The sequence below is a fragment of the Malaclemys terrapin genome, chromosome 3 (genome assembly GCF_027887155.1).
Source record: "Malaclemys terrapin pileata isolate rMalTer1 chromosome 3, rMalTer1.hap1, whole genome shotgun sequence".
Classification (NCBI taxonomy): domain Eukaryota; kingdom Metazoa; phylum Chordata; order Testudines; family Emydidae; genus Malaclemys; species Malaclemys terrapin.
The window spans coordinates 50042682-50114770 of NC_071507.1; the positions used below are offsets into that span (position 1 = coordinate 50042682).

A 72089-nucleotide genomic window follows, 5' to 3' on the forward strand; every position below is an offset into this window, starting at 1 on the left:
CTTCCCCTCAAGTATATGGGGGAAGGGTGGTGGTGGTGGGGGGGGGGGGGAAGTTCCTCTCAGGTAAATATCCTAACCTTGGGGCTAAAAGTTATGAGGGGATCCTGCCCCCGCTGGTCTGTGTGAACTTGCATGAGGATCCTGATGTGGTAGGTGCCCTCTGAGCATGCCTACCAGATCAGGTCCCACATATGACTTGGGCAACCCAACACTTATCTTCCTCTGGTTCATGAATCACACTCCTTAGGCAGGAGACAGGTGTCCAGGGGCCTAGAGGGAGGATGCAGTGCACATACTTAGAAGCAGGAACTTGGGCACATAAAGAACTTTTATTGCAAAAGAAAACCTTAAGTGCCAAGTGAGTTTAGGTGCCCACAGGGTTCAGCAGGAGTTTTGTGGATCACAGTGGTCCCCAAACAGGGACTTAGGTACCTCATCCCTTTTGTGCATCCAGGCCTTAATCTCTTTGATAAATAGGACTTAGGTTCCTAAGTCACTGGGGGGGGGGGGGGGGGGGAGGAGAAGGGTTGAGACTTTCACCCGTTAACTGTACTAATTATTCCCTTCATAGAAGCTGTTACTTCACGAAAGTATTGTACCGCGTCCCCCTTCCCCACCTCCACCCCAGGGGCATCTCAAGCCAAACAAAATAATTTCCCAGAATTTGCCCCCTCTAGCGTTTTGCATAGTTTCACAAAACAGCACTGAGGGACTCGGTCAGGTGTCCACATAGTCTCAACCTGACTGGCCAAAGACTGAATGATTAGAGAGACTGAACTACTCACTCACCCTTAGAGGTGAGGCAGCGTGACAGCCAGCTAGCCTTCCTGCAGCCACTACTATGCCCATTCTGTGACACTGTGCCAAAGAGCACAGTGCTGTTGCTCGCTAATGCTGTGTAAAGTTCACCAGAATTATGCGCTCTGCTGCACTGATGTATTTTTTATGAAGGGACACAAACTTTTCTGGGTTCTGTGTTGGCTCAGCCATATAAAGCCAGCTCAGTGGAGCGGAAATCCCTTTGGGCCCACTATAGGAGCTTGCCTTTTCCAAATACGTCGAAAACACAACCCCAAAGCTGAATGCAGGATTGCTGAGATCAGGGCTATTCTGGTGCAGACAAGTTATGTACTGCTGATAGGGGAGGATTAATGAGCCAGGCTGCTCATCCATTGCAATTAGAAACAACACAAACTATTTTGGTGCTATTTCTATGCAGAGAACTTGAACTGCTTATCAGACCCTACCCACTTGTAGATCGCTGTGTAATCAAGGCTATGCTAAATATAGGATGACAAACCAATGGCAATATCATATATGCTGCGCCTGTTTTAGGGCTAAAGATGCAAAGGACTACTTGGTAACATTCGTACAGCAGTAAAAGAGGGATTAGTGAGAGGTACTAACAGGATTTTGTTGTCACTTAATTGAAGCTAAAATTGCTCTGGCATTTTAGTTGCCTAGAGGGCAGCAGAATGCAATTCAGGTCTTAATTCACCATGGCCGTCAAGCTGAAGGGCCTCACTTTATGGGTCTTTATTAGACCATCAATATATTAGTCAGTTACCAGCTGCAGGAAAAAGCTGGTGGTATAATGTAATGATTAAAGAACTGGGAGTGAGGACTGCTGGGTTCTTTTCCTCGCTCTGCCACTGATTTAGGGTGCGACGGTGGTTAAGTCACTCGGTTTACTGCTTTGTAAAATGGGGAGAATACAACTCATGTCCTCTTGGTAAGGTTTTATTTATAAAGTACTTAAAGATACTCAGATGAAAGTTGGCATATAATTGCAAAGTATTATTACTCTTAAAGAAACCTAGCTCTATCTTAAAGCAAATCTAGTGGGTTTTATAAAGGTGCCTACATAAGACAGCATGGTCTATTAAGTACCACTTAGTCTGGATTCCTGGGCTTGTATATTCATCACATGAAACCCAAGTTAACCCACAACATGCAACTAAAGCAGAAACAAACTACAGGGCCCTGCCATTTCAATCTTTCAGGTGAGGTGTTGTGTTTGGTATTCCACTTGAGTCTTTGACCCTAATTGACTGCGGTAGGATACCTAGTGTGTGTAATTTCCCACGTCAAACAATGTCAAGTGGTGGGGGAAAAGACTAAATCACAAAAAAAGTGAAGCCCAAAGGGGTTATGGGTCTCACTCTCAAAGACTTATCCATTAAACTTGCGTCAGAGCAGCACGATTCCATGGCCTGCTCTGGCCATCGTCACTGGAGCTCCAGGTAGCAAAAGAATTCTACTGCTTAAAAGACAGAAGAAGAGCTTAGATGACTGGGAGCAAAAACTGGGAAATCCAGTCACACTATTCAACCCTTCCTCATCATCCACCACCAGAAATTAAAGGCTAGAAAAATAGGAGGGTGAACGATTTTATTTCCAAGAGTGGGAGATTTCCCAATTGGGAGGGAAATTAGTTGGGACAGACACAGGATACGATAACCTATTCTAATTCTTGAACAGTGATATTAGATGACTAAGTGCAACTTCAAGCTTTCAGAGCTACCTTGGAGAACACCAAACAAACAGCTGTCTGGTTGAGAACTTAGCACAATCTCTTTTCATTCAAGCATTTTTTTCCAACTACTGTACACTTACTGTATTTTAAACTTCTCCCCAAATACATTTGAAAACCGAAAAGATCACTATTCAAGGGTTCCTGTATTTTAAGGAAACCACTGCCTGTCCTAGAAACAGTTGTTACTGTAAACCCCTACAAAGGGATGTTGTTTATTTAAATTCACTACTTATGTTTTGCATTAGTTTAACTCCACATTGAATTCCTGAGTGGCAGATACTCCTAGCTAAAAAGACTATTTCATTCATTGAAATAGGACTTAAATTCATGATCTCAATCTCTTCCCCACATCAGTATCTTACAATATTATATAGAGAGATAGAGATATAGATATATAGAAACTTTTGTCCCTAAACATGAAACATATTTAAACAGGATTAATTTCTCCCAGCAATGAAATGCATCCAATGCTGGGGCATAATAAAGCAACTATTTAATCATACATGCATCATACAAACACTAAATTTAGGACAACAGAAAATATCACCTAAAGTTAAGTCTGCTAGGGGGAGGAGTTAGCAGAGCAGAATGCAATTAACCAAATTAGAATTTAGCCATGACTTGGAGAGAACACTCCAGCTCTTGCTGAAAAATTCATGGCATCTTCAAAGACCAAAAGTAGTCAGAAGACCAGTTTATTACTCATGCAAACTACTGTATCTCAAGCAGCTCAGTGCAATCTAACAGGCAGGGGAACTGTTGAGTCACCAATGTGACTTCTGACAGCACCCTGCTTTTTCCTTGGAGGTCTCTCATTCAAGCCCTGACTACTTTTCTGACATCTCAAGCATCCACCCTAGATAGCAAGTTAATGGAAAGACATTTGAGTTAGCCCATCCATTGCTTTGAATACACTGGAAGGGTAAGACTAATGTTCCCTGCTTCTGTTATAACTAAAAGACAGCACCAAGCCGGTCAGTCAGTGAGTCTGCCGTCTCTGGACATTCGCCAATGACAGTGCTTCCAATGCTGAACAATGCTCTCCTACCTGTACTTGAATAATGTGCATGACTTGCTAAGAATTTCCCTGCAGAACACAAAGGGGAAAACAAAATTAAAAGTCAAATTCAATACATTTGGTTTCTTCCAGTTTAGGGAGGGATGGAACAAGACAGGGAGAGAAAAAAAAAAAAAAAAAAAAAAGTGGCTGATCTAGCCGGAAAAAAAAAAAAAATTGCACCCAGTGGGGACAAACATTATGCGTCAACATGAGCATCAGACCACCATTAGAGGCAGCCCACGCAGCTCAGTTAAAAACCATTTCCCATCAGTGCCAGCACTGTACTGCCAAGTGTGTTCAGCAGTAAAGGGAAAGGGCTCTGATTATTACCTACTGGTATCATGCTGTGCACACATCACTTGAAACTTGTTTATTAGTGACTCCCCCTGGATGCCTAAAGTAGTGGAAACCACACGATCAGCAGCAACTCCACCACAGACAGACATATCACAGGAAGGAAGCTACCTGTTAAACAGCTAATGGCTACCTCATACTCTCTTTCTTGGATTCCTTCCTTAGCACAATAATCAAGAAAAAGGATGTTTTTACTTCATGACTCTGGAGTCCTTTTCTTGTATTACCAGGAATATTTCCTTATATTTGTAGCAGATCATACAAAAAGGTGATAAGACTTACTCCAAAGCATTTACAGGGTGTTTCTTTGATACCCCACCCTCCCTCTCCCCACAAATGTGTTAGCTTAACCTGATTACCCAAGAGTATTTTTGACAGTGCCTACAACCAGACAGACATAGGAGGGTACAACAACCTTTGAGTGATGCACTACGGTCTTCTCCATCACAATTCCTGCAGTTGTTTCCATGCTAAAATATTTCTAGTCCATATCGGTCACATTAATATAAAGGAAACCTTTAACCATAATTTCTCCTCTTTTTTTACAAGTCATGTAGCACTCACTGCCATGTCAGAGACCAACTGAAAACCATTTACTGTATTTATGGAAGATTCAGCTCTATTTCTGGTGTGACCAAAAAAGGTAACATGTGGGCTAATTAGCGCTATAAGATAACACATCTGTCTTTCACCTTGGAAACTCCAAGTTCAAATATGGGATAGATTACTACTGAAATGAGTTAAATCATCTCAGCATGAGTAGATATTTATGTCTAGTTCTTTAAATTACATTACTCTACAGTTACTCAATTATTCTACAATTCTACTAATTAAAACTAATAGTCTGCATTTAAATAGATCTCATGGGACTTTATTTTTTAAAAGAAAAAGTTCACAATTTGAAATGGCGTTTAGTGCTAAAAACTTGATATGTCAAAAGAAGAGAAAGTTTGAAGGTCCCATTTCCAATATACAGGTCTTGAGATGAGTGCTCTCAGGAACACAAAACACTAAAGGTCTAACTGACGCCTCAAGCGGAGAGAGAAAATAGAAACAAGTTAGACATTTGTTTAGGAGTTCAAGTAATAGAGCGGATGAGAACCATTTTGCCAGCTGCTAATTAGTTTAGCACACCTTGGATACAAATATGAAACTAAAATAGGACAGGGGAGGGGATTTTTTGGTTCCACTTGAGTCATTCAAAACACAAAACGCTAACTGAATGGCTTTTACACAGCTGAAGAGTAAGTTTTCTGGGGATTTGCACCATAGACTATTACATGTGCGGCTTTCTTTTAAATACAGATAGAAGGACAGAAGGATGGTCAGTCTTATGGTTCAGACATTGGACTAGAACTCAGGAGATCAGCATTTAATTCCCAGCTCTGCCGTGATCTTCCTGTATGACCTCAAACAAATCCCTTAAGGCCAGATTTTCACAGGTATTTAGACACCTAAAATTCAGATGGGTGCACAGTGGGATTTTCAGAAGTATGCTGAAGTAGCTTTGAAAATCTGGGCCCTAGTCTCCCCTGATCTCACTTCCTTCTTCCAATTAAGATTGAAAACTCATCAGGTCAGGAACACTCTTACTAGGTGTAGGTACAGCACCTAGGACAGTGGCATGTAGTAAGCATGTTGGGGGGGGGGGGAGGGGAGGCTAGCTGGGGACCCCAGACACTACAGCAATTCAAATAGATAAGGAATCCAAGACCGACCTTCTTGTTCTCCCATCCAGATAGTTGAACGGGGATGCTCTCTAGTGTCAAAAGATTCCAACGAAGTGAACCAGTGTTGGTCCTTCAAGATTCCACCCACTGCAGGGCTCGAGTTGTCATTTCCCCACTGTATTTACTCCTAATACCCTCCTCTCCCAATTTCCCCCCCCCCCCCCCCCCAAGCCTCATCTGGGCATGTAGTAACACGTGGTAGTCACTGTAGACCAGCTGCTACACAGAGAAAGAACATACTGGGAAAGAGAATAGTTTGACTTGGATGACATCTACCCAGGACCAAGCGGAGACCACCAAACTCAGTTCACTTGTGACCAAGTGCAGTTCCTATCTTATGTCTCCAAGTGGAGAGGTTAGTGAAAGCCAGGCAAGTTTTAACCTTCTAGTCATTACTGGGCATTCTACCACCATAGCTACAGTGCTGAAAGCATTTAAAGTTCCTTTCTTCAACAGTCACTACGAGCATACAGAGAAACAAGCCAGTCCCAAACTAAACATCTCTGGGTGCAACAATGGCAGGGGAAATCAAAGAGCTATCCCCAGAAAAATATGAAATATACATTGCAAAAGAAGGCATTTACTCTATCAACAACATTCTGGACTAAAGAGGGATTTTTTTTTTTTTTTTTATTAAATTGGCTTTTTGAAAAGCACAAAGACATGATATAAACTTGAATCTTGTCTAAAAGAGCAGAGATTGGTTAGCATGAAACTTGATAGAAGGTTGGGGAAGGTTATACCAAACTAGCAGACCCTTGTCTTACTTGTAGAGATTTGAATTAAGTTATTTCGGAGCCAGAAATCTACAGTGGCAGTAAATAGCAATTTTGAATCTTACCCAAATAAGTAGGGAAGGATGAGTAACTATAATAGCCATAACACAGGCCACCATGTACGGTATGTTCACATGCTGGATGTGTTAATCTATTTGGGTTTTCACTCACCTGTTACATGGGCTGATTTTGAGATGGCTTTCAACTCGGCTGTTATTTTGCAAGATGTCTCAAATTTTCTGGCTCATGGTGAACTGCAGGCACAAGCAGATTTTTACACCAACTGATTTGTGCCTGCAAATATGTAGCATGACAGCAGCTGTTTGCACCCAAGAGTCACTGTGGGCTCAAAAATGCATCCATTAAATAAAGAAAACAAACAAACCACCACGCACACCACACCAACATTGAAAGTCAGGCCCAAGTACAATAAACCTGTGCAAGAGATCTTCCTTAAGGAATCTCCTTTCCTCAATAGCATCCAAATGCAAATACATTGTTTCACTTTCAGTAGAGTGCTCTTTGTTAAACAACTCCATTTTGTTGGTCCCAAGAGTGGTCACTGCTGATGAGTTTCACTGCACATGCAACATTCATTAAGGATGAAGTGGAAAGAAGACTAACCATGTTTATCGAAAGGAGAAAAAAAAATCAGTTCTAGTAGAAAAATAATTTAATAAAGGGATAAGTTTCAAGAAAATATTTGTATAGTAACAACATTTTTTAAGCAAAAAGTCCACAAAAATATACATGTGTAATGTGTTTATACATAAGTTTTGCTGACATGCCCTGTTTTAATTTAGTTCAGTTCATGTAGATTTTGATTCGTGAGGCACCATCACTGCTATCAGACTTCCAGGGATATTTAAATTTTCACCCCCAAAGAGAAGAGGACAGTTTTTCTAATCATTTCAGGTTAATACAAATACACTTTGGGTTGGCAACAGTCCACAAGGAGACCAGGTTACACTGGAAAAAAACAAAACAAAACAAAAAAAAAACCACGACTTTTTAAAAAGGGGTAACCATCTAATGAAAGAAATCAGTGCTAAACACTGAACCTGCAATACACGCCACACTTTTACACTGTGCTGTCGCCAGGAAATGAGAGGGTCAGTGTGGGTGGGAGGGGGAATAAATGCAGCAAAGTGGGAAGTAAACCCAACATGGATTTTAAAATTGTGAAATTAGATCCCATTCCCTCTTAACAGAGGACAGTATATTGTACAGAAAGGCGTAACATAGAAGATAATAAAACTAAGCAAGGGGGTGGGGAGGGAAGAAATTAGTGGGAAGAGTTGATCCTGCAGTTTCCCAAATGAGTGCTTTGCTACCAAACTGCAGAGACAACAGCTCCTCCACAAAAAGCCCTCACTGATTGTTCTAGTTCATCTAGCCCACCCAGCAATTTGATGAATTCTAAAAAGGGGAGGGGGGGGAAGAGAGAAGGGAAATAAAAGGGGAAGGCTAGGGATACCTGTTTCATCAAATGCAGTTCTATACTTAAAAAACCCAGCCCATATAAAGCAAATGAAAAAAGTAATTACTAAAGAAATAAGACACACACTTTCCAAAAGAATCTCATTTTTATAATCAAATTTTTTTTTTACATAGACAGAAACACACCAATATTTTGTGCGAAAAATATCTTAAATAAACTTTGCTTGTTTTTGATTTTTTACATTCTGATATACATATGTAACAAGGTTTATGGCACTGTAACCAGAATCAAAGGAAACGAATAAAAAGGAAAATATAATTGCTTTTGTTTATTCCTTCTAAACCAAGCCAGCTGCTGTCACACTTTAAATTTTTTATTATTATTATTGGGCAGTCAGCTGTAATCAGTTTGCACACTCAAAATAACCCCCAAATTATTATTATTGCACAAGAAGCCAGTGAAGGCATATGGCATAGAATGGTCAAAGTCCCTTGCTGTTAAAACCTCTTTACACCCAAAAATAGAAAAATAGAACCAGAACATGAAACACACCAAATAAATGTTTTTTTCTTTAGTTTCTATCAGGAGTGTGAAAAGTGCCTTGCAGACGTTCTAAGCTGCTCTGATTTCCTTTGCACCGGTGAGCATTTTGCTTTATCTTTAGCAAAAGCCTTTGCAGAATCAAGGCCCATATGCTTCAGAAACAGTCTTTTCTGCTTTGTTTTGGCTGTTTGCGTGTTGTTTTAAACATAGTTTTCTTCGGTCTATGAACCTGCACAGACTACTTAGCCATAAACTCTACAAGTGGCTAAAAAAATAATAAAATAAACAAAGAAGCACAGTTTTTTTCCCCCCTGTTGTGTTGCTTTTAAAAATTACTCATTTTGTTTGGAAGCCTCCCTGCTTTGTCAGTTTCTAGGAAGGGAATCTCAGTGGCATTCCATCAAACGTAGTGAAGTTCTTGGATTTGTTTTAAAAACATTTCCTTACTAAAAAAAATAAAAAAATAAAATAAAAGCACAACCCTTTCCCTCCCCCCTATATCAAGTGAAGAATATGATAATATGATAAACCCTTCGTTATATATCACCTCTTAGCTTCACCATCACACTACAGTCTCCACCCCAATCAGCTTTGGTGTGAGAATTCGTGGTGTAACGCCATTATTTAGATCTTCTTCAAACTCCAGTAACTGCCCCATAAAGTTAAGATTAGGAGAAATGATTGGTCGTTTGCCTTTGACAAATTTATAGGCATCCGTCATGGTCATCCGGGTGTGCTTCATTAAGTAAGCGATGACAATGGTGGCAGAGCGCGACACACCGGCCTGGCAGTGAATAAGGAGGCCTTTTCCACACTGGTGAGCTTCCTCTGGAAACAAACAAAAAAGACAGAGGTAACACTTGTTGCTGGAAAGAAGGGCGGGGGTGGATTGTTTTTAAAATTAAAATCAGATAATCTCAATGCAATTTACAATTAATTGGAAGGAAAATGTCAGTGAAACCCCCCACTTAGGTTACACAGAGCAAGATAATTAAAAAAAATTAAAGTGAAAAATCAATTGGACTGTAAAAAAAAAAATTTTTTTACCTGAGCCAAAATGCAGCAGAAAGTAGAGTTTCAGATTTAGTTAAGTCCATTTCTTATCTCATTTGCTCTTACATGGGCACAATATTGCAATGGTTGTGTTTCAGGCACGGCAGGGGAATACTTATTTAGGAAGTAGCATGATCTTTAGTCAAGGCACAGGACTAGGAAGCAGGAGAGTTGAGTTCTAGTCCCTTTGAAGCATAAATGTTCTATAATAACTTTGGACATGTGACTTATCCCCATTTAAATGAGGAAATGCAGCCCAGAGGTTAATACCGCCTCCCATAAGGGTGTTAAAGCTCACAGTCACTACTCATTGTAAGATACTTGGAAACATTCTATTCTTGGAAAGATTTCTACTGATCCGTACTTTGGATGAACTTTAGCCTGACATTCTTTCACAATGTCTTTGCAAAAGCAGCAAGTATAATGCCCATATTGCAAAAGAGTAAGCTGTAAAGAAGTTAAATAATTTGCCCAGGGCACTCAGCAAGTCTGGCAGAGTTGGGAAAAGAACCCAGAAATTCTGACTCCCAGTTCTTTCCTGTATATGAAAAGAGGAAAGAGTGGTATGCTCCAACTTCCCCTCTGTTCCCAGCCCGGTTTTAATCACCTTTAGCGGTGTGAAGAAAGGTGGTTATGACAAATCCTATGCCCAATCTGAGCACAACTCAACCATTAACTTGTGTCCTTTGATGTAAGCACAGCAACAGTGTGGGCAGGGTTGGGGGAAAATCTCCAGGAATTGTACCTCAGCAGTATTTGGGGGGGAAAAAATTATAATACCAATTTCCCCGCCCCCGAACATTTTTGGAATGACAAATCCCTAAAGCAAAAGCAAGGGAACCTTAAAGGATGCTCCTAACTCTAGGCAAGTTGTATTTTGCACAAACATTCACAAACCACATTCCACGCTCTTCACATGAGTTAGAGCAAAAGGAAACAACAGTTAACAAGTGTGGATAAAGGAACACATTGGATCAAAAACAGGAGTATTCTGACAGTATAAATTAGGCTAAATTCCCCAGGATATTTTTGCCAGTTAGCATTTGGAGAAGAAAAAAAATGGAGTTTTGTAACTGCATGAACTTTTGGTGCCTCTTTCCAGCAAGATTCTGCCTTCAGTCTTTAAAACCCCAGATTGCATTTGAAAAGCTCTGGAAACATCTTAAACTGTGTGTTTTAAAATAAATAAATCAATTTAAATTTCCTCCAGGGCTAGGAGGGGGAAAAAAAAGCTTGGACTAGTTACTGAACAGCAAATGTAGCCAACTGATAAGATATAGTTGTTTATTAAACACACAGGCAGGCCCACAAGCTTCAGTTATTAAAAAGGAAAGTAAAATGGATTTAGGAAACACGCTTTCTAGCATGGTGACAGGTTTCAGAGTGGTAGCCATGTTAGTCTGTATCAGCAAAAAGAAGGAGGAGTCCTTGGGGCACCTTAAAGACCAACACATTTCTTTGGGCATAAGCTTTCGTGGGCTAAAACCCACTTCATCAGATGCATGAGTGGAAAATACAGTAGGAAGATTTTTATATATCTAACACACACACACAGAACATGAAAAGATGGGGGTTGCCATACCAACTCTAATGAGACTAATTGCCACTTTTAGGTCTGTAATTGAATGACCAGGGAGGTTGAAGTGTTCTCCCACTGGTTTTTGAATGTTATAATTCTTGAGGTCTGATTTGTATCCATTTATTCTTTTCCGTAGAGACTGTTTGGTTTGGCCAATGTATATGGCAGAGGGGCATTGCTGGCACATATCACATTGGCAGATGTGCAGGTGAACGAGCCCCTGATGGTGTGGCTGATGTGATTAGGTCCTATGATGGTGTCCCTTGAATAGATATGTGGACAGATTTGGCAACAGGGTTTGGTTCCTGGGTTAGTGTTTTTGTTGTGTGGTGTGTAGTTGCTGGTGAGTATTTGCTTCAGGTTGGGGGGCTGTCTGTAAGCGACACTTCAACCTCCCTGGACACTCAACAACAGACCTAAAAGTGGTAATTCTTCAAAAAAACTTCAAAACCAGACTCCAATGAGAGACTGCAGAACTGCAATTAATTTGCAAACTGGACATCATCAAATTAGGCCTGAATAAAGACTGGGAGTGGATGGGTTATTACACAAACTAAAATATATTTCCCCATGCTAATTTTCCCCCTACTGTTACTCACACCTTCTTGTCAATGGTTTGAAAAGGGCCATCCTGATTACCATTACAAAAGTTCCCCTCCCCCCCACTGATAATAGCCCACTTTAATTGATTTGTCTCAGAGTTGGCATGGCAACCCCCCTCTTTTCATGTTCTCTGTAATATATATCTTCCTACTGTATTTTCCACTTCATGCATCTGATGAAGTGGGTTTTAGCCCACAAAAGCTTATGCCCAAATAAATGTGTTAGTCTCTGAGGTGCCACAAGTACTCCTCGTTCTTTTTACACTTTCTAGCCTGGCCTGTGAGAGGCCTTCTTGTAGTTCTCTCTGCACTTGGATCAGGTAAGAGACCAGGGGTAGACAACCTATGGCACGTGTGCTGAAAGCGGCACACAAACTGATTTTCAGTGGCACTCACACTGCCCGGGTCCTGGCCACCGGTTCAGGGGGCTCTGCATTTTAAATGAAGCTTCTTAAACATTTTAAAACCTTATTTACTTTACATACAACAATAGTTTAGTTATATATTATAGACTTATAGAAAGAGACCGTCTAAAAATGTTACAATGTATTACTGGCACGCGAAACCTTAAATCAGAGTAAATAAAGGAAGACTCGGTACACCACTTCTGGAAGGTTGCCGACCCCTGTAATAGACCATGCATTGTTTATGAATGGTTTCAATGGGATCTAATCCTGCAGTTGTTATGAATGCTGAATATACAACCTTTTCTTCACAAGAATGATTGTGAAATTTAGTAATGTCTTAACATAAGCCAGGCCTGACTGCATCTTCCTGTTCTCATGAATCATGGTTGTATATTTGCCTGATTTCATGACCCAGCTTCTCTTTTTTACTCAACAATATCAAACAAGATTTCCTCCCTTCCTTGTGTTCACCTCCTCACCTTCTCCAGAGAGGCCATTTTAGCTTTTCCACTCCTGCTGTAATCCAGATTTAGTGAAGCTAATTTAGTACAAACTAGAGCATACAGGAGTGCAATTACAGATTATTGCTGTGCAGGCAAGTACACAAGGAGACAGCTACACTTCACTATCCTCAGTCACTACACTACTGCTACCCCTGGTGGAGCTGAGTGTGAGACAGCAACTGTAGGAAGCATTTGGCAAATAAACCAGTGAAATGTGGTAGAACAGCATCCTGAGCACTTATAGTGAGAGATCTCATGAAACTTTTAATAAGAGCCAAGATGTTAACCTTAGCGTCTCCCAGCTGAATTCCAGCACAGTTATAATTACCTTCTGTGTACTTATTTATATTAGTCGTCACAATGATATAACCATTACTTTAACCTCTGAGGATAGGACAAGAAGCAACGGGCTTAAATTGCAGCAAGGGAGGTTTAGGTTGGATATTATGGAAAAACTTCCTAACTGTCAGGATGGTTACGCTAGCAGATCCAGATGCCTAGGGAGGTTGTGGAATCTCCCTCATTGGAGATTAAGAGCAGGTTAGACAAACACCTGTCCGGGATGGTCTAGAGAATACTTAGTCCTGCCTTGAGTGCAGGTGACTGGACTAGATGACCTTTCGAGGTCCCTTCCAGTTCTATGAGACTGTGGGGCATTGACACAATCAATTAAAAAAAAAAAATACAGCTGGACTGGGCAGAGTCTAAGACATTCTCCACGCTGAGAGTGCCCTTAGCACTGCCATGAAGGAAAGCAATATTAGGTAGTTTCAGTAGAATGTGCTATTCGAAGGGCTTTTCTACATGGCCCCACAGTAGACACTACAGAGTACAAGTTGCAGCGTGCACTACAGTGTTGCGTTATGGTCCCATGTAGACTCTGCTCGTGAGAACTAAAAGGTACCTAGTTTGTGTTAGCATAGTCCCGTTTCAAACAGGACTCTACAATACGTAACTCAAACTAGGTATCTTTTAGTTCGCACAAGCAGGGTCTACATGGGCTGTTACAACGCAATATACATGCCCATAGTCCACACTGCAGGACCATGCAGACAAGCCCTTAGTTTCCTGCATTAGGCCCCAAGCCTGCAATTGGATCCAATAGTTCCAAGCCTGGCACAGTCCTAATGGAGCCAACAGGGACCTGGATGTCAGAGGTGCTGAGCACCCAACTACAATTCAAGTCAATTGAAGCTATGGATATTCAGCCCTTCTGAAACTCACAAGCACAGGGGGGTGAACTAGCAGATCCAACTGTGGGACTGGGGGAACATCAACTAGAACACAATGCTGCTGCATGCTCCTAAAGGATAGGTCTTCATTCACTGCATATTGAGCCCAGGTAACGGACACGTGGATTAGCCTAGCCCGGGTGCAAGCATTCACACTGAAAAGCCCTACTGCAGTCACTGTATGCTCACTAGTGCTACACTCCCTCCTGTGTCACCCTGAGCTTCCGGAAGCATATCCCATGGTTCTTTGTGCTGCAGTAAGCGGAGTCATTCTAGGATTCTTTACTAGTAAATTGCAGGTGAACATGTCTGTCCTGGGTGCATGTGAAGGAATTGTGAGAAGGGACTGGAAGATTATCAGCCTTGAAGGGACTGAGCCTGTATCCTGACTACAAAATGGGTGGGCCTTTGGGTACATTCACTAGCCTTCAATACATTGCAGCTGGGAGCATGCGTCTCAGCTCCATTAGATGGACATGACCTAGCTCTACTCGAGCTAGCACAGTATAAATAGTAGTGTAGCCCAAGGTAACCTGGGAGTAAAAACCTGCCCAGACGTACTCAGGCAGATAGCTACACTGTTATTTTTAGCATGCTAGCTCAAGCAGAGCAAGCAAGCCTCTGTCTGCCCGAGCTAAGCAGCACGTGCAGACATACCCCTTCTGAAAGCAACACCTGGGCTCTAACCCCTACCCACAGCCTACAAGAATGCTGTGAAGCTGAATGAGCATTGGTAAAGCACTTTGAGCAAGTCTACCAAGATATGAAGGTTGATGACAGTGACTTTTTTTAAAGGGAAAAAGGGAAAGGAAAAGGACATCTTTTATTACTGAGACACAACAGACCACGAGCAAGATTTTTAAAGGGACAGACCAGAGAAGTGGTAAATATTTGCCTTTAAAACAAAAAAATATGGGCTGTTCATCCTAAATGAGTGCACCTAGCAAGCATGCTTTGAATGAAGACTATATAAGAGTATTAATTTTTCAAGGTTTAGGCAGCAATAAAAATAATAGAAGAAAAACCTTAGTGAATTACTTTGAACAGATGACTTCAAGATTGTACATATGGTTAGGTTAAAGTAATTAACTGCTAACAAATACCATTCATTCCTACCACATATGAGCTTCAAACTAACAAACTTACCATGGTAGGGCTCCAAACACTACTACAAAGTGTAGTATTTTCAAATCATTAAGTGGAGGGGGCAGGGCACTAAGAGAAAATGGAGCTGCTCTGTCTACCCTCCAGGTCAGCACTGAGTCAGGTTGGCATGACAGTGTATTTGGAAAGCTTACACCAGCACTGCAATGTTGCCACCTCTTAAGACTGTATCATCACAAGTCTTGATATGTTTAATGCCTCTGCTCCTGGAGTTACACGATTAGGAAAGTCTCTCAGATTTTTAAAAGGGGGTAAGTTTTTAGTCCTCTTGGTTATTGAAAAAAGCTGGAAAACGTGACCACACTAAAGACCCAGAAACCAGAAGGCAAATACTTTTTTAAAATAAAAAGTCTCATGATTTTTGGAGGCATGGCTCATTAATTTTGAACACTTGGGGTTTGGCAGTATTGCCACTGTGTATGGATAAATAGGACTTGAAGTCTGACTTTAATAAGGGGTGCCACAATTCTGAAGTCAATGGGCTCTGCATTTCTCACAACAAATCAGGACTTAAAAAGCTTTGAGCTGTCAGCGTAGCATTAAGTTCATTCAAGGTTTTCAAACAGGTATCAAGGGTTATAACAAGAGTAATTGCCAGGCAAGGATAGTTACCAATGAATTCAAAAGCCTCTTCGAAGTACTGCCTGAGATTCTGCTTGTTGCTGTCAGTGGCAGGGAGCCGCTTGTAGTTGAACAAGCCTTTCTCGTAATGGTAGAGGGGGAGGTGGGTGGTCACGTTGATTACGTATCCTATGTTCATCCTCTGCATCTTCTCCAAGTCCTGAGCATCGTGCTCATTTCCAAGGAAGAGGAACGGCAAGATGGGGGTCAGTTCGGCATTCTCTATATCTGGAGTGGTAGGGATGGACTGAGGTAGCGTGGTCGGCACAGCAGATGCACCTCCTCCGCCTTCTGGGCACTCCTGAAGTTGGAGGGAATTATCACAGAGGTTTTCATGGTTCTGTTTAAAACTGCTGAGTCCACCTGAGAGAGAGCAAAAGAGAGTGTGAGGGCAGAGATTTCTGAGTAATATACTGCTCACATGAAGAAACGTATGTATGTGAGTAGTTCTCTCAACTCTGCACTATGCCTGAGTGTTTGCCTCCTCAGAGCAGATTTTCAGAACACAGTGGTAAAAAGTGCCTGATCTCCCCCACCCCCATCAATGCCAGCGCTTACGTTTTTGCTACCACGAGGGCAGCTGTAGTGTTGGTAACAGCTGCTGCAATACATCCCAAATGTGATTTTTTTTTTTTTAATTATAGGCAAGATATACCAGGGAATAAATTAATAGTCAAACATGTATCCATGCAACACATCAGTACACAGTTGAACCCCATATGGCTGGAACTTCTAATTTTGTGGGGTGAGAAAGTAGTTATCTGAACAAAGCTGTACAACATTTTTAATCACTTTGCTTTAAATTGCAGGGTGGGAGGGTTAAACATTTGAACTGTAATATACAAAAGAAAAGTCTTAACTTCATCTGTTCAAGGCCTTCACTATCTGTTCAGCTGAGATAGCACAGCACCGCATTCATTTTCAAAATGCCAACAAATGGAGGGGGACAAAATCCATTAAAATTTTTATACCGGGCAATAGAGTAGTGACATTTTGTTTTTTAAGAGTGTATTCCTTATAAAACTATCACAGTCAAGGAGCTCACTTAACATGTGGCAAGCAGCAGCCTCACTTTTTCTGCCTAGACTAGCTGCAAATTTGCAACAATATCTATTATTTTTAGGACATTAATAAGGGTGAGGAAGTGGATCGGGGGAAATCCAGTTTAAGTTGCACTTTCCCTGTGTATCCTATTATAATGTGGGATTTTAAAGCACCGTTTTCTTTTCAAGTGGGTGGCACCACAAAACATTAGACGAAAAGCAGAATAGTTTTAAAATTCTTTCTTCACCTCATCCCACGATGACATCAGCTCCAGGCTCCCCACCTGCCTGGTTTCCATAGCAATTACACAAAGGCATACAATGACATCAGTTGGCATGACATCAGCTCTTTGAGTGCAAATAATACTAGAAGAACTACTTTGTTTAAGACCTTTGTTACAACTGTGTTCTTGGGAATCAATGATGTAATAGTAACAGGTGGCTTGGGACCGCCTTTGCCTAACTGGAAGTGGGGGGTGGGGGAAAGAGGAGAGACAAAGAAAAGATATGTATACAGAAGGGATATCTTTGTAAGATGATGTATTTAATGGTTTACTGAGGCCATATGGAGCACCATGCAGCCTATATTTTGAAACAATCAAAATGTTTGGATTTAAATGCACTTAATTAAATCTAAGCAAAAAAATTTTTTTGAAAGAAAGAAAGATATAAAAAGGTTACCAGAAAGAGCTGCACTGACCAAAAGAAATGCTTAAGTCATCATATTGCTAATTTTATTAAGCTTAAAAATAAGAAAGTATTTGTCTGCTTAATACACATAAAATACTTTGGTAATTCACTGCTAGGGGAAGATTTTAAAATATGGAAACCTAAACATACGGTCATATTGACAGGCTTTGTTCATTTGCTGATAAGTTACTTACTTATTTTGTCTAGGACCCCCAACAGTGCTAGCAAACTGTAAGACACCTCTCCTACCCTTAAACCCCTGCCCCAAATCGCACATTATCTTCAGGGGTATTAAACACTAACAGTTCCAGGACAAAAATATGTGCAAAGCAAACCTCATCTATAAGATCTCTGTTCAGGAGATTGAGAGGGGAAGTGGATGAAGGAAAGGGGCGGCGGGGGGGGGGAGAGAGAAGGGGAGATACACAAACCTGGTTTAAATTGTCGAGGGGGTGGGGAAAAAAAGAGCACGTGCGCGCTTTAAGGAGTTGTGGCTCAAACACATTTTTTACTGTTCTCATAAAAGGAACATGGATTTTTAAAAGTAAAAGGTAAAGATGGACCAGATATCAGAAACATTCTCTAAATTATGTTTAATTTCAGAAGAGATTGGGAGTGAGGGTTAAGCCTTTGAATCCAAATACCTGGAGCTCTTTTTGGCTCAAGATGGTAAAGCCTCATGAGTAGGACCCTACCAAATTCATTCCATTTTGGTCAATTTCAGCCATAGAATTTTTAAAATAGTCAATTTCATGTTTTCTGATGTTTACATCTGAAATTTCACAATATTGTAACTGTGGGGGTCCTGACCCACAGAGAGGGTTATGAGGGCATCACAGGATTGCCACCCTCACTTCTGCGCTGCAGAGCTTCCTGCAGCCAGGGGAGGTTCCCAGAGATGGGTCTGAGCTCCCCCAACAAGAGCAACTGTGCAGGGGAAGAGGAAGTCCCATCCCTCCCCACCCAGGCTGGGACTAGCAACTTGAGCCCAGTGCATTGTAGGAGCCCCCGACTGGGGCACCCTCAGCCCTGCCCCTTCCCCGCCACTTCCTTCCCTTACAAATAAGCTAGATTTTACAGGGGAGATCCAATTTCTCAGTCCATGATGTGTTTTTCATGGCCATGAATTTGGTAGGGTTCCACTCCTGTGATAGCTCTCAAGATGTCACCTCCATCAAACTGTAACCCTGCCCTGATGCAGTCTTTAACGTAGCCTAAAACCAAATGTGAATTCTGGTCTCCTCAGGTCCTCTGCACAAATATTGTTTTACATTGCAGTAGCAACCAAAATGCGCTAGGCACTCTCCAAACACGGCCCCAGCCCCAAAGAACATGCATTCTCAACAATGCTGCCAGATGCTCCACACCTTTGCATGTGACATTCCCTATCCCCAACCCCCACTTAATTGCAATGGAAGTGGGGTGGGAATAAGAAGCTGTAGGCTGAGCCTAGCCTCTTCATCTCTTAGAAGCAGGGGTGTTTGTGGGGGTGGAGGAGGTTAGGGTAATGGCAGAGCAGGCAGGTGAGACCTGGGTGAGGGCTGAGAAAAGAGGACTGGAGAGTCCAGAGCAGCCTCCCCCACTCTGCCTATTTCCCCCCTTGCCACCCCACCCGTCCTGCCGCCCAGTCTCTGTTCCCTCCTTCTTGGCTCCTTGCTTCCCTCGGTGGAGGGAGACACCAGGCCACCCAACTGCAGCAGCCACCCCCTCCTCCTCAGCACTTCTTGCCAGTTTGAAACTAGCAGGTGGAAGCAGAGAGTGGAGAGTGTGAGACAATCTAGGTGTCTGAAATCCCTCTGCAACAGCAGCACCTGATGGCTAGGAGCAGAAACTGCAGGGCAACCCCCAAACAAACATTCCAACAAGGCTGCCAGGCAGTGGGATAGGGCTGCTGGATAGACCAATGGCATCCAAGAAGCACTGAAGCTTATTATCTCTTCCAGCAGGGGAAAAAGAGAAACATAACAAAAACAAAATGACAGTAGCCACCCCACTGATTAGGTGCACGTTTCCTTGTTGGCTGGCTTTTTTTCTGGTGGCATGTTAAAAAAATTATCCAAGCACAATAGCTATCCAAAGCAATTTTCAGAGTGCATATTCCCCAAGCATATGCAGCACTGAATGCAGTGTGCAAATTAATAGACATTTTTAAAATATGCACACTTGGAGACAGGAACAAGGGGGGGGGGAAGAGGGCAGGGATCGCTCAGTGGTTTGAGCATTGGCCTGCTAAACCCAGGGTTGTGAGTTCAATCATTGAAGGGGCCATTTGGGGCAAAAATCTGTCTGGGGTCCTGCTTTAAGCAGGGGGTTGGACTAGATGACCTCCTGAGGTCCCTTCCAACCCTGATATTCTATGATAATGCAAATACTTATGAACCATGCAGTGAGGTGAGGTGAGGTGGAGAAAAGAGGAGGAGGAAATTTTATAAGTTATGAGGTTAGTTAGGCTCTCTTTACTAGAGACATTAGCTTTGCAGTCCCCACATCAGACAAGACAAAGCACCCTAACAAGCATTTCAGGGAGAAGCCATTAAAGAGAAGGCTCCCCTTCATAAAAGTAAAGGTAACTCAATAGATTTTTCTATAAAATGAACTTACAATCTCTTACTAGGTGTTTTTTTTGTTTTGTTTTGTTTTAACAGCACTTAACACAATGGGGGCTTGATCCCAGTGGGTTGTTTGGCACTACATGTAATTTAAACATGTACTTTGCGAATACATCTGAGTGCAATTTATTCCACTCGCTTGGAGGAATAAAATATATATCACAAATGAATTTCCTGATGTCCAAAGTCAAGATGGGGTCCCCATCTGTATGTGTGTGTAAGTATAACCACTAGAGCTTTCTGTGGATTAGTATTCCTTCAGAGGATGGCGGTTATCCCAGAATTTAAAGTTTATGCTCTATGTAAAAAAGGGAAACAAACACCACAACACCAAGAAAAGAAAAGGTCAATACTGACCTACAGCAGGTCTGTCTAGAGTGGATGTTCCAAACTTAGTGGTGACAAGGATTTCACCATGTCACTCCTATCAGGGAAAGAACCTCAGGAAAACTGGATGGTGGGAGGGAGGGACATTCCAAAGGCTCAGGTTTTTTAGCTGTAGGAGGATCTATGGGTGACACTAATGTGTTCTCTTACACTGTACTTCCAAAGCTTCCCAGGTCATAGTGCAAGAATGCGAAGTGCCCTGAAGAGGGAGGTGAAGGTTGAGAAGAATCACAAAAAGAAATGCATCATTATACAAAAAGTAAGCAGGACATTAAAAAGAAGTTAAAATAGCCAATAGCAGCATTATACAACATACACAAGTCCAGATGAGCAATCCTCAAATCTAAGAGAAAAAGAGGAAAAAAAAGAAAAAAGGTTTGTTGGCATGGGAGTCCATTTCTGAGGCACCGCTGAAGAGATAGCTATGAAAATCTAGAGACTGTAGCCTTACTCACATCGAGTAGTACCTTGTTCCATGAGATATCCAATTGAAGTCAGTGAAATATTCTGGTAGGAAACACATACAGCTATATGTATCTATAAGCCCGTTTTGATAAGAATGTAGATCTCCTAGGCTGAGTATTATGTAGCTGCAAACACTATGCTGCAGATTGTATCCACTTACCTGCCTGTGATGAAAAGTATAACCTCACCCTGTTACAATCAGATGCAGCCGCTTCATCACAAGCATTTATGCAGAGATTGTACAAGCAGTTCGTACACTTTTCACCCTAAAGTCGGCCGATGAGCAGATTTTTCAAGGGTCTGAGCACACCCAAATCTAACTAAAGTCAACAGGGTCTGTGGGTGCGCAGGACATCTGGAAAACCCAGGTATTTCTTTCATGAAGACTGGAATCAAGAAAGCAATACTCTTAATGACAGGCAAGCTGGGCTGTCATCTATAAAGCAAGATAATTCAGAAGCCAGAGTATTCTTGTAGTCACTGATGCAAGCAGCCAGAGATTTGTGCCATTATGACTACATCTGAAATACTCCCTCCCGCACTGTATGACAAGTTCCACTGTCCCTTTCTGCCAGACCTGCTAGTAAATAGTGACAGACCTCAAACCGTGTCCTGAGAAGTCAAAACTTTTGGTATGACTTGCGCTGTTCAGCTTCATAAGTCAGCACCATACCCTCCAGCTACCAATGACAATTTGTTCCGTGCTGAATATGGAAGATCTGTTCATCAGTGTCTAGCTTACTTTATTGTAATCGTAACAAAGCTCGCATTGCTACATTGTAATCTCTGGACTCTGCATACCAGTTTCAACTTATTGAAACCATTGAGGATCACCTGGTTGGCAGAAAAAAACCCAGGTACAGATAGATCAATGGAGACTTGAGCCACAGCAGTTTTTTAAAAAGAAAAAAGTGGACTAGCTTCAGTTGTAACAATGTTACAGACATTCATTGGGTCTATTCTGTAATCACCATTGGGGTGATTATTATATTGTATGCAGCAGACGCACAAAATGGTCTCATAGCAGAGATATGCTAATCAGCTTTTAGCAGGAACTATGAAAACTTCATTGGCAGAATCATCTGCAAGATCAAGAATTAAGAGTAACTTAATTCTATGAAAAATCCCTAACAGTCTATCTTAAAGAGCAAGGATATGCAGCTACCACCATGCAGCACCTGTACTCTCTACAGAAAAACTAAAGCATATTTGTTGCTGACCTACTGTTGATGCATATCTTTAAGTTCTAATTTTAACAGGCACTGTATGTTCCTGTTGTGTCAAAAATATGTTCCTGTTTTGCAATGCATCACACAGACCGTAGATGTGATGTCCATATTTAGACAGAACATGTGACCCTGTAGTGACAAACAGACCTTTTACATCTCTTTCAAAGCTATCCTAGATTATAACAAGACAACAAAAAACTTTATTAGATAAAAGCGAAGACTACAAGAAAATATTGGCTAAAACCATATTCTGTCTGTCTATCTTCTTTTCAGATTTGCTTCAGCCTAAGTATTCCACTCTAAATAAAAGATTAGAGCAGAGCAGAATAAAGTAGTACCAAGTAATTCACTAAAGACTTTAATGGTTTAATAAAAAAAAACAACAAAAAAAAAAACAGGCAGCCCACTTAAGCACACACACCAAATCTGGACTATAACCCCAAATTCTGTAATATCTAAAATTAAATAAGAGTGTTCAGCTGGTAACGTTTTGGGCATACCAGGAGCAATAATATGGCTGTATTGCAACATGCACAAAGTGTTAAGAGGACACTTTGGATTTGTGCAAGTACAGCCTGCTCCTTTAAACCTGTGACCTCATTTATTTGCATTACTGCAGAAAAGCCAGAAGCAACAGCTGATGACAGTCTCATGTATTTTTCCACTAAGACGACCATTAAACTGCTTCTGTGTTATTATTAATGAACAGATGATTTTATGTCAAGTTGATTCAAAGTGCAGGATGATTCAAGGGAAAGTCAATCTGACCACACACACAAGTTTAATTTTAGTCTGTCCACACTATAACTAAAACTACATGAGCATCAACAACATCCCAGACCTATTGGAAAAGTCTTTACCTTCTTCCAGCCCAAGAACTACACTAGCAAAATCATGCTCAAGGCTGGCTCCCAGGTCATCTCCAACAGTTCTAGGACTGTTTTCATAATTATCTGTATGCCTGGGGAATCAAAGTCATTCTGTGGGGAAGGCTGAATTCTGGTTTTAATTATGGTCTATGGTCTGGGGCACAAGTTTAGGACTGAACTTCACAAAGGATTGGCCCTAGTGCCACTGAGATTTGCATATCAAAGATGCAATATCTCTATGGAATAAATAATAAATAGGGAATTAAAGTTAGACAAGTGCCCTGTTGTGTCACACTCAATGGAAAAAAAAACATGCTCATTTTATGACCACTGCTATCCCTGACCTTTGTTCCTCTTCCTTCCCATCTTGATGGCATAGTCCACATGCAGGAAGTGCTTTGATTTAAGTAAATTGGCTCATCTCCTTTGTGTGGGCATCCTTAACATTGGTTTAAGAACAGCTAAAATTGATTCAGCTTAATTGGGTAAGAAACCAAAATAAGTTCAATTGATTTTTAGCCACTTAAAACCAATTTAAGGATATCTACTCAAGGGAGTAGAACCAATTTCTTCCTGCATGTAGACCAGTCATTCTTCTCTCTCATCCATTCATCTTTCTGCATTTTTCCCTCCCCTGTAACAATTCTCAGTTCTTCCCCACCCCCCAAACCCCCCGTCTAGACCTTCCCTCACAATCCCTTCGGCAATGAAGTGCTTAATATTTACATTTAAAGAACTGACACCTCCAGTAAGATGAATGGAGGCTGGGGGAGTTTAGGCCTCTCCAAGCCTTTTTTCCAGACTGTTTGCAGATAGACAAAAACATTGTTGCAGATACACTTGATTCATGTGTGGAAGGTTATTCTTCACAGGCCCAGGGGCAGAAATTGGAAAGGATTTTTTTTTAAATGAAACCTTAGATTCTACAGAATCTGATGTGTCCATATTTTGCATGATAGAGTCAGACAGGCCAGATCCATCCCACAAGGCTAGAGTTTAACACCACTGCCAGGGAAGTGGTTACAAACATGCTAGCAACACCTGAGCTGCAATGCAGCCCCTTTCCATTGGGCTGCTGGTACAAAAGCAGACCCAACACCAGCATCAGCAGCCACTAGACAATTATCCCAGCCTAGGGGATTCTACAGTGGCATACAGCTAGACAGCAGTCCTTATCTTTGTTGCTAGCAGAGGGGGATGGGGTGAGGGTTTATTTACACCCTAGTGATCCTTAAGTCCTCATGCTTCTGGCAGTGGCATTATTGACTCCCCCCACCTCCCAGCTGCACTTGGCAATCCTTGATCTCAGTTGAGGATCTCACCACTATGTTAAATATTGTTTATCACAGTTTCAGCCATAGTGGGAACACAGCTCTATTGTCATGGACACCCACCCTTTTCAGTCAGAGGGTCAAATACTTCACAGGGGGCCACAATCAATACTTTGGGACTTATTCTCTGTCCCTTCACAGCCCTGAGGGTGGTGTAAAGGGAGTGGAAACTGCCCTCACTTCCTCCTTCAGGCACATAGCTAGCATTCAGCCTCCCCGCCTTGCTCCCCCACCACAGCCCCTTGTGCAAGGAGTATGTTGAGAACAGGGAAGGAGAGCCACTGGGGCAGAGAATCAGGGACATGTAACTGGTTGTTCTCAGGTTCTCCTCCTGGGCTGTCCTAGGGAGTGATGCTGGGAAGGCAGCCATCCTTTGTTAGTTGCTCCACTAGGTTCCAGCAAAGCCAAGCAAACACCTATCCTGCTCTGTCTGAGGCTCTTGCAGCCATGCAAGTAAACAGGCGATGGACCAGGCAGAGCGACTCTCTCCACCCTCCCGGGTAATACAGCAGGCAGCCACCCTGGGAGGTGCTGAGCAGCTGTAGCAAGGATGGGACAGCAGCTCCTGAGAGTGCTTCTGGCTTACATCAAAGCTGTTCCCAAGGCTTCAGGGGAAGCAGTAGGTAGCTCTGCCTCCTAGTTATCCCATACTGACAAGGCTGATTCAAAACACTTCAGATTGTGCCATCAATACAAGTTTTTTGTTTTACCACAACTTCCTTGAGGGTCACAGTTTAGGTCATGGCTTGGACACCACTGGCCCAGGAAGTCAGTCTCCAAAAGCGGTACTGCTATTAATAGAACTATCTGGTGCTGTGGGGAGCAAGCGATAAGAGAAGAAAAAGGAGCAATTCTCCTCAGATAAAGAAAGAGGGACCAGTTCTGATCTCACTTACACTGGTCGCTCCTTTACTTTCCATGGAGTTACACCAGATTTTGCCCAAAAAAAATAAATTGGGCCCAACTGACAGTGTGTACAGGTGGGGAGAACCCACCATGTTGCACATTGAGGGGAACACAGATACAACAAGACTTCTGCTAATTTTAAGCATTACTGTTTACCCTGTTAAAGAAGGGGGAAGAAAATCCATTGCCTTTAAGAAGAAAATCCTTTAAGTGCTCTTAAAGAGTGAAACTGAGGTAAACCATTTCATAATACAAGTAGACTTTGCTGCATCACATTTTCCTCCGAAATCTATCCAATCTTTGAAGCAGAATTAAAAAAAAAAAAAAAAAGCCACGAGTGACTTAGACCTTTCTATTTATGTTGGTTACTAACAGATTAGATGAGTCTTGCTCTCTAGTGCTGCAAGCACTTTTCTCACCTGCCAGGGTCTGCCTGCAGCACCTTTCAACAGTTCACAGCAGGTCTTTTGCCCCCTCCACACACACAGAACTAAGTGTCAGCCTTGCCATAAGAGATTAAAGCTTAAAAAAATAAATGTAAAACTAAACAGACTACAAAAACTTCCACCTTGATACACTCAATCTAATAGAGTCTCTCCCTCTCATCAATCTACCAAGATGAAAGCTTCACAACACTAAAAAAAGAAATACTAAATCAAAAACAAACAAAAGTCTTACAAAACCAAAAAGCTCTGCACATTCCAGAAAACCTGTAAAGTGAGGTTTTTCCCCATATGTGAACTACCTAGAGAGGATGGTTTATAAACAAACTCTGGCCCTAAAGGAGGTTAAAGATTTGCAAGCATATCTTTGACAAGGTTGCTTTGAGGTCCTTTCGGTTTCTAAAGAGGGACAGAGGGTAAAATTCTCACACCTGTATTAACATGCAGCTTAGATTATTTCTAACACTTCTAACTCCTGCCAACTCCTCACTGCCAGACCTCCAGTTCACAGGACATTCTCTCTGACCTACTATAATCTCTTCTCCAGTCTCTTTGATGCTGTCTACACTTAGGATGACCAGATAGCAAGTGTGAAAAATCGGGACAGTGGGTGGTAATAGGAGCCCATATTTGGGGCTTTTTCTTAATATCAGGACTGTCCCTATAAAAAATCAGGACATCTGGTCATCCTATCTCCACTAGATAGTACAAAATCTATTTTGCCAGCAATGGTGCAGATAGTAGACAAAGCCCCATAGCCTTCTTTCAACCACCCAACATTCAGCTGCTAAAACAAGTTTCACTTCCCATCTCGCGTCATGACATCACTCATGTCTCAAGTCCTTTTCTCTGGCACCATGCTTGACAGAGGTCAGGCTCTTCATTTTTACTTCTAAGGCTCTGCACAGCTCTTCCCCTGCCTGTATTTTATCACCCTCCATCTCAATCCCTTTTCTCCAACCACTTTCTGTCTCATCTCCTCATTCATGGCTTTTCCTATACTGCTACCTACACCTGAAACTATATCCCTCTGCCCACAAACCTTCCTTCAGATCCCTCTTCTTCCCACCATTAACTTCCACTCTTGTACCATCTATTCCTTTTGCTCTCCCTGGATAGGTAGTATCAAGACCATGCAAGTCACTCCTTAGGGGATAAGGGTTCATGCTGCTTTGTTTTAACCTGCAGAGCTGGTGGGTAGATTCACCAACCAGGAGAGCCCAAATGTTCGAGTTTAATTCTACGTCCCTTTCCTCAGGACAGGCATACTGATGAAACCAAAGAGGCAAAAGACTCAAATTACTTGGCAAACTGAGACCTTTCCCACTTTTGACAGTGGTAAAGAGTAAGGACATATCCTCCCCCATATAGTATCTTCCAGGATACCATGCCCCCAAGAATCAGGAAGCCTTGTATCTAGTGTCCTGTAGGACACAAGCTTGCTCCTAGTCACATGCCCTGCAATATAGCAACTAGTTTTGAAACCGCCCCCGGCTGTAATGGGCACACTGGGTTGCATGCCCCAGTGGGTTGCAAGAGCCAGTGACATCTTACACTTTCATACCCCACCCCTTGTCTAATTTTCACTAGAAAGCCTTCAGGAATTCAATCTTCTTTTTAGTCTCCATACAGTATAATGCAGAGTTTTGATGCTCTATAAAATATTCAGTGTCTGATTTATGACTTTATTTTCCCCCCAACCCTAAGTTTTGGACCTAGACTACCTGCCAGCATGCTTTTACATTTGTCTTCTTGAGCATCTAACAATCTGAACTTAAAAAGGCTGATTACGGTGCTCATCCTATTCCAAAACAGCATGGCCAAAGAGAATATTTGGATATGTTGTGAGACAAAAAAAACAACAACTTTGTATTGGCACCCCCTCACCCCCTGCCTCCAACAATACTAGTAGAAACTATTACACTCTTGGTGCATCTGCCAATTCCAAGATTACATTGGCTTTAAAACGGGAAAATCCCAACATGCTGCTGGAGAGTGGAGTTTGCTTACATGAGAATGTCCTAAGAAAAATTATTCCCAAGAACATATTACATGGCACTTTCTTCTAAATTTGTTCATTTTATGTTGTTCTTAGGGGAAGAGAAAGCGGTCTTCTTTATTTCTAAATGCTAGAACAAAACAAAACCCCCCCAAAGATGCATTTCTTTCTACAAGCATCACAATAGTGCAAATTAAGACTACCTTAGAACACCATCCCTGGATTATAGGCATTTACAGCAAAAACTCAAAATTAGGCCCATCACAACTTCTCAAAGCAAAAGTACATTTTCTGTGGGGATTTAAACTTACATTGAGTCCAATTAAATAGTTACTGGAAAGGTCAGAGTAAACCCCAAAGGAAATACTCCCACTGGAAGTTGCATTAACACAAAGGTCATCTAGAAACAATTTTTATCTCTTTAGCACACAGTTTAACACCCAAAAATAAATAAAATAAAGACACCAAAAACTTTACCTAAGCTAGTGACTCTGTATCAGCCTTGAAAGGAGAGTGAGTGAAACAGGACTGGAGGAAAAAAGTTGTACGACAAAAGCTCCCCCCATTTGGGGTTTTATTGCTGATTTTCTCCTATATCTAGCCATCACCATATTTATATCTAAAGCAATAATGCCCATTTGCCCTTCAATGCAGCCTTCACATTGACACAATCAGTAGCTGGTGCGATCATGTGGTGGATTATGTGCACATTAAAACAATGCAAAAGGGTACTGGCTCAGCAAATATGAAGAGGGAAGGGGTGAAGTTTTAAAAAAAAGTAAGTCACCATTTTTATTCTGGAAGGGTAAGATTAAATATTTCTGCTTAAACAGTGGCTTTAGAGAAAGCCGCTGTTTCCACAACTCATCTATCCAGTTATTCACTTTATGCTTTTAAGGGAAACATTTTCTTAAGGACAAACTTTGCCATAAGCTCTATAGGAAATACTGGAACTTGTTTCTTCAGAGGACAAGGGTAACCACCTCTCATCCAAAATGTTGTTGCAAAGGGAGCTACAATTCCATCAGCCCCACATACATCTCGCATGAGATTGAGTTATTACACATTGATAACCCATACCAGCACTTCCCTAGTAGCCCATTCATTACTGAAGAACTTAAACAAAACAAAAATCAAAACACACACCCTAAGCGAAGTAAAAGTAAAAGTAAAGAAAACCTTCATAATGTGATTTAGCGCAGCATTATCTTAGAGTCATCAGTCAGCCTGGAGCAATGGTTCAGAGGCATGAACTGTCCCCTCAAAGTATTGTTAATGCTGGACCCTATTTACATCTCAACAAAAACTAAACTATATTAGTTTATAGGGCACAGGTATGCAGAGAACTTAATGAAGGAAAGTTAAGTCAAAGAGAAGAGTCTTGTACGGAGTTCTCAGAGCAGATAGTTCAGCAGTTGCTTCTCTCTTATGGGAGAGATGTCCCCAGCGTAGGTCCAGCTCCTGCAGAGAGTTCTGCCTGCAGCACTCACAAGCCTCCCCGTACTGACCCCACCGTTTCATTGTGCCCGTGGATATAAGTGTTGTGGGAGCTCAGGGAGGGAGGCAAGACCCCTCAGGCAGCCCATGCCAATCCTATCCTGGAGGGTGCTGAACAATCACAATACAAAACTTGCATTTGATAGGAAGTCACTGCAGAGAGACTGGAGCACCAGTGACAGGGTTCACGTTGGCCTGTTACTAAGCAGATTGGTTATTCTTGTGTACCAGTTAGGGAAGAGGGCTCCCTGTCGCCATTAGGGAAATAACAATCCATAGCTGTTCAGAGGACAATTGCCATGGTGCAAGGCAGTGCATAGGTCAGCCTCCAGCAGTCTCAAGAGGACACCCAATCCCCCAGGGTAGGGCTACAGCACTGGGCTGCCCACAGGCAACCCAGACAAGACAACACTTAGAGTAGCTCCCTGAACTGACGAACTTATGCCAATCACCACTCTGGCCCTAACCACCCCAGAACGGAGAGAACATGAAAGGTGTTAGCCCACATTGTCACACCTTTCCTCCCCTCATCCCCTGGATGTGAGTTTTCTGCCCAGAACTTTTTCAGGGCATGTGGTATGCATCATTCCTATACAACAAAAAGATAACAGTAATCCTCTCTGGAGCTCATTGATGCATCAATCACCATGGCCAGGCCTGTGGCTGACAGGATGGGGTGCGTTCTTCTGACCAGCTCCAGATGGAAAGTAGGAGTGCTTTGCCACTACAGCTACTAGGCCACCCTAGATCACGGAGCAGCTTAAAAGGACCAAGGTTGTGGACCAACTTCATCTGAGTTCTGCATTCATTCCCACCTCCCCCACTGTGTCTCCTAGAGTAATCAAAAAGGAACAAGGAAAATAATTCTAACAGACCCTAGATCTCCACATGCATTGGGGAACATTGGCTCCATTTACAACTTTATACATGAGTCCATCTAACATAATTTGTACACAGAGAGTGTCTCTTTAAGATGTTTCCCTCTAATATTTAAGGAGTCTTAAAAAACCATTAGCTAAAGAATGATTGAACACTGGGCAAAGTCTTCTCTTCCCCAAACGTGACAGCCAAGAGCCATCAGGTAGCAATAAACGAGTAGCACCATGCTCCTGTATGGAGAGGTTTTCCACACAATTCTTGTGGAAACTTCAGTTGAACTGTATCATTGCAATCCACTTGATTAGTCATGACTGCTGCTGAAGGAAGAGCTTTTCTGTGGAAAGGTGATGCTACTCTTCCAGTGAAGCTGGTTCCCTAGGCCTTAAATCATAAGAAGGTGATATACACACAGGAGAGAGAGAGGAGAAAGTTGGGAAAGAGAAATGCAAAGTAATAGGAGAAAGATAACTGTGAGAAGGCATGATCCCTCAGACTGCTTTAAATACATCCATGGTCATGGACTTGCAGTAGAAACAGAACCCTGACCACAAGCTTTGGCAGGTAAGTGTGGAAGGAAATGAATCTACATTATCCAGTGATTAGAGCATGAGACTGGGAACAAGGAAACCCAAAATTCTAATGTCTACCACTGACTCACTAAGTGGCCTTGGGCAAGTCACTTAAATTCAGCCTAGCTCTCAATGTCTCTGTTTGTAAATAGGTTACAATGTCTCACAAGTGTGTTGTGAGGAATAATGCTTGTAGAGATGCAATACTCTACATGGCAATTTTAAAATAAAATGAGCTATTTGGAATTTAAATGTGTACGTATATATTCTGCTAGTGATGTGATTATGAAAAACAAAATTAAATATCAAATGTGTTTAGTCTTAAAAGTGCCAGTGAATGCTAACAGCTTCAGAGCATAGGAAACACTTGCAATATCTTTGCAGAGACCAAAACCAAGAGTACCCTACTATTTCAGAGGAGATAGAAGCTGTCATGGTCTCAGAACAGGTCAATTGCTTAACAATAGCTTTCATTTTATAACATTATTGGCCAGTCACTTATATAAGAGCCAGTTTCAGGCTTTAGCATAGTAAACTGACAAAACCATCGCATTCAACTAATGTGACAGACACTTGCAAGTTACGCCCAATCCTCTGGTTTTCTGAATTTCCCAAGGCATTTTTACAAATAATAATTCATGTGCATAATTCTTGCAAGGGCAAGGGATGACATGTTTCCTTTTATAACAGACATCTTTATAGTCATCTCTTCTCCCTTTCAGTGAATCAAAAAGGGGGCTTACTCAAATAGTCTAAAGATTTTCAAAAGCTTTACTGTAGTAATATTCATTTGAAACAAATGTGTTGAGATCGCTCAAAATTTTATTTCCTTCTTGGATCCCAACCAGTCTACTATTATTAGCACTAACAAAGTGTTTTACATCTTCAAAGTGCTCACTAATAGTAACTGGGACAGAGGTTGCCATTTACCCACAGTTACTGAACAGTGGTAGCTCAGAGGTAGTTTTTGCCAACTCATGATTTAATTGCAAGTTTCACTTTATTTCCTGTTTTTCCTTAAGGCACACTTCCTAAAGACAGACAACTATATGGAAAGCTCAGCTTTTATGTTTTTAAAATAAAGTTTCTACCCTTCATTGCTGCAGAAAGAAAAATGGGGGGTGGGGGAGAAATCACAGTACATAAGAACCCAACATTTATCACTTATTTATAATGTTATGATTGGGAAGGGGACGCGGAGGGGAGGCTGATTCATGATTTTTCAAAGCTTGGGATTGGCAAGGCTGCAGATGACATAGTACTAAAGCATAGGAAAATTATTGTTGATAATCCTGGGTCTATTACATATAATGGTAACCACGATAGGCCAAGTATTAGCTCTATTTTATAAATCAGGAGTTGGAGAGATTAAAAAGAAAACTCAGACAGATTAAAATGACTTGCCCAAGGCCTCCCAGCAAGTACATTATGTAGGTTTAATCACACAGTTATCATTACAGTGACTTGACAGTTATTGCCATTGTCCCAGATAGTGCACCCATGATCTATGCACAGATACACCCTGCACATGCAGCTCTCCTGTCTTCTCCACAGAAGATGATGCCACCTCTACTATGCTATCCCTCCCCCACCCCACCCCAAATCCCACAGAGGACATTCTACAGGCCCAGGATCTGCAACAGGGTAGGAAGACATGTTCTCCCTAGAGAACAACAGAGCTTAGGGATGGGGTGTTGGAAATCAATGCTGAAACTTTCCCTCCCAGACAGATTTTTCCAGGTTTAGTGTTGCCCTGAAGGTGAATTTTAATTTGAGCAAAAATAATCCCCAGTACAAAACAGTTCCAAAAATTTAAACAAACAAACAACAAAACAGCGCCAACGATGAAGCATCTTGTGGAGAAAGTATCAATGTGGTAGAGAAGTGCCCCTCACTGACTGTTCTGGAATGTTCCACAGGCAAAAGTGGCCAAGCTGCAAGGCTTTTAAAAAAAAAAATAGCATTGTACACATGCACATTATTTTTAAGTGTCAACAGTGCCATAAGCAGAGGCAGGGTACAAATGCATAATGCATGGCCAATCTAGTGGTCTACTTGTATTTATTTTGGGGGGGTAGGAGCAGAGGGGCTGGTAACCTGGCCTGATCCCATGGACAATTGTGTGCACAATATTGGGACTTAGTGGGACTAGCCACATGAGTAAAGCGATTGCATGCACGTTCATAGGATCAGGACTTTAGTGTGCAGTGAGTGAGGCACAGGTCTGCAAGAGACATACAAGTTGCATTAAGCCAAACAGAAATTCAGGGATATGGAAGGAACTATTCTCTCTTTTCTTCAATATTCCCTCCAGGAGTGTTGCCAACTCTTGCAATTTTAATCGTGAGATTTGCAATATTTGGCATTTTTCTTAGTGCCCAGATGCTGGCACCCTGGGACTAACTGAGAAACTTGTCTTTCATTTAAAAAAGGGCTTTCTAGCCCTTATGGTTGCAGACAAAAGCTTGAAAAAGTCACTGAGTGCACCTTAAAGGCTCGGAAACAAGGCAGCAAATAAAAATAACTCCAAGTGTATTTTTTTAATCTTATGGTATTTAAGCCAAAAACTCATGATTTTTTGGAGCCTGCAAATACATTCTAGAAGATTCTATGTGGGAATCAGTAACAAAGTTAAGAGAACGGTATAGTTGCACAGTTCAAGCTGCATGCTTAATCTTAGCTCTGCCCTCTTGTGCATATATACATAAAAGATTGTTGTAAAGAGGACAATGATCAATTGTTCTCCATGCCCACTGAGGGTAGGACAAGAAGTAATGGGCTTAGTTTGTAGCAAGGGAGATTTAGATATTGTGGCGGGGGGGGGGCAATTTGGGAAATTTAATTATAAGCATAGTTAAGCACTGGAACAAGTTACCTATGGAGATTGTGGAATCTTGATGGATTTTAAGAACACGCTACATAGTATACCCAGATTATCTGACAAGTGTCCTACTACTGTCTCAGCATCAGAGTGATGAAGTAGATGACCTATTGAGGTCCCTTCCAGCCCTACATTTCCAGGATTCTATATGCATTATGACAATTTTTATATTATATGATTGCATATTTCCTTAAATACAAGGCCATGCATTTTTCTTCCCCTACACCTGGTAAACTGCAACCGAAATAACTTTCCTGGGGTTGTCTGCATAAACAGAGTGGCAGTAGGAATTGCTACATTTCTGTATCTAAAAATTGTGACAAAGTTGAATGCTTCACTATATTACTGAGAAACAGTGTGTGATCATGAGAATAAAAACCATGTAGGAAGTACACACACCCAACACAATTAAGGTTGCATGTGTGGTCCTACTTTGGGCATTTCTTGGCTTTTGAGTCCGAAAATATGCAACCTTAACATTCTCTTACTTATTCCATCAAAAAAACATGTTAAGAAGTCACAGCTTGAAGCCCAGTGGTTGATCCCCCACAGCACATTTCAGATTTATTATAAACCCACAGTAATCTTAAGAACCTTTGAGTATTAAGCACACTAACAAAGTCAGCTGCTACTTTGAAGGAAAAAACCCACCTGTGTGTGCAAACTTAAAAAGGTGTTATGCAGACATATTTGCATTAAGCAGTGTCCAGGTTACCACTCAAGCCTAGAACATAAATGTGGTTTTGGTATTTTGTTTGTACAGTAGGTTAGTTTTGTACATCCACATGACAACTAACAGTAACACTCATGCTGGAAGTCTCAGTGGTGACCAATGAGCCAACAAGTGAAGAGACTGATCTGCCTTGCAGCCTTAAGGAAGGTTTCTCCAAACAAGGGTTGAGGTCCATTTTTGGGTCAGTGTGTCAAAGCCACAAGCAGAAACAGTGCAAGGTGACTCATGTTCGCTGCTTAAAAAGAGGCTTGTTTTTTCTTCTACCTCAGGGTAACACACACACACACACACACACACACACACACGAACTATCCCCAAGGTAAAAAGCCATGAGGACAAGGCCCTGGAATAGGGTTGCTTATCTCATGGTAAAACTGAGCAGCCCTATACTCCTTCCAGGGGCTGACCTTGACAAATTTACTTGAAGTAAAATTGAAGTGCTTTAACTACTTTGTGTTTTTACCTCAGAACAGGTCATGCAGGTTAGTTACCCCAAGTTAAGAAAAAACACACCTTTTTTAGCAGTGAAGACAAAGCCAGTGCTGTAGCTGGTTCTGTAGTTAAGCAGGGACTGCTGCCAGGGCTGTCAATCCAGTACCTATCAATAGCATTAAACTTACACTGAAGGGGGGGGGGGGGGGAAATCTTAAATATACAATATTACCAAGAACAATGGAACTTTAGTAGCAGGTACTGAATGTCCCGTAACAAACAGGGCAAAGAGAATGAAAGGCAGTATTAGTAAATTTAGCCACCCAAAACCTAATTCCGTAATCTTTTGCAGATCTATGCACTGCTAATCCCTGTCATCCAAATGCCAGCTCTTATTTAGTGCTAAACCTGCCATTCACATTGCAGGTGATGTCACACCCAGCATTACAGAGATGGAGCCAGCCTCCAAAAAGCTATGGTAAATCCAGATTTTTCCTTGCCAATATTGCAGGAATGGTTCTTTAAAATAGTTTGCTTTTTAATATTCTTATTGTGGATCCCCAGGCTATAAGAATATTGAAAACCTTTGAAAGAGAAAAAATGCAACATTGGAAGGAAAACAGGACTTCTTACCCCTACACAGAGGTAGTCTCCTGCTTTCTTCAAGGCTGAGTGTGACATAACCAGCACAGTGCATGCTGGACACCACACAATAGGTACCATTTATTTTGGAGGCAAGGACAGCACTTCATGTAGCTGCAAAGAGAAAGAGTAGTTTTCAGTTTCTTATGCAGCAATGTCCATGTAATGTAGTTTAAAGGGATTGAGAATGCTAAATTTTCCCAAGAATACTTATGCCTCGGTTTACCTTGTATAAACCCATGTACAAAACTGGAGTGGAGAGAGAATGTAGGCAAAGCCTTAGTTTTATCAACCTCGGGGGGAGTGGGGAGAAGAGAGAAAGAGCAGTAGTTTTAACATGTTAGCTAGTATATATGAAAATCTTAGGGTGAAATCCTGGCCCTAGTGAAGTCATTGGGAGTTGATACTGATCTCAGTGGGGCCAGAATTTCACAAGGCAAGAGTTATTTTTAATCACACTAGGATTTTCACGTGTTAGTTAACATTTAAAAATACAACTTTTTCCTAGTGTAGCTATGGTCTTATTCAGTGGGGGTACACAGAGATCTTCCGGGGGTACCTCAATTCATCTAGATATTTGCCTAGTTTTACAACAGGCTACATAAAAAGAACTAATGAAGTCAGTACAAACTAAAATTTCATACAGACTATGACTGGTTTTTACTGTTCTATATAGTATACACTGAAATGTAGGTACAATAGTTATAAAATAAAGAGATTGGAATATAATTACATGGTAAAAATGAGAAAATTAGCAATTTTTCAGTAATAGTGTGCTTTGCCACTTTTGTATGTTTAGGTCTAATTCTGTAAGCAAGTAGTTTTTAAGGGAGATGAAACTTGGGGGCATGGAAGAAAAAAAATCAGACTCCAGAAAGAGGAACAGTAGTCGGGAAAGGTTGAGAGCCACTGGTCTAATTGACTTCAGTGCGTTGAGATCCCTGGCAGAAATACATGCTAAGTATTCATATATTCTATTGGCCAGTAGTTTTGGTCAGTCACTGAGAGCTGAATTTGATCCATAGTTACACATCTGCAAATTTAGAGCAACTCTGACATTGACGGAGTTACTCTAGAATTACAACAAAACATAACCATGTTTATTTCTGAAGAGAAAACTAACAACATCAGGTACAGAGAAGAAAGCAGATAACTATTTCACAGTGAGCTTAGTGTGTGACAATAGATGGACGTTTATTTAAAGTCTACAAAACTCTGTGTTCTTTAGGAATTATTTTAACTTTCTTGATACCTGTTTAAGTTAGGAGTCTGGAAATTATTCTTAGATCATGACAATAAACACCAAGTGGCCTGGTGGCAGGTTTTACACTCATCATTATAACAAGACCTCAAACACTTCATTTATTCCCCCGTTAGATGAACAGTGCAAAGGTAGAACACCAGAACAGAAATAAGCTCCTCACACCAAGAGGAAAACAAAAGGAGTTACAAGGGGCTCTCATTGAGCTTTAGCCACACTTCTCTGGGTGTATATAACCCAGTTGTGCACAATACGATGAAAAGCAGCAAGACTTTCTTTAGAAACAAGCCCCCTTCAGGAGGATTGCCAATCCTATGCATTCAAAATCTCAAATCAGCCTGCCCCCTCTTAAAAAAAAATAAAACAATAAAACAAAAGTGATTGGCTTGAAAAATCATGTTTTGGGGTTGTTTTTTTTTTTGGTTGTTTTAAATGGTCTCCCTCCACCCCACAAAACATCCTCTGGTGTGCCTTGACAATTCATTTCTTGCCCCAGATTTTTTCCTGCAATCCCGGGGGGGGGGGGGGGGGGAGGGGGGGAGGGGAGGAAGGGAAAGAAGAGAACGTTATTCATAATTAAAGTGGAAATATTTATGTAATTACCTGACTCCAAGAGCTGGGGATTTAAGGGGAAAACACACAAAAAAAACTTAAAAAAATCAAACACCAAGTACCATAAAACTTGTGATAAAATTGCAAGGGTTGGCAATATTGCTTCAACTGTGGATTAGTCACTAATAGGAGAAGAATTCCCCTTATAAGGCACAAAGGCGCCTCCACACCATTGGTTAAGTCCTGGAAGTGTTGCGGTTAACCTCAGCAGGGCCAGGATTTCACCCCATGTCTCTCCCTCCCACCCTGTTCCATAGGCCAATGAGGCTAAGAACCAAGCCATCAGGACTCCCAAGTCTACTTCCACTGAATGCAGTGACTATTTTTCCATCAGCTTCAAGGAGAGCAGAAGTAGGCCCACATCACTGACTTTTTCCACCCACTGACTTTGGGGGAGATTGAAAAAAAATATATATATCCCCTACCCCCCTCCAGAACAACGAAAGGCAACGCGCATTGTTTAAGTGCATCTAGTCATTTAGCGGAACTGGTGAAAGACACCACTGTGATCAGTTCTGTATGTGGGACACTAAGAGAAAAAGATATGATGATATACAAAGAAATCCAGCCACTAAAGAAAGTGGCTTTAGTTTCTGATAACTAACAGTAGATGCTAGTATCAAGTAAAGGGAGGAAAAAAGGGGAAGTTTGGAGGAGGGGGTAGGGGCAGAAAGCTATTTGACATACTGTATGCAACCAAACCAGACCTTTGGATTTGGTCAGGATACAATAAAAAGCAGTTTAAGTTTATACACCATTTGACAATACTAAAAATATAATCGGATATATACTTCTGTAGATATAGAAGTTCTTATATTTGTTATTCAAAAGGCATATCAGCATTTCAAACTTGGCTTTTGAAATCCTTAAATCAAATGCAAATCTTACCTTAATTTTTAAAGAAAAAAAATGTACCCCATAGCTAAAGGAAGTGGCAAAGAAATAATGCAGAGAAGGCAGGTGGGGGTGGGAGGAAGGTGGGTGGGGGAGGAACATTAGAGAGATTAAAATCCCTATATAAAACAAAGGCAAAGACCAATCACATTCAACACTGCCCAGCTGTGTCTTCTTGTTGCCGTCCCAGTACAACATGTGGTCCTGTTAACATTAAAAATAAATTAAGCAGCAACCTGGCTTAACTTTAAATTTCTCCATTGGCATGTACACAATTTCAAAAGTGTATTTTATCACTAGATCATCAGTCTGATCTTAGAAAAGCACACAATATTTCCCTCACAGCTTTAAAAAATAAAAATAAAAAAAGATTCAGACATCTAGAACAAAATACATCTTGAACAGAGGTCACCAACCAGAAGAACTGTAAATTAAAGCAGTAATTTAATCCCCAAGGCCAAGGGCCCTGAGGTTCTCTGATCAGTTTCTCCTCAATGTGACACTGCAACACTAAAATGGCAACAAGGCTGCTTGGTTGACAGGCAGCACCATACATGGAGAACATGGCACCAGATCAGGGGGACATAAATTTGGACAGCAAGGTTAGCAACCAATGTTTACAAACATAAAACAGAGGATCAGATGGGCCAGCAATAAATTATGACTGGATTGCGGTGAGCAAGAGAAATCTTCTAAAATAAAAAGCAAAGAGGCTTTATATCCTCTCTTCAATTTTAGTTCAATCTCCCCCCCGCCACCCCCCACACACTTGAAGCATGATGGAAAAATCCTATCTGACAACTGGAACTAAATAACAAGCACTTCTACTGCCACTTTCCAGGCATAGAAGCCTAAGCAGAGCCTTATTAATTACTCTATAATAATCCCATCTCCAAGAGGCCCCTACTCAGACCCCATTTCAAATTAGGTGGTGGGGCAGGGGGAGGGGGGTTAAAAATGCATGACACCTGTTTAAAATGGGAGAGCTCTTGGCCCTTCTTCGCTTGATTTGCTTTCCCAAGCTAGTTCCATTCCCTTGTTAACACACAGGCTTTTCTTCCCTTGTCCTCTACCTCAGTTTCACCCCCTGGTGGCAGAAATAGTTCAGAGGGAACATCTGATTGCCGGGGGGGGGTTGAAAGAGATCCAAACTCTAATAAGAGACTCTTCTGAGCCAACCACTGAATGCTTCTCATTAATTTTAAAATGGTCTGCTTCAGAGCAGGACCAAAGTAGCATGGGCTGAGTGATTTTGCAAGCATTCTATGAAATCTCAGCAGAGCACCCAGCAGGCAGCATCAGTAGAGGAGGGTATAAAAACCATGTTACAAGCATGACACCTGTGTTGACTGGCTCGCTACTGTTACAATCGTCTAACATTTCACCGATACCAAATATCTATGCAGATAAACCATAGCTACCATGCTGTAGATCAGGATCCTGAAATTGTCATAATGCAAAGTCATTTATCCATATCTTTCTTACAAAGAAATATAGAAAAAGATCTGTTTGTAGAAACATTGTCTTTGCTGAAAAAGGTATCAGTGTCAAGACGAGGGGGGGGAGAAGGAAAGCTTTGTTAAGAGAACTATGGCCAATAGTGGCATTGAATTTAAAAGGGAGCTTCACAGCATAATGTGTCTCTGTTTCTTTTGCATACATAAGAATCATGATGGCCTAAGGATTTCAGTGAAAGTCTATTGGGAACCAGTTGCAATTGTCAAAATCAAATCAGTGGATCTGTGAGTTGCAGTTAATGCACAAGAAAACCAAAACACGATTTTAAGGTTTAAACAAAATCATGAAGGCTGCCGCAAAACCTTTAACTCCGCTCCATTCTTTAACCCATCTATTTCCACAGAGTCCTCTAGCAACCCTCAGAACAGGAAGTTTAGCCGCCATATTCTGTGGGATATAATTGCCAGGCTAAAAGAAAGGACTTCTGAGGAAGATTAAGGGAGTTCAATATATAGAAGTAACAGAGGGGTAGCCGTGTTAGTCTGAATCTGTGTCCTGTGGCACCTTTAAGACTAACAGAAGTATTGGAGCATAAGCTTTCGTGGGTGAACGCCCACTTTATCAGACGCAATATATACAGTTTGGCTAAACAATGGCTAACAGGAGAGGGAAGGACTAGACAACTGTCAACCAAATATTTGAAGGGCCTAAATACCAAGAAAGGGGAAAGCAATTTGGCTGGCAACAGAAGTAACAGAATGAACTGAAGAAAAAGGTAAATATCTTCAGACAGTATTAGACTGCGGAAAGCTTTTCAAAGTGGTGGAAGATATCACTTGAAACTCTGAAAATTAAACTGTACAAAGCATTAAAACAGTAGTTTTTCAAAAAACTTTTCCTGCAGACCACTTCAGAGCCAAGAAATTGTTTTACGTGCCTCCTCCAACATGCCAACCTTGCACAGAGTGAAATATTTTGAGATCCAAACGATCAGCCACCAGAATAGGTAGTAGATCAGTCTGTGGACTACCATGGTATGAGAACTCACACTAGTTAGGTTAATGCTCTTCCTCTACCCCCACCTTCTATTGCACATCTCCAACTTCTGTGAGCTAAGTTTTATGAAGACTAAAATAACAGACAGCAAGACTACTAGAAATCCAAGGTCCCCAAAAATCAATTTGATCTAAAACAGTTGGGTAGAATATTGCATCTTCTTGGGTCTTTGCCCTTTACTGTAAGTATTTCTAGTCCAAACCTTTATAGTTAGGAATAATTAAAATTCTGCACAGAAATTAGGAATCTAAGAAGTCTGTTTCCTCCCTCTCTTCACCCCGAGAGAGCAATATTCATTAAAAAAAAACAAAAAACCCACCAAGCTCTATCATCTCCATGTTGTATATACAAGATACATGCTAAGATCTTCCTTCCCTCTCAATCATGGACTCATAATAAATGGAGAGCTGGAGGGACTTTCAGAGGTCATCTAGTACAGCCTCCTGTGCGACCAAGTATACCTAGACCATCCCTGACAGGTGTTTAACAACCTATTTTTAAAAACCTCCAATTATGGGGATTTCACAACTTTCCTTAGAAAGGTATTCCAGAGCTTAACGACCCTTATAGGTAGAAAGTTCTTCCAAATCTCTAACCTAAATCTCCCTTGCTGCAGATTGAGCCCATTACTTCTTACCCTACCTTCAGTGGACATGGAAAACAATTGATCACCCTCCTTTCTGTAACAGCTCTTAACAGTCTTCAAACGTGTTCAGGTTCCCCGAGTTCTCTTATCTCAAGACTGAACATGGCCAGGTTTGTTTGTTTTTTAAACCTTTCCTCATAGGTCATGTTGTCTAAACCTTTGATCATTTTTGTTGCTCTCCTCTGGACTCTCTCCAGTTGGTCTACGTCTTTCTGAAGAGTGGCGCCCAGAACTGGACACGGCACTCCAGCTGAGGCCTCATCAGTGCCATGTAGAGCAGGGAGGTAATTGTCCATGTCTTACATAGGACACTCCTGTTAAAAAACCCAGAATGAGATTAGCCTTTTTAGGAGCTGCATCACATTCTTGCCTCATTTGGTTTCTGATCCATTGTATCCTCCAGATACTTTTCAGCAGTACTACTGCCTAGCCACTTATTCCCCACTTTCTGTAGCTGTACATTTGATTTTTCTTTCTTAAGTGTAATACTTGGCACTTGTCTGAAATCAACATTCTGAAATTCAAGAAAGTTCTCCAATTTGTCAAGGTTCATTTGAATTCTAATCCTGTTCTCCAAACTGCTTGCAACCCCTCCCAGCTTGGTGTCACCTGTAAATTTTAGAACGCTCTCCAGATCCATTATCCAAGTCATTAATGAAAACATTGACTAGTACCAGACCCAGGACAGACCCCTGCAGGATCCCACCAGATACATTCCCTTCCCCCCCACCCCAGTTTGATAGTGAACCATTGATAACTACTCTGAGGATGGTCCTTCAACAGTTGTGCACCCACCTTATAGTAATTTCATTGAATATTCCTTTTGCTATTGGTGACTCTATACATATAGGATTCCCAAATAGATTTTAAGTGTACATCTTTCAACCAAACCAAACAAGAACAAAACCAGGACATTTATGGAAAAAAGACAAAAGAAACCAGAAGATTATTTTGGGGGTAGCGGGTAAAAGTACCTTTCAGAACTAGAGGTTCCTTGCCTTCTCGCTTGAGTGATTCCAGCACTACGTGGAGTGGCTGGGAAGGCATTACTCGGCTTGGCTCATTGGTATTCTCATCATAAACTATAATTTCTTTGGAAAAGATCCTCTTGAAGGAGTCCTTGCCTTCCCGGCAGGAGATCAAGTCCAAGACAGTGATCTTGCCCTGCTGGAGCCTTCTCCTGCTGATCTTGTCAGAACAGTTAATGTGAACAGCCCCTTGAATGTGACTCTTATTGTACTCCATGAATGGCCTGCAGTCAATGATGACAGGCCCTTGGTTCTGTTGGTGGCTCTTGTTGCATTTGGTCATCTTTTTAGCCAGGTCATTAGGATAGATTATTTTTATGCTAGCTACTTGCTTGGTTGTGCCTGAGGCCGGGCTCCCCACTCCACCCGATGGACTCAATGTGCCCGTGTTCTCATTGTTGTTGACCATTTGGTTAGCAGGGCAGGTGGTAGAGGTTCCTACGTTGGTAGTGCTGCTGGTGCTTGCTTGAGTTTGGGCCTGATTGTCCTTGTCGTAAGTTGCCACAGTGCAGCAACTGGCGCTGCTGCATCCACAACTCAGGGAGCGTGCAGAGCCGTTGGATGAGGGCATATACGTGAGATTAGCAGCCTTTAGGGACACAACAGCTGTGCCAAGGAGACTTGTGTGACTCTCACTGGCAGAAGAAGCAGATTCAAGGTAGCTAGAGTCTAAACAAAGGCTGAGATCCTGAGGTCTTACTGGCCTTGAAAGTGCCACTACTACCCTGTCGTCTAAAGGAGATGGAGGCATGAGGAGGCTGAGAATTGGCAAGTCAAGAAGAACTCAAGATCTGTCTGCAAAGGGAAAAAGAAAAAGGATCACATGAAACATACAGGGCCAGAGATTTCTAAAGGCTGTTTCTGATACTCATCACGGACTATTTGTGATCAGCTCAGTGCAGTTTATGAAGGAACCTCTCCCAATCCTGCAGCAAAAGCTTCAACTCTTAGCCTGCACGCAAAGAGAATGCAGAATATTCTATTGGCCTACCGAGCAACTAGTCGAGAGGAGACATTCATTTACATGCAGATGCTGAGTTACTCTGAAACCTTGAGGCTGCAAAGCATACAACTGATAGAGATAATAAAAAGGCATGTTCTCTCATTTCCTCTGCTCACAGCAAGGGACAGAACTATTGGCATGGCTCAACAACTCGTAGGAATGCACAGCAGCTAAATATGTCAGAGGCAGATGTGCAACTTTTCTAGCAAGCCTGAATAAAACTAGCCTTGGAATAAACCCTTGAGAAAGCCATTTGAAAGCTTGAACCCATACAGAAACAACAGCATAACAAGAAACGGAAGATGCCAGGGATCATTATGTAATTGAAAGGCACAAGCCTGCATTCCATCTCCCCTTTTCAGATCCTAGTACAATTCTAATAAAAAAATATATCAGCCTGGAAACTCTAGCACCTCAAGCAATCAGAGGGAGAAGCACCCTCACCCCACAGAACAGTTTTAGAGACTCCAGGAATAAGGGTCCCACTGCAGCCCTGAGGTCATGATCTTTACAAGCTTTAGTGTCTCATCTATTAAGAGACACCACATAAAGTTATTTCACCCACACACACACCAAAAAATATCCACCAACTTTCAGAGCATCTGGTACCCCCCTCCTCGAAATACATTCCATCAACCCACTAACAAATTAAATAAAATCTAACAAAATAAAAGCAACTGAGCACTTCTAATATCAGTTTCCTCCCCTTCCAGCATTATACTGTCCATGTCTACAGTACCTATAACATCTCTTTTTTATATCAATGAGTTGTATTCTCTGACCTGCCTTAGGATAATAAGTCCCTTCACTTCCCTCTTTTCTCTAAAAAAATCTCTCTGCAGGTTGAATTTGAAAACATCTTTACAATGGAGAAAATATTTAACATCTACAGATGAAAGCACTAACAAGACAGAAAATGAAATCTCAGGGTAGAGACTGATCATCAACCTTTAAAAAAACGACCCCGGTAGATTGTCTAGCCTATCCCTCCTCTTCCTTCCCCCCCCCCTTTTTTTTTGTTTTGTTTTAAAGAGCCTGACAGTCAAACATAACGGAAAACTAAAAAGCAATCTCCTCCAGCTAGTAAAGAGGGGGAGAAACAGCAGCACAATTAAAAATAAAAGGCAGCTAATTTTATTTCAAAATATACATAAAAGTCAGTAAGATTACAAAAACAATTCATAGGATTTGATTCTAGGTATAGAGAATTGTTTTCCCAAGGATATATGCAGTTTTGGAAGATCTGCATCTCTGCAGCAGAGGGTCGTATATTTCCAGCAAAACCATGAAGTCAGAGAACAGAGCTAAGGCACCCTGTTTAGCACCACTAATCACCACCCTCTCTTCCCCCAGGACCATACAAAAATGAAGTGTGTGTCTGGGGTGGGGAGATAAAGCCAAGGGAGAAGATGCAAGGAGATGCCTCCGAGCACTCTAGTCTCTCAGTCACCCCCTCCCCACACACACTGCAGCAATCCCAAACAAGAAAAGCCTCTTCCCCCATCCCACCAACACTCACTAGAAAGAGCAGAGGTCAGTAATCAGAAGCAGTACAAGCCCAACACTGTTGGCCGAGCTTTCTACAACACCCCTCCAAAAGTAGCATTTCATACAGATGAAACTATGCCCTGCACTCATACTACGTATATTATAGGTGCTGCACCTATGTGTAACTACATAAACGCTGCCCACCCCTGTCATTATCATGAGAGTCTTCCACTTACTTCATAAATAAGTATTCCCCTTCAGCATCCGGCGCTCCTCTATGCCTACGGAGTTACACGTTAAACCCCCATTCACTCGGCTTCATTGATCTCCCGCTGCAACAGAGTTACTTTCTCTTTTGCTACACTGTAAATGTAAGGTTCGAAAGGGGCGGAGTCGGCGGGGACGGACGGCGCCCGCGCCCAATGGGGGCTCTCCCCTGCAAGTGGGCGGGCTCCCAGCGCCGGGGTGCCAATGGCTGGAGGTGGGGGAGTGGGAGGAGCCGGGGGCTGGGCTCCCAGCCGCTTGGGGATGGTTTATTCGACGTAGCTTTGGGTCCGCTGTGGTATAACACGGGAGGGGCCGGGGGTGATGTCATTGGCAGCCAATCAGAAGCTTGGAAGAGCCGGCCCGAGCCGGAGAGGAGCAGCTGCTCTGTATTTACATGTCAACTGACCCAGCGGGCATGTGCTTAACCAGTTCCTAGGCTGGGTTGTCAATGGGGCGCTCGCTCCCGCCTTCCCCTCTCCCCCTTCTGTCCCCTGTCCTGGCTCACTCCCCCGTCTCTGGAGTCCTTCTCCCCGCCCCCCTCCACACCGGCTCGCAGTCTGTGAATGAAACCCTCCCGCAGCAGCTTTCTTCAACCGACCCCCCCGCGCCGAGCCGCTCCGGCCTCAGACGTGCAGCCCCGGGCACCGCGAGAAGGGTTTGTTCATGTTAATCACCCCCACCCCTCCCCGGCAAGGGATTGACAACGCAGACGGCACTTGGCAAAAAGACTTGGGGAGGGCGGGAGCCCGAGCCAGCAGGAGCTCGAGCTGCTCCCCCGGGGCTCCCCGGGCGCAGGAGGGACGCTGTGAAAGGCAGGGGTGGAGCGGAGGCTGATAAGCCCCACGCAGCGGAGAACGAACTCCAGGGTGCGGCAGAGTCACCATCCACGTTCGCAGGGACTGGCTGCCTTCTGCCCTCCGCCGCTTCCCTGGCTGCAGCCCTGCCCGGGTCACCCAGGCGGGGAGGGAGCCCCCGGCCCCGGGAAGGGCGAAGGCATTATTTCCCCCAGCACGCGCCTCCTGGGATGCAAGAGGCATTTGCAAAACAACAACAAAATCCACACTCAGATTTTTTTTTAAGTCTCCCTCATTCTAATTGTCACAGCGCGAGTCAGCCCTGCCCTTGAAGGCTGGAAGCTGCCTTTTAAAGACAGCTGCTGGCTTCCGCTGCCAAACGGCTGCATGTTGGGGAGTGACAAGCCCAGCTCAGTCCCAGGCTAAAGCATCTAGTGCTGCCACCGTTCAGCACCCATGCAATTCTGAAGCCCTTCCCAGCGCGGAATCAGAGAGTTGGCGCAACAGCATATCTCTGTCAGTACACTTGGGGGGCTCACAGAGTAGTCTATCAACACACCAAACCATCTCTCCCTTTTCCCCCGCCCCTCCTCTCTTTCAGGGGCAGGGAGCACAGTGACCTTGGGTATTAACCAGGACACCGAGTGTCTTTACTATTATTGTGTTGTTAAAAGGATAATAAGGATTGAAGCGATCACGGAGTGCAGTCGTGCTGCCTGCTACTGTAGCAGCCTTCGAGCAGAGGTTCAGAACGGTAAACTAGCGAGCCTGGGAAGAGACTGTAACATAAGGAGAGAGGACTTCCCATTTAATACATCTTTGTAAAATGCTGTCAAATAGCATCTTATTTCAAACCTTGTCTTTGCCAATTACTTTTAAAAAGCTATGATTTCATGTACCTTGCTTTTGCCAGTTTTCCTCTCGTTGGTTATATAAGTCCCATTATTGATATGGAGTTTGATACAGACATGATGGGACTGTCACAGCTGTTGTGATTTTGAGTCAGTCTGATCCAAAACTATTTTACAAACATTACACATATATAAGGAATCACTTCACCTAGCACTGGAAAGCAACCACTGCTAAAGCAAAAGCATGGTAAATGTTTAACAGCGCTCAGCCACACTACACAATAGTTTTAGATGCTGTTTCTAATTGAAGATACAGGAGGGATTCAGGTAGCTAGAACGTAATTAGCAGGACTGGAATTTGACTAGGACAGGAGAGAGAATTCCCCATAGCGGAGAATTCTAGCATTGAGAGCATCAGCAATGTTTGCAACACACCCCATTGCCTCACACACAAAATATTTGCCACAGCATATAAACAGAACTAGGCAGCACTAGACACTTTGGTGCCCGAGGCCAATGTCAGCCAGCTGTGTGGGAATGCTTAAAGGAGCACCTGGACAGGAGCTACTCCTAAAAATTAGGTGCCTTAAAGACTGCCTATGTAAACTAAACAACTAATGTCAGCCCCACCAGCATCTCTCCAATTGCACTTGCTGTGAGTGAACTTATTTAGGAAACATTAAACCCCATAATTCAATCACCAGTGCAGCTCCACCCATGGAAGTTATAGTTTAGACAAGACTCAGGCACCTTTTATCATATGTCATCTTACTCTACACTAAGTAGTTTTAGGCAACAGAGTGGTGAAAATGCCTAAATTACTTTTGAAATACAGTCACCACTACTGCTTCCACCATTGGGGCTAATTGGTGGGGAATAAGTCTGAATTTTTCTGCTTTGAATATAGCCAACAAATAAAGTACATGCTTATAAACTATGCATGTTTCGTTTCTGTACCTAGAAACTGCACAACCATTCTATTTACAAGTGTTAGGAGTATATTTTCCCATCTGTATAAAATGTTCTGGGGATAATTTATATGGTCCAGATTATATTTAGACTCAGACTTTAAGGCCAGAAGACATGACTGGGATCATCTACTCATAAGAGTCAAGCACTTATGTATAGGGCTGTCAGGAAAACAAGAATTCCATTTCCAAAAATGAAGATTTCATCATTTGTTTCCAGCCCAATGCAGCACAAACCAGGACCTTTAGTTTTGGGGAAACCCCCCACAAAGAGAGATCCCACTCCAGAATAGTCAGTACCCTACTGGTTAGAACAAGGGTCAAGTCCCTGCTTTGAATCAGGAAGAGCAGTGACTTAAAACTGGCTACACTTGCGAGTTACAGCGCAATAAAGGAGCCCCGGGTGCACTAGCTCACTCCCCATCCACACTGGCAAGGCACGTAGAGCGCTCTGACTGCGGCTACAGCACTGCTGGTACTCCACCTCGGCGAGTGGAATAACATTTGCTGCGCCCCCGCTGGAGCACCGTGGTGCCAGTGTGAATGAGGTGTTGCATTATTGCGCTCTGACTGACCTCCAGAAACGTCCCATAATCCCCTTAAGTCAAGTGGCCACTCTTGTCATTGTTTTGAACTCACTGTAGGAATGCGGATATGCCCTTCAAAGCTCCGTTTCTGACAGCTGGTTGCTTATCTGCTCCGAGACAAAGGAACCATTACTGAGGAATGCTGCTTGCTTTGAGTGAGTGAAAGAGATGCGGGGCAGGGAGGGTAGGGGAAGGAGGAGACGGAGGTCTGCTGCTGTCTGAACTTACAAGACAGCATGCTGACACGTTCTCAGCCCCCCAAAAACCCACTCTCTCTCCCTCCACATACACACAACACACTCCCTGTCACACTCCACCCCACCCCCTGCATTTGAAAAGCACGTTGCAGTCACTTGCACACTGGGATAGCTACTACAATGCGCTGCTCTTTGTGGCATTGCAAGAGCTGCTAATGTGGCCACACCAGAGCGCTTCCAGCTGAGAGTGTAAACACTCGGCAGCGTTTTCCCTGCTGCAGTCTCCAAAAGCTGGTTTAACTCCCAGCGCTCTACAACTGCAAGTGTAGCCATGCCCTGGGTCTCTGACATCCCAGGTGAATGCCCTAATTACTGGACTATTGGCTATTCCAAGCTCTGTGTGTGTGCGTCTCTCTCTCTCTCATATATACTGGACTTGAGAAAGTTTAGTGAAAAATTATATGGTTCAGGGAAAAGTTTTGATTTCTACCAATCAGCATTTTCCAATGAAAAACTATTTAGTTAAGCTGCCACTCAGCTCTACTTATAATTTTACACATAGAAAATGAGACAATACAGTGGGTGAGGTCAATGCTGTTAACTGAGACAGATATCCACACTTCTATGCATTGCAATAGTGCAGGGAGTGGATGAGATACACTGCACATTGGAAAAGGTGCTATGGAACCATTTAATGCCCCACAAGTTGTCAGAGAATTGATTGTGCATCTCATGCAACAAATAGCACATTCATCAACCCAGGACTCCCAAACTTCATCCCAGGGCACTGTGTCAGTACTGACCAAGAGACAAGGGTCATCTGCACCAAAAAGAATCAACATTCAATTAAAAAATAATTCCTGGGGTACAGTGATGACTAACCTCTGGAATTTCCATTTTTAGATAAGTTTCCTAATAATCCTGTTCCCTCAAAAATAATCATGTGCTAGTGAGAGCAGCATCAAGTGAAAAACACAGTAGCTTCTGTGAATGGAAGCCATAGTTCAGCGTGCAGCACAAGTTCCCAATGGAGCACAAAGCCTAACATGGCAAGTCTGTTAAGTCTCTGCATGCTGTACTTCCTATTAACCATGAGGCCAGCTGCAACCTGCTCCATGTTATGCAAATTAAGATCCACCCCAGACTCCTAGTAGGTAACCAGTGCAATACTCAGATTGAAAAACTTTGGGTTCTTCTGGCCTAAAATAAAATACCCTAGGGAAAAGGAAAGCAAAGTAGGGATGGGGGGTAGGAGGGAAAAAAGAGACACAACGCTTCAGAGACAAATTACCAGGGGAAAGCAGATAAAAGGGAATCAGACTTTCTGGCAATATATTTAGACACAGAAAATTATATAAAATATTTAGTTCCTTTCCTTTTTCCAAGTGAACTGCAAGGCAAAAATGAAAATTGGCTTCTGAGCTGCAGGGGCCTACTAATCAACCTGTGGGCAGACATTCAGCAGCGATACAAGAATTTAAAATTCTTTTTCCCCATCCTGATCTTTGTGAAATCCTCTTAGTATTTGCTGGATCACTGACAATATCTCATAATGCATCAGTACGTCACATCAGAAATACCTCAGCTCTCATTGCAATCCAAGCAATCTGGGATGATGTCACTTAAGGTATCTTCACTGTTCAAAGAAGTATCTGTAAAATTTAATCTAGAAACTTGAATCTAACTCCCTTTGAGTTTCCTGGGTTTAGGGCAGGACAGGGGTTATGTGAATTTGAAATACCAAATTCAAATTAAAGCACCAGGGTTTTGGTTGAAACCAAAGCTAGAAAGAGCCTACTTTCCAGATCCATTTCCAAGATGGTGGAAACTTTATGAGACGGTAAAATCAAATGTCTGCATTTTAGAGCCAAAATCTCAATGGACAGGTTGCAAGACTTTGATAGCATTGAACACAAACACCTTGATTCTGCCAATAAACCCAAACCTGGTCTAAACCTAATCAAGATCCAGATCCACATCCAGGCACCACCTCCTCGGCCCATCTCTGCAGAAAATCTTCTCTCCTGAATGCCTGTCAAGTTAGTGGATTCTGTCACAGCTCTGGCCATGCTCCCCTGCTGGGCACTCACCAGGCTGCTGTGTTTGGATCCCAACACTGGACTTGAGTGCTTTTTGCTTGCAGAGTCTGAGCAGAGCCAAGGCATAGTCTGTGGTTTTGGGTCTCTAGGCAGACTCTTGGTGTACAATCCTCCATCTATCCCTCCCTTCTCAGAATAGGACCTTACAGGCCAGCTGCCTAGGCCCTGAGATTGTAGTGGCTCCCCCAGACTCCCCAATACCGTAAGTACACCATTCCCAGAGCTCCAACCTTGTGGACACTCTGGTATAGTTTGTCCCTTCAGGTGTTACCCCCAAAACAGATTTGGGGTATCCTCAGAATAGCTTACCTATTGCCCCTTTCTGGGCTTACCAAGGGTTCCCTCAAAACAGCCCACTTGTTCTCCTGTTATAATCAAGCTGTTCTCATTGGGCCTGGGTCTTCAGAATGGCTAAGGAATATCTTGGGCTTGCCAGGGGTTCCCTGTTTTAGAAACTCCCTAGAACAGCTTGAATTTGTTACCCCCAGAGGACATGGATACAGTCTTCCAATAAATGATTGACACAAGCAGTATTCTTTCCAAAACAAAGCACCCTTTTTGGTGCAAATAACAATCCCGGATACAATAATATCATCACAGGTCACTGACAGCTACTGGTAACAATCATTAAGTGTTACATATATAGATTCCCTGTACAATTAACATAATGCGCAGACACATCTTTATTAATCCACACACAAGCTAACACTAACACTATACTACAGTCACAACTGACAGGCTTATTCTGTCTCCTGATTTCTGCTGCTGCTGCTTCTTCAGGCTTTCTTCTACCACCTGCTTTGCTCTGGTCTGCTCCACAGCTCAACTTCACCATGGCTCCTCCCAGTCAGGTTACTATCTGCTTGCTCCTCCTTTGCTATCCGTCCATTCCCAATAGTCTCTCTCGTCCTCTAACTCTCTCTCTGCTGTCCATAGGCACACTGCCTTTTATACTGTTTTTCAATTCTATTTTTAGATATGACACCATCAGATCTTTACTGCACATGCTCGCATATGCTCAGTACCAACATTCCAAACATTACCTCATTCTTGAATGGATGCCAACATTCCACACATGCTCACTGCCGTTGTTTACCTCAGAGTTATGATTACCTCATCTATACTTTCCCCTACATTGGTAATTTAGCTGATTTTACCCCTACTTTGAAGTGCTATATGACCTACGGCTTCCATCTAGTGGTGGAGTGACTCTTGTTTATTCAAAATGGAGGCCAGGAATACAAAATGGAGTCTGGGGATTTCTCTGGTATCACAGGAACATGTGATTGTTGAAGCAAATAGATACCAATTTTGATTTGGGATTCTAACACCACTCTTCACTTTCACAACACAAGAGAGATACAGATCTAGGCAAAACAATGAGACGACTCTACACCATTGCCTACCTCAGTTTCTTCACTACACTTAAGTATTCATTGGGAGCAGGTCAAAGCATTCTAATGAGTGCAGGGTCCTTCCTCTCCAGCTTTCCTCCTGCACATGGCTTTTCCTCCAGAACATGGAGTCTCTCCATCTTACTCCTGCAGTTAGTGTGCTTCAGGTTCTGGCTGGTCTGGCAGTCAGAAAGGTTCCCCCTCAGTCCAGAAACCTGTTCTCCTTCTGGGAAATTCCATTCCTTCTCCTCTGGAGATCTGGCTTTCCTACCTTTAGTCACCCCATTGTTCTGTTCAGGCATGGCCTTTTAATTTGTTGATAGCCCTTAACGCCTGTCACAAGGAGTATGCAATAAGAATACAGTAAAAATAATCATAAGGGCTTAAACACAGAGAATTCATAATATCAACCAGAATTAATCAATTGCATATAGGCAGATTCCCCAAACAGTCATAGAGCCATTCAACACAAACCTGTGCTCAGCTCAACTCAATCTCAGGTTTTTGTTTGCAGCTCTGCAGCAGCAACTCCAGACCACTGAGGGTGGGGTAGGGGAAGCCAGTGGATATATCATAGATACAAGAACTTGGCTTCCCAAAGTCTCTTCCCCTTGAACTGTCAACTTTCCACTGAGAGCAATTGCTTCTATGTTCTGGCGAACATTTTGATTAAGTGAGCCAGGAAACAGAACAGCTTCATTCTTAAATCAGAAAACACAACAATCCTATTTGGAGGTAGAATACTTACTAATGGCTTATGAGTTATAGGTTATTTGCAATACTGAATACAAATAAAAAGATTTTTACAGATGTGAAATTATTGATTATTAATGCCTTTTCCAAACAAGAGGCTAGAATGGAGTGGAGAGGGAGTGGTGGTGTTCTCCCAAATTTTGGGCACAAACATGGCTTGATCCCCATGAAAATGCCAAAGTGAGACTCCACTCAGATTTTCCTAAAATGATCTTCCTTCTTTTTTCTTGCTTGTTCTGATCAGCAGTGTAGAGTTAATGTTGATGTTGCTGAGGCAAAGATAGTCAGTTTACACTTCCCTGAAAGCTATTACTTCAGGTTGTCTGCGGACTCTGGAAGACGGCACTGCATTGCTTTATGCCTTCACATTTAAAATGTCGTCCTCTCAACCATAAGGGTTCTAACATATATATAATTGTGGGCATCCTCCTGAAAAATGATTGATTCACTGAACTGCTTTGCTGTGAGGTGGTCAAATCTGACATGTATCCAAAACAAACACTAATTAAAAAATAAATGTTTTGGATACTGATTTAATAGGATACCGATTTGTCTTATACTTTCTTACCAGACTATTCTACATTAACTTAAACTGAGCAAAATGATTCATTGTGAATTAATTTTTGATGAACTTACCTTGTGGAAAAGTTCTATAGAATTAAATAGAAAATAAGTTTTCTATAGATTATTTTGAACCATCCAATAATATTTAATTCAGGAATGTATCTCTGCTGAGTATTCTTGCCAGACAAAGAGGGTATAAATGTACAATACTGTTTTATAACACGTATGGCTTTCTATTGAATGTAGCTTTGTATTTTTTTCCTTATTCCAGTGTAATTGTTATTGCTTTCTGTCCTTGTACAATAGAAAACCGAAAGAATATCCCTTGTATTCAGTCAAATTATGTAGCCTTAAGAGGACTTACTACAGAACCTTATTGACTTCATCTTTATTACATTTCATTGGATTCTTCCATAAGGCTAGCCCTTTCTTCCTGCTCACAGAATATGCATGACCCAATTGGGATTTCCTCACATGTATTTAATGAATATCTTTTTTGAATTTTTTACTGTCTGGTTCCACTTGTATTCAAAATTCAACCTGTGTTGCTTAATTGTGATATGATAAATAGGCCATAGTATTGTGTCATGACTGGTTGAGTGTGCTACTGGGATATAAGCACTGCTGGCATAAGTACCTGCATGTGTTTATTTAAATTTCTGTTTCCACAGGTAGTTGTGAGCATGATTTTGAAGTCCATTTTTGGCAAAAAATGTTTACTATTAAAATGTGGTTGTTCAGATGTTTGCTGGAAAGCAAAAACAGAAGGGTGGAGAATGAGGCCCAAATGATTTTTTTTTTTTTTAAAGTGAAACATTCACAAAATTTTTGCATTTCACACGTTAACTGAACAAAATATTTAATCCCTTAAAGTTAACATGTAATTAAACAGTTAAACACTGATACATGTTTTTAGTAATAATCAATTTACACAGTAATAACCATGTCAAACTCACCAGTAGATACCATTTTAAAGTGGCCCCTAGAAAAATCCCTGGTTGTTGAAGGGTTTGTTCTGTGTGTCTCATTCTAATCGTCTGTTGAACGATAGGTGACTTTGTCCCTTGTTTGGAATGAAACACAGAAATTTTATCTAAAATACTGCCCTGGCTGTTTATATTTTAGTACCAGTCTGCCAATGGCTATGTGCAGTACCTGACCTGTGTGTAAATAAAGATTAAAGTCTACAGAGCTGGCAGTCCTTAGCTTTCAAAACTACTGCTAAGGAACGTGTAAAGGAAGATTAGCAGCCTGATTGGGCCTGGTCTGGCAAACAGTACGAAAAGTACTTTCCACCATGATAAAAACAGTAGTAAGCGCTCTCCTCAGTAATGTTTGCAAGGTCAGGTCCTTAGGTTTCAACGTCTGAAACTTGGGCTCAGATACGTTTGCCTCAATGATCGTTGTTTATATTACAATAGAACTTGAAGGCCACAGCCAAGATTAGGCCTCCATTGTGCTAGGTGATGTATAGACATAGTAAGGCACAGCTCCTGCCTGAGAGAGCTCACAATCTAAATAGACCAGATGGAGAAAGGAAGCATTGTCTCCTTTTTACAGATGGTCAACTGAGGCAGGAGAGCTTGGCTTTGACTGAGACCAATACACAGGAAGTTGTAGCAGAGCCGAGCATTCAATTCCAAACTCCTGTGCCTTAACCACAAGATCTTCCTTCCTCTTAAGGAGTCTTCTGCCTTTCTTTGCATCCGAAGAAGTGGGTTGTAGCCCACGAAAGCTTATGCTCTAATAAATTTGTTAGTCTCTAAGGTGCCACAAGTACTCCTGTTCTTTCTGCCTTTCTGAGACCATTAACATTTATATGGTTTATAAGGTACACCTACACCTGGAAATGAAGGGGTTCCTGTGTAGGGCTCTGCATGGTGCAGATAATGCCTTTATGTAGCACCTTTCTTTCAAGGGGCTCAAAGCACTTTACAAAGCAAGTAATTATCCCAGTTGTACAGACCAGGAAAGCAAGGCACAGAAGTTGATTGACAAGTCCATGGCAGAGCAGGTAATAGGAGAGTGGGAAGTCAGAAGACAGATTCCAATCATCAGTCCAAAATTATGTTTAAATTTTGCAGTGAGCTTCCTGTACCAGATCAGGAAGTCGGTGGATTAAATAATAGGCACCTCTGTGTGTGTGTGAAAGTCACCCCCTGCAGAAAGCTAAGCACCTTTTAAATTTGCCTGGAGTTGAGGGGACAATGTTTTTGAACTCCATCTGCTAATGATGGAGCTCTCATAGGCTCAAAAGCCAGCTATAGTCCCACCGATCTCATGAAGGAAATGGTGTTCAGTGAGGTCAAATGAAAAAAATTAATCTGAGAAACCTCTTGATCTACACATTACAGTTAGAATTTTGCACAAGTAAAATACCATTCTTAAAAAAAAAAAAAAAAAAAAAAGCCTCGTCCTCAAGACACCTTGCTCGGTTATCCCCAAAGTTCCTCCTTATATTCTCCCCTAGCAGGAGAGCAAATGTGACAAGTTGACCCAGAAGTTGGAGTTTAAAATAGTATCTAAAACTGAGTTTACAATGAAAGGCTACTCCCAGCCCATATGTGACGCATGACCAGAAAGGGTTAAGCAGCTTGTCGGCTAGCTGACCCAGAGTCAACTTTTAGAGACATGTTAGATAGGCTAGAACTTTGAAACGCAAACCTATATTGTTAGAAATTAAAAGTGATACTAATTGTATGGATTACTTATATCTTGTTTAATGTTTAGCCATGTTCCTGTCTGTCACTATAGCTATTGATTCAAAGGTCAAAAGGACATCTTAACATTTAAATGAACTGTAAACATAGGATATCACTGTATTCATCTCTCTTTGAAATGCATAGCAAATCATGTGAATGGTGGAAAACCAGGCAATTGCCTTATGTTAATCTGTGTGGACAATTACTGGTGATGCTTAGGAAATGGGTCCACTTCAAAGTCCCCATGAGTGTCTATTGTTTGCCGAAGGAATCCAAGCTATCACAAGAAGGCCTGAAACTATAAAACCTTTGGGTCCCAATCCTTTTTTATCTCAGATCTGCTTGAGGCTTCATGCAGGGGAAGCCTAAGCCATAAGGACTGAGATCCCCATCCTGACTGAACCACCCTGAATATAAACACTGGATTATAACCTATGAATTATTTCTGAAAGAATTCTTGGCAACTACAAAGCTCACAATCTCTTCTATGAATCTGAATCTCAAGAATTGTACTCATGTCTGTATGTATACTGATCATTTAACCAATGCTCTCTATCTTTCCTTTTTTAATAAATTTTAGTTTATTTAATAAGAATTGGCTGTAAGCGTGTATTTGGGCAAGATCTGGAATATTCATTAACCTGGGAGGTAATATGTCCGATCCTTTGGGATTGGTAGAACTTTTTTATAAGATGAATAAGATTTTCAGTAATCCTCATCATATTTGACTTGAGTGTCTGTGTGGAGGCCTAAGGCTGGGTTACTTCAAGGGAACTGTGTTGTTGGCTTTTGGGTAACCAGTGAGGTATTATAGAAGCTGTATTGTGCTGGCTTGGTAAATCTAAGTATTGGAATATCCACCAGCTTTGGGGATTGCCTGCCCCATTCTTTGCAGTTCACCCTAATTGAGTGACCTCAGTTGGCTCCCCTGGGACCCAGTCACACCATACAATGGAGAGGGTTCTGTCTGCCTTTTAGAAACCTATTTCCAACCAAAGAATAGTAACAAAAGGATGGTCTTAGCTCTCTGCAACTGACCCAATTCACCTCAATGTGATGTTAACTTCAAAACCTTGAACTGGGGAACTTTTCAGTGGTATGGAAGATACTTCATATCCATTCTGTCCTATTGTATTATGCTCCCTTTTCATGTCAGAATAAACTCTCTAAATACTATGGTGAATGGTACAATTTAAATATCATAGGTGCACATATAAAGGATTTGTCTACATGCCCACTTGCACCAGTTTATCTATAAGTTAACTACAGTTTTAAACCTATTTTGTTAACCTGAGGCAACTGTGTGCTGACACTTCCCACTTTAAATCCCTGTATAGACACTCCTGTATTGGTTTAATACTGGCTTATAGCAGTGGAGCTTGCCGCAGTATAAGCCAATTGAAAAAAAAAAAAAAGATCCACAAGAATGTCCATGTAGGGGTTTGCGCCAGTTTAACTAAGCTCGTTTTTAAAGTTACTTAAGTTAAATTAGAGAAACTTCTGTTTTTAAACAAGGACAAACTTTCTTGTCCAATAACCACAGCAGCAAGGAGGTAGTTTTTTTTTTTCTTTCAGCCGCTTGAAACTTATTCTTTTAAGCAATTGATGTGGAGGATGGGCACATGTCTATTTTTACCCACTTCTGCAAACTTGTCTGTAGAGACTGGAGGGAGAAAAGGGGGTTCAGTCAGAAGGCCTTAAATTTACCTCCGGAGACTCAGCAGATACTAGGTTTCATTATGACTGGCAATAGCCAGCACAAAGGGGCCACAGAGCAAAAAGGTTTTGGACCCAAGGTCCTCACTTCAGAGAGCGTTACAATCTAAGTTATAAATGTAACAAGAAACAACAAACAGATGATGAGTGCCAGGAGAGAAGGGGATACAATGGAAAGCCAGAAGAAAGAGGAAACTGCTCTTCAAAGAGCTTATAACTCAAGTTCTAGTTATTTATATTATCTCCATTCTATTTTATTAGTGAGGGGGTGAGTGGTCTCTCTCACACATTTAGTGTAGCTTGAATGGAAACAGATTGTGCTGTAATGGAGAACAGAAACAGAACACAAGTAGAAAGGAACAAGTCCAGTTAAAGTTATCTTTATGTCTCCACTCAACACTTTGGTTTCATAAAGACTATATTTTCCCAGGCTTCACAGCTGAATCACTATATCAACTCTAAGAAAATAAATGAATGTATAATTACAGCTACCACTAATAAACATGAACTGAAAAAGCAATGCATAGTAACTGATAGGTGTATGGGCCAAATTACACTCTCAGTTACACCCAATGCAACCCTATTGATTTCCATTTCAACAAAATCTGGCCATGTGTGTGTTGGTACAAAATCTCCTTCCCAGAGGCAGATATCTGATTGTCCTGACCTCGCAGTTGGCGTTCTGTGAACTACAAATAAATGTGTGTGAGAGGTGAGGGTCCAGAAAACCCCCAGAAACTTCCAGAAAACAACTACCCCACCCAAGGCTTGGTCGGGAAAAAGTGGAAATTTTGGGAAAAATTGAAAAGAATAAACAGTAAAATAATTTTTGAGTAACGATGTTATTATTGCTGCACTTCAGTCCTACAAAATGCTTACTAAGTATTTCTAATGAAGTTATTTTATATTAAAAACTTATGCAGTAACTCCTCACTTAAAGTCGTCCCAGTTAACATTGTTTCATTGTTACATTGCTGATCAATTAGGGAACACGTTCGTTTAAAGTTGTGCAATGATCCCTTCTAATGTCGTTTGGCAACCGCCTGCTTTATCTACTGCTTGCAGGAAGAGCAGCCTGTTGCAGCTAGCTGGTGGGGTCTTGGAACCAAGGTGGACCAGCAGCCCCCTATCAGCTCCCCGCTCCCCTAAGTTCCCTGTGCTGCAGCCACCCAGCGGCCTAGCAATTGCAGATGTCCCTCCCCCCACTGCCATGTGCTGCTCCTGTCCTCTGCCTTGGAGCTGCTCCCCAAAACTCCTGCTTGCTGTGCGTGGGGGAGGGAAGGAAGAGGGGGGCTAATGTCAGGGTGTCCCCCTCCCCCCTGCTCCTGCACCCCGCTTACCCCCTCTTCCATAGAGCAGGGGGGACACACCAGGACTCAGGACGGAGGGAGCTTGCAGCAGCTAGTCTCAGCAAGCTGATCTAATTAACAAAGCCGTGTACTTAAAGGGGAAATGTGCATATCTCCCTCCATTCCTGCTTCCTTGTAGAGTGTGAGAGTTAACCCTTGGGGGCTCAGCCAATTGCTAGTTTATCATTTAGCAGTAAGGGAAAATCCCACCCTCTGACTCCTCCACTTCAACCAAGCTTCACAATCATCATCACTGTGTACTAGTATTAAATTGTTTGTTTAAAACTTATACGGTGTGTGTGTGTGTGTGTGTATATATATATATATATATAAAATATAGTCTTTTGTCTGGTGAAAAAAATTTCCCTGGAACCTAACCCCCTCATTTACATTAATTCTTATGGGGAAATTGGTTTTGCTTAACATTGTTTTGCTTAAAGTTGCATTTTTCAAGAACATAACTACACCGTTAAATGAGGAGTTACTATAGTATGAGGCAATTACAATTTCAATGTACTGTAGGTCTATGTACCATATATCTATCTAATCCCCTGGGACATATTATTTCAGCCCCCACTGTCACCTTTACTAGAGAACAGAAGCAAGTACAGGGGCCCTTCCTTGTGAATTGCTGCTTGCCTGCCTCGGTTACATCTATCCTGGAAGTGGAGTTTGGTGTGGAGACAATGTGATCATGAGGGAGAAGTAGCTGCTACTCTGAAGTTGCTCTCCTCCTGACTGGTCCTGGTGAGCAGGCAACTCATCCCAAAGACATCTTTCCTTAGTGACATGGGAGACTGACACCCTCTGTCCTGCAGGGGAACAAACAGCCTGCTGCTGGCTTGTGTGGAGCCATTGGGGCAGATAGCAAGAGGCCTATGCCTGCAGGGCCTTGCAGAAGAATCTTGAGGGGCTGGAATTGATCCTGCCTGAGTCCTGACCCCCAAAATCCACAGGAGGAATCAACCACACCCAGCATGGAGGAGCTCTTATTATTTTTTTCGTCTCCGTCAGCAAAAATGGTGCAACCATCTTCTAACATATGGCAGCGTTTCCTCACCGAAAGTCATTCAGACAAAAAAGGAACCACATTTTGTAAATACTGACAAATGAAATACGCATTTCCAAATACTACCAGGATGACCAAACACATCCTTGTCCTGCAGATATTAAAAAAATCCTTCATGAGTGGAAATGAAGGTCAAGAAAAAGAGCATGAGATAGATGACACTGACAATGATTGCACTTGCAACAATCATTTTTGATCCAGAAGACCTTCTACTTCTGTGATGTTACCTTCTGAAAGTGTTGAATACTCAAGTTGAGTACCTCAACCACCAGGAAAACAACAGGTCTCTCAACCAACTGTATCCAACAGATTCCCAACAATGACTTCATTTGTAGACAAGTTGACTTTGAACATCAACAAAAAATTGACCAGACTCTCACAAAAGCGACATACACTTCTGGTACTCCATTATCAGTCACAGAAAACAATTATTGGCAGGCAGCATATGAACTATTAAGACCATCGTACCAGTTACACAGCAGCCTTTCTTTGAACAAGCCTCTTTTACAGTCACAATATGAATATGTAATGCAAGCTGTGTAATAAAAGAAAAATCAATGAAGTACTTTTTCTGGCAGTACTTACAGATGGGTGGACAAATGTATGTGGGGAAGGAATCGAACTTTGTGATAACATCTCAACCAGTGTTTACAAGAGCATTGAAATACAAGAGAGCAGATATCCTGCAGAGTATATTAGTGGTAAAATATATGAAGTACTAGAGAACACTGGAAGTGGGAAAGTACTTGCTCTGCTATCAATGCCAGTAATATGAAAGCAGCATGGGACAGCGTAATGGACGAATATCCACATATTATTGCAAAAGGATGGGCTTCTCATGGCCTAAATCTGCTTCCTAATGATTTAATGAAGTTGGGCAAACTGAAAAAGATCTATAAAGGAGTAAAACGTTCTAAAAGATGTGAAAACTACTCATATTGTAGCTGCTGTCTTTAAGAAGCATCAGAAAGAAAAGCATGGGGAAAATAAAATGATAACACTGAAACTTACTGGCAAAACAAGATGGGGAAGTATGAGGTCATCATTTTAAAGTTTATTAAAAAACAAAGCAGCTCTTCAGGAAACAGTGTTAACTGAAGATCTTATTGGATACTGTAGAAAGTATACAACACTCTATACTTGAAGAGGATATTTTCTGGGTTCACCTGCAGAACTCCATGAAGATTCTATACCCGATTGCTTCTGCGATCAGTGTATCTGAATCAGACAAAGGACTTTTGTCAGACATTCCTCAACTTATGGCCAAGACAAACTTAACTGTTTTTGAGAATCTAAGTGCATCTCCACCCACAAGTCAGAAAGAAGTAAAAGCAAAGGACTTTATTCACAGATGGGAAGAATTTTGCTGCAGACAAATAGATGGTGCTGTAAACTTCTTTGATCTAAGGTTTAAAAGTAGAAATGTTAGTGATGACACCATTGGGACAGCATTTGACTGGATTACTTAAAAAGCAATCGCTTAGGATTAGCTCTTGGAAAAGTACTTTCAAATGTTGCAGAGCACTGAACCTCTTCAGGTATTTGGTCCAGGAGTGCAATCTGGCAATCTGCCAAGCATATTGCTCCTACAACATGTGGCAAGGCCTTTGTACAACTCTGACTCCTCTTCCTTCTTGTCTGCTTCAGATTGCTCCATTTTCTGCAGCATGTGAAAGGAACTGGTCAATGTTTGGAAAGACATACACAAAATCAACAAACAGGCTAATATGTGAAACATGTTTCAATTCATGCAACTCTTCAGTGTAATGAAGTACATGAAGATCATAATGAAAGTTCAGAATCAGACATTGTGGATCTTTCAGACAGAAATTCTGATAAGAGAAATCACAAGGAAAAGCTTGAGCCAGCATTTCCAAATTATACTAAACTGTTTGTTACGCTATACTTGTTTCTAGGATGGCTAGTTTTGATTACCACACTTACTCTATATATGATAATAATGCACTATTAAAGAGTCTAATGTTTACTATAAAGTATGGATATATACCATTGTTGGTCCTTAATACTGTACTGTGTTAATTACAGTGTAATAAATATATAGAGATGTTCATTTTCTGACATTTTCTCTAAAAAACCATGAAGTTCTTCTGTATCGGCATTATAACATCAGGTCTCAATTTACATACTATTTTTGAGCCCAACAGATATAACCTTCCTTTTTGTTTACAAGTCAATAATATGATACTTTCTATTTTCAACATTTTAATCTCCCCCCCCCTCAATTTTAGAAATACGTCAACAGGTAGAAAAATACACTTAAGTGCAGATCCATCTCTAATACTAGGTGTATTTGTCATTATTCAAAAGTAAATAATTTATACTTATTTCATAAATATATCTTACAAAGTTTTCTATGTGCTAACTACATTATACAGAATACATTTCTCAATCTTAAATAAGTAAATAAAGTTTAGTTTTGATAAGCAAGTAACTACCGCAAATACACCAATTCAATTTTTCCCAAAATTTCCATTCCCTCCACAAAAAAATCTGGAAGAAAACTTGTTTTTTCCCATGCCTTCACAATTTCTGGAAATTTAACATCTCTAGTGTGTAGTGGGTCAGCTTTTGCTACTCTTGCATCAGTCATAGTGTGCATTCTGAGACCCTCGAATAAAAAAAATGCTATAGAACTGCAAAGCATTTGTAAGCCTAACAAGCAAGATTGTGTCCTGCTCCTATATTTCTGGGCATGCAAATAAGACCCCACTTCTTCCCTCTACATAACCACATCGGGCCTGCTCCAATCAGAGTTTGGGTGATAAGTGGGGTGGGGAGGAGAAAGAGGGCTACAGAACCTTTGGTCCACTCTTCCCACCATCTCTTTCCCACATAGGCAAAAGGTGATAGGAGGGATGGAGCAGAAAGGCAGAGCTACTGGACAATTCCCTTATTCACAGGCTAGGTAAAAGGTTGGAAACTGCAGCCAAGAAGAAAGGTATTGCTTACTTTCTTCCCCCTTCCTCCACCCCATGAGCAAAAGGGAAACAGGGCAGGAGTGTGACTCTTAGGGCTTGCCTACATTTGGAAGTTACCAAAGTAGCTATTCTGGAATAATATATTTCCGTACAAGCCGTGTGAATACTTATTCTGGAATAAGAGAGTTTTTATTAAGCTAGATCAGAAAAAGGCACTCTTACTCCAGAAGATGGGACAGTCCATTTGGGGCTTACACTGAAATAACTAGTCCAGAATAACTAATTCAGTAATCTTCCAAGTGTAGAAAACCCCCTACTTGCAGTACCTTGCTGTTATTTCTCTTGGAGTGGTGCATCTATACACTCTCCTCTACTCAGGACTGAGCTTAAAGGCTCAGTTCAGTCCTAATTAAGCCTCTCAAAACTCCCTCTGCACTTCTCTATTCAACAGACCAATACAGGCAAGAAGATGGTGAAAACATATGCAGTATAGGGCAAAGAACATCTGTTACCTGTCAGCAATACTGAGATCTTGCATTTGCAGGTGTTTCAGAGAGACCTGACCGGAGTATCATAAAAACCACTCTATGTTTCTCCTAACGATTACCCTAACAAATTTGTGTTTATGGCATATTCTTTACATTATAAGTCACTGTTAGCATTCAGTTCTCATTTCCACCCCACCCCTGTGTCCTTCTGTACAGATATGTCAGCAACTCTCCATCAATTAAGCTAGAGGAAACATCATGTGAACCTAGAGCTTTAATAGTCCAAAGGATATAAGATCTTGTGAAGCTGGGAAAACTTTAATTCAGCTGGATTAGCCTGAAACACTCTTTTCTTTCATCCAGAGCAAGAAAGCAGCCTGAAGGAAATAGGCCTGAATCTCTTCTCATTTACACCTGTTTAACACCGGTAACTCCACTGACTTTAGTGGAATTACTCCCATTGGAGTAACAGGAATTCACACCAGCATAAGGGTTCAGAATTAGACCCTTTGTGGTCCAGAAACTCATTTATTTAATCATCCCTTTAAATAATTCCTCTTCCCCTGCAATGGTTACTTCTTCTTCCTCTTAGAAACTTGGTTATTGTCACCCTAAATTTGGAAATCAGAAGTTAACTGAATTTCAGGCCCTGACTGTTACTGAGGTCAACTCTATTTCTGTCACTTCAACTGCAATAAGCAGTTGACCTTGCTCTACTTATAACTACATTGGTGCAAGTCACAGCTTTCTATAGCACAAATCGTTGTGTGTGACAAATACAAATCCCACTCTTTACGTTGACCAATTTTGGCTGCTTTAGGCAGGTATTATAATATTATAATATTGCACACGCATGTGCTACATGACTGGGGAAGAGTTATCAGGAGCTGGGTGGCTCTAGCAAGGAGCAGTCACGTAGCATGTGTGTGCACATATGTTTCTAGGTAACAAGTTGTCATCATTGAGGGTCTCCCTCACCCTCTTTGTTCCTTTATCTTGTTCAGAATTTTTGTTCTTCTTTATTGAACAGTAACTGTCTCTAGATCATGATCAAGTTATCCAATATCACTTGCCTGAAGCAGCCAAAATTGGTCAACACAAAGAGTGGAATTTGTGTTTGTCACACAAAATGATTTGGTCCCAACACTATGATTAAGCTGGTCAGTGACTGATTTGCTCTAGGTCATAGGATGAACATCTCTCCCCTCCCACTCACTAGGGATGGGATCAACCAGCACTCATACAAGAACAAGCAAACTCACCATCTTCCCTTGCATGCATGAAACAGCCCAACCAAACAGCACCGTTCCCTTTATCAGGTTGTAATAATAATCTAAATAGAGACCCTTTTCTTCTTTAGAATAAGAGTTTCACCTTTCAAGGAGGTAGTAATTTAATCATCTTCTTCTTTCACCTGGTCCTCCCCTCACCCCAACAAACCACTACTCATTTCTTTCTTATACATACCAGCTGTGTTTGATAGAGGGTGTAGCGCGCATACAGCTTAACTATTCCTGTCTAGTGCTGTACTACTCATCTGTGGAGCTAGAGTTTCTCTGGTAAACACAAGGCCAAACTACCCAGAATGCAGATAGTTACCCTGTTTCATTCAAGGTATTAAGGCAGGGGTGGGCAAACTACGGCCCACAGGCCACATTTGGCCCTCCAGCCATTTTAATCCGGCCCTTGAGCTCCCACTAGTGAGCAGGGTCTGGGGCTTGCCCCACTCCGGCACTCCAGCCTGGGAGCAAGATCGGGGGGCGCTTCGTGCGGCTGCTGGAAGCAGCAGCATGTCCCCCCTCTGGCTCCTACACGTAGGGGCAGCCAGGGGGCTCTGCATGCTGCCTCCGCCCCAAGCACCGCCCCCGCAGCTCCCATTGGCCAGGAACTGCGGCCAATGGGAGCTGCAGGGGCAGCGTCTGCGGACAGGGCAGCACACAGCAGAGCCGCCTGGCCGCACCTCCGCATAGTAGCCGGAGGTGGGAACATGCCACTGCTTCCGGGAGCCACTTCAGGTAAGCGCCACCCAGAGCATACACTCCTGAGCCACCCCACCATGCCCCAACCCCTTGCCCCAGCCCTGATTCCCCTCCTGCCCTCGAACCCCTCATCCCTAGCCCCACCCCAGAGCCTGCACCCCCAGCTGGAACCCTCACCCCTCCCACACCCCATCCTCCTGCTCCAGCCCGGAGGCCCCTCCCTCACCCTGAACTCCTCATTTCTGGCCGCACCCCGAAGCCCGCATCCCCAGTCACAGCCCCCTTCTGCACCCCAACCTCAATTTCGTGAGCATTCATGGCCCACCATACAATTTCTATACCCAGATGTGGCCCTTGGGCCAAAAAGTTTGCCCACTCCTGTATGTACCATTGTGTAGATCACACACTAAGTTCCTTCTCTGAGAGGTAATGTTAGCTTACTAAAATGAGCTGACAACAATGCTGAGCTTCTAGAAACTATGTTGCTCAAAAAGGAACAGTATGTTCTCTTATAATGGTTCAGATGTTCCCTGGATTACTTAGGGAGATGCATACATTAAATACCCAGAGAGAGCAAGGAAGGGCAACTGAGGTTCAAAAATGTTAGGCTAACCTATTGGAAGTAAGGTAGTTTAATTCTCATATGTGTGCACTCCTGCATATTTCTAGACCTTAAAACAGAAGTACACAAATATCTCATCACTGTTTATGGTATCTGAAGATCTTAAGCTTGAGTAGGCCATAGTGATGAGCATAGTATATGTGATAAGATAAAATATAGCGCTGTTGGAATTTTCAACTGTGATGGCTCCTTTCTGAGGGATAGACAGGATAATTAGTCCAACGTTTGGGGGCATATGCCAATCCTTCTCACCATTAATTCCATTAAGCTCATGGGCTTCATTTGCCTGTCACTTACGCTACTCAGTGGTAACTTCAATGAAACAGACACTACAGTAAAGCTAATCTAGGTGAGAAGAGAATCAGGGTCAACAGTTATACTTATGTGAGCAGAGTTTGGTAACTCTTTTGATTATAATATACTTATTCTTGAGACATCTCAGCTGAGTTTTACATAATTCCCCACCCATTGATCATGCTGGTTGTTTTCACTGTACAACAAAAGCAGAGACTTTCCCTGTTTTAATATTAGTAAAAAGCTAACTTAAGTTCTACAGTTAACATGGACACCACATGAATTGCTTCTTATTACTTCTGCTCTCTCAAGGTAATAATTCTATGGTTGACTGTAGAAGTCTGAGCAGAGGGACTCACAGCTGATCTCAGGAACATTGATTGGAAGCTACTATCTTAATTCCTTGATTCAGGAAGGAGTAACATCCAGAGTCTGTTCAGGCCCTTTCTTCAGGCCACTATTTATTGGTTACACCAATAATTTTCAGCAACCCCCAAAATAATGCAGCTCAACATAAATCCAACAGCTACCTCTCCCCTGACCCAGAAGCTTCTTTGAGAGAGGTTCCCTGCTTCTAGCAGCTCTTCCCCTGTCCTACAGACCATCTGCCTAGGATGCCCCTACTCCACGGCTGGCCATAAAAACCAACCCACTTCCTCTAGGTCTTACCTCCTGAGCTCTTTTAGCCCTTATAGGAATCAGGTGCTCTTTGGGCACTGATCCCTTCTCAGCTGGGTCAGATCATCCCCTCTACCAGGCTCAAAATCCTGTTCTTAAAGGGACTGTGCATGAGAACGGGGCTGGATGGGCTTCTGGACCTGAAAGGGGCAGACTGCCCTATTACAGAGAAGTGGTATCAAGAAGACATTTAATTATATACATGAAATGTTCATTTCAGGGTCTCAGGGCCCTGAAACCCATTGTTTTCCTTAATTTTTAATGCTCATTGCAAGGAACAGAACTGTATCTCCCGTACAAAGTATCTCTGCTGGTGGCTTTGGTTAGCTACCATCATTGCTTCCTCAGTTCAGAGGCAAAGCACACTGGTGGGAAACAGGAGATACGGGTTCTAGTTGCAGTTCTACTTTCTTTCCGCAAAGCTGGATATGAACTGGGGTGTATGTCCTGGATATTCAGGGATGTGAGAAGTGGCATTTCTACATATCAAGGACTATATACCATTTGGTCAGGGTTTGGTGAAAACTCAGCACAGGAAAGGAATGTATTCCCCTGTCATTCCCATCCCAAATCATGGCAACCTTCCTTCCTGCAGATGACAGTCTCTGGAGGTTATCAGTCATCCTCCAAGCACTGGCCTGAGGGAGTTGCTGCAGATCAAATTGTGGCATCCCTTCTCAATGGCTGAGTCAATGCTGCCAAACCCTGCCCAATTCCCCCATATGGGAACACTGACACTAGACAACCAGGTTCACCCCTGTTTCCTCCTCACAGAAGAGTAATTTCAGAATGGTCTTGTATAACACTGTACATCTTCAAAGCACTGTAAAAAGATTAACCAGTCAGTCCTCCAAACACTCTCATGATGTGCGTATACAGCGGGGAACTGAGACACAGCAAACCAGTTAAGGTAGCACTTCACTCCACAAGTAGTCCCATGGGTTTTAATGGGGCCACTTCAGGAGCACCTAGTCACCTTGAGTAAGGGTATCAGAATCTGGCCTAGAGCATACTGGTGATTTACACAAGGCCATATAGCAGGGGCGGGCAAACTTTTTGGCCTGAGGACCGCATCAGGTTTTGGAAATCGTATGGAGGGCCAGTTAGGGGAGGGCGTCATGGCCCGGCCCCCACCTCCTATCCTCCACTCCCCCGGGACTCCCGCCCCATCCAACCCCCCCCCCCCGTTCCCTGATGGCCCCCCTGGGACCCTTGCCCCATCCACACCCTCCCGCTCCCTGTCCCCTGACCTCCCCCAGAACCTCCACCCGTGACTGCCCCTGCCGCCCCATCCAACCCCTCCTCTCATTCCTGACAGCCCCCCTGGGCTCCTGCCCCATCCAACCACCCCTTCTCCCTGATCCCTGACCTCCCCCAGAACCCCTGCCACTGACTGCCCCCTGCCGGCCCATCCAACCCCTCCTCCTTCCTGACTGCCCGCCTGGGACCCCTACCCCCATACAACTCCCCCTGTTTCCCCCCCCCCGACTGCCCCAACCCCTATCCACACCCCCACCCCCGGACCACCATCCTGAACTCCCCTGCCCTCTATCCAACCCCCACCTCCCCCCGCCACTCCCTGCCCCCTTACCATGCTGCCTGGAGCACCGGTGGCTGGAAGCGCTACAGCCGTGCCGCCCGGCTGGAGCCAGGCCATGTTCCCACCGCCACCGCACAGCACAGAGATGGGGTCAGGACAGGTTCTGCAGCTGCGCTGCCCCAGAAGCTCTCAGCCCTGCCCCCCAGAGCATTGTGCCTGCGGAGGGGCAAGCTGAGGCTGTGGGGAGGGGGAACAGCAGGGGAAGGGCCGGGGGCGAACCCCCGGGGCCAGAAGCTCAGGGGCCGGGCAGGAGGGTCCCGCGGGCCAGATGCGGCACGCGGGCTGTAGTTTTCACACCTCTGCCATATAGCGAAGTCAGTGGTAGAGCTAGGATTACAATCCAGGGCTTCCCACTTCCTAGCCCCAACCTCAGACCAGTAAGGGCATGTCCACACTGGCAAACATTAGACCCATCATTCAGTACCCATGTAGTTCCACCAGTAGAAACAAAACTCTAAGGTAGATCAATAATGACAGTATAAACAGGACTTGGTCATATTTGCCACTATGTTAGCAATTATGCTTTCCAAATTTTGATGGTATATGGCCAACTAATGCTGCTTCCCCTTCTCCTCTTAAAAAAAAACCCTATTAATTACTAAGACCTAATAATAAAGATACAGTAAACTTGCTGGGTCTTTTTATCTTATAAATAAAGCCATGACTCAGCCTTAAACTTTTGCAAGAGCCAGTATAAGTAACTAACTTAACAGAGAAGAAAGGCTCCTATAGAAAAGTTAAGTAGAACAATCAGTTATAAACCATGACAGATCCTTGTGCAGATGCTTCTGACACTTGTGCCAATCATTCCTGCTGCAGGAGGCAAATCAGGCGAATATACAAAACAAAGAGTAGATTTTCTATGTGTGGCATGTAAATTTGCTGTTTAAAATATTGCTTCCAAATAAGATCAATCTGAACTGGCCATTTACAAAAAAAGGAATGACTTAGGGCACCTTATTGCCCAGTGTTGCTATGATTAAAGGGTCACTATCAGCATCACAAGGGCCTTCTCTCAGCTCTTTTTCTTGTCTTCCATTCAGAATTGTAGACCTCTTTTCTCTAGCCAGTGACTGAATGATTATACAGGGTTTTTGACCAAATGAGGATAACATTAACAAGGGATTTTTTTTAATGAAGTGAAAGTTTCTCTCTTTACAAACTCTAATTAATGACTGTTCACAATACTCCGGTGGGGCAGGCAAATACTGTATGGTCGCCATTCTCCAGATGGGGAAACTGAGGCAAAGAGGTTAAACTACATTGCAAAGGCAACCTAGTGAGTCAGAGGCTGGATTAGAGCTCCTGGATGCCTCGTGCTCAGACCTATGCTCATTATTCTAGACCCCCCCAGTGCCGCACCGGGCCGCCCAAACCCCGGAGCGCTGCGCTGGGCCGCCCAAACCGCCGCCCCCTCCGAGCACCGCGCCGCCCAACTCCCCTCCCCCCCAAGCGCCGGGTCGGGCCGCCCAAACCCCCGGTGCACCGCGCCGGGCCGCCCAACCCCCCCCCCTCCAGCGCCACCGAAACACCCCCCCGCACTGCCCGGCCGAAACAAAAACAAAAGAAAAAAAAACCTCGAGCGCCGCCCCACCGAACAAAAAAACAACAAACAAAAACACTGCGAGCGCCTCCCGCCACCCCAACATTGGCTGCCCCTTCTAAGGTGCCGCCCCAAGCACGTGCTTGGTCAGCTGGGTGCCTGGAGCCGGCCCTGTGTGTGGGGAAAGTAGGTAAGAATTGGACTCTGGTACACTTAAGCCCTGATCCATAAGCCCTCACCATAACTCCAGCCTCCAAGGACACAGCCCTGGGAAGCTAGCCGGAGCTAAGGTGAACAGTTTCTATCCTGCTGTCCTATTTCAGGCTTCAGCATTTGAGGTATGCACATATAAGGTGCCGGAGTCAGAATTTGGCTTAATATTTCAGTATTGATTTTGACTGTCACCACTTAAAATGGCTGAAAAGATTTAACCTAAACTTGGTTTAATATAGCAATATGAATGACGTCAGAAATATTTAACCTCCCTGTGGTTTATAGTAGCAGTAACCTATACAGAGATACTATAGGGTGTATGTTCAGCCAGCATGAGCTTGGGTTCCTGGCAGGTGAACTCAATTTGAGACCGCAAAATAAGCTGTGGACCCAAATTTGAATAATTTCCCGCCTAGCTACCTACACTGTGCCTGCAATGTACCTGTACAGATTGACACCTGCCATTGGATTGTGCATGCAGAAATGGAAGAGCAGATTTTGTGGACATAAACTGTGCCAGTGAGATAGTGAAGCCACTTTATTCAAAATATACCCACTCATATCTGATATTGCTGAGATGACAACTTGGATGTCAATTTTTAGCTCAAAACTAATTTTAATGGCTGAACTATAAACACTCAAACAACAGGGTAACAGAAATGCTCATTAACCCTTATCTGTAGCAGCTCTGCCAGCTGTTGCTGTGATTCTGTTACTCATTTTTAACACTTTTTTTTTTCCGAACAGTTTTTGCTTGATGCCTGGCTCTCTGCAGAATAAGCCGCACAAGGATTTTGAAATTTGCTGCAAAATCATTTTGAATCCACGGGAGCTTCAATGATGAATCACCAAAGCTTTACCTCCCCGGGGGAAAACCTAATCCCAATGCACAGCTCAGGTAACCCCTCTGTTCTATTCTCATCCTTAGAACTGTGCCTATTTCAGTGCCTGAGGCTATATGCTGGGGCGATTGATGAGGCCAAAAGGGAAGGCACTGTCCTCCTCCAGGCAATGCTTTGTGCCTCCCCCAGCCTTTTTGCAGGAGGCAATGGCCAGTGCATCCCTCCAGCCAATGGACTAAGCCAGCAACAGCCAACTAATTCAAGCCTGTAAGTGTTTTCTGTCATCTTGGTCCAGATTTGCTGACTCACCGGTTTGTCTGAGGTAGGAAATCTGCCTTGAAATTGGATCTAGCTCAGCCCAGGAGCCAACTCAGACCAGGTTTTAAAGACGAGCTTTCTCCCTGACTTAGTTACTCCTGCAGGGGTTCTCCCCAAGGAAGGGTACAACAGCAGGGTTCAAGACCCCTATCTGGAGATAGATCACAAAAGGAAATGGGCCTTTTAAGCAGTGTAAGAGGCCTCAGAGTAGCTGCCAGTGTAAGTTATGCCCACTTTAAAGCCTCTTTATTCTGCTAGAGTGGGGTGGGGCTGGGGCTGGGTGGGGAGGGGGGTCAGCCTATTACTAAAGATAGGAGATAGACTCAGGCCTGATCCACTGCTGCCTTACTCTGTAACCAGCATAAAATAAATCAGGTTAAAATTGGAGTAAGGCAGCCATGAGTCAAACCCTCACATTTCACAGCCAAATACAAACTTTGGAAAACTTAGGGTTCCATCTCTACTTAAGACTCAGCCTTCTTGAGAGTGTTCTGTCAGTGACCACCCACCAGTGATAGGACATATGGGTGGGCTTTTCAAAAACACTCAGCAGAAACATTTCCACTAGCTTCAGTGAGATCAGTTAGGCCAACACTGAGTGCTTTTGAAAAT

The 72089-nt window shown here is 42.5% G+C and overlaps 1 protein-coding gene and 1 long non-coding RNA gene across 2 annotated transcripts; one reads left to right on the forward strand and one right to left on the reverse strand.

Moving 5' to 3' along the window:
- Positions 1–8023: 8023 nt before the first annotated feature.
- Positions 8024–44982, reverse strand: DUSP10 (dual specificity phosphatase 10). The gene is made up of 4 exons (XM_054023948.1): positions 44888–44982; positions 42107–42955; positions 15593–15964; positions 8024–9268 (listed from the first exon to the last, which is right to left on the reverse strand). The coding sequence occupies exons 2-4, from the start codon at positions 42909–42911 to the stop codon at positions 9003–9005; spliced, it is 1443 nt and encodes a 480-aa protein (XP_053879923.1). The 5' UTR covers positions 42912–42955; positions 44888–44982; the 3' UTR covers positions 8024–9002.
- A 374-nt stretch (positions 44983–45356) lies between these two features.
- Positions 45357–46615, forward strand: LOC128834828 (uncharacterized). Its single transcript, XR_008444494.1, has 2 exons — positions 45357–45573; positions 46314–46615. It is a non-coding gene; the product is annotated as an uncharacterized LOC128834828 (long non-coding RNA).
- Positions 46616–72089: the final 25474 nt, after the last annotated feature.

Coding starts and splice junctions, on each gene's coding strand:
- DUSP10 (XM_054023948.1), bottom strand. CDS start 42,911: ATGCCTCCATCTCCTTTAGACGACAGGGTAGTAGTGGCACTTTCAAGG. Junction 15,965..42,106: donor GGAACCTCTAGTTCTGAAAG/GTACTTTTACCC, acceptor GCTCTCTCTCAG/GTGGACTCAGCAGTTTTAAA. Junction 9,269..15,592: donor AGAGGCTTTTGAATTCATTG/GTAACTATCCTT, acceptor GTTTGTTTCCAG/AGGAAGCTCACCAGTGTGGA.